At 34.6% G+C, this 72,089-nt stretch overlaps 4 protein-coding genes across 8 annotated transcripts in view; 3 read left to right on the top strand and 1 right to left on the bottom strand.

The window, feature by feature from the left end:
- The first annotated feature begins 20,714 nt into the window (after positions 1-20,714).
- Positions 20,715-38,499, top strand: LOC131940229 (ski oncogene). Its single transcript, XM_059298856.1, has 7 exons — positions 20,715-22,239; positions 25,012-25,229; positions 25,678-25,770; positions 30,297-30,541; positions 31,314-31,519; positions 31,933-32,070; positions 32,542-38,499. Exons 1-7 carry the CDS (start codon positions 21,316-21,318, stop codon positions 32,788-32,790), a joined length of 2,073 nt encoding a protein of 690 aa, XP_059154839.1. The 5' UTR covers positions 20,715-21,315; the 3' UTR covers positions 32,791-38,499.
- Positions 38,500-38,584: 85 nt separating this feature from the next.
- Positions 38,585-50,927, bottom strand: LOC131940228 (caspase-1-A-like). Its single transcript, XM_059298855.1, has 12 exons — positions 50,820-50,927; positions 49,967-50,107; positions 49,584-49,759; positions 49,115-49,129; positions 46,120-46,282; positions 45,111-45,351; positions 43,885-43,988; positions 43,119-43,289; positions 42,320-42,542; positions 42,046-42,204; positions 41,586-41,695; positions 38,585-39,741 (listed from the first exon to the last, which is right to left on the bottom strand). The coding sequence occupies exons 2-12, from the start codon at positions 50,102-50,104 to the stop codon at positions 39,628-39,630; spliced, it is 1,614 nt and encodes a 537-aa protein (XP_059154838.1). The 5' UTR covers positions 50,105-50,107; positions 50,820-50,927; the 3' UTR covers positions 38,585-39,627.
- Positions 48,005-60,546, top strand: LOC131940236 (caspase-6). 5 transcript variants are annotated; one of them, XM_059298869.1, is made up of 13 exons: positions 48,005-48,057; positions 54,236-54,417; positions 54,573-54,768; positions 55,345-55,407; positions 55,928-56,005; positions 56,294-56,356; positions 56,823-56,876; positions 57,393-57,469; positions 57,779-57,952; positions 58,799-59,033; positions 59,465-59,608; positions 59,751-59,860; positions 59,985-60,546. In XM_059298869.1, exons 2-13 carry the CDS (start codon positions 54,277-54,279, stop codon positions 60,129-60,131), a joined length of 1,482 nt encoding a protein of 493 aa, XP_059154852.1. In that variant the 5' UTR covers positions 48,005-48,057; positions 54,236-54,276; the 3' UTR covers positions 60,132-60,546. The 5 variants fall into 5 exon arrangements, with proteins under 5 accessions (XP_059154852.1, XP_059154853.1, XP_059154849.1 ...); XM_059298870.1 differs by lacking the exon at positions 48,005-48,057 and adding an exon at positions 51,099-51,117; XM_059298866.1 differs by lacking the exon at positions 48,005-48,057 and adding an exon at positions 51,214-51,345.
- A 10,640-nt stretch (positions 60,547-71,186) lies between these two features.
- The window catches only part of LOC131940237 (caspase-3), an 8,065-nt gene continuing 7,162 nt past the window's right edge, over positions 71,187-72,089 (top strand). Inside the window, exons 1-2 of the mRNA XM_059298871.1 lie at positions 71,187-71,335; positions 71,986-72,089. The exon at positions 71,986-72,089 is cut by the window's right edge and continues 107 nt beyond it. Of these exons, the coding sequence (XP_059154854.1) occupies positions 71,195-71,335; positions 71,986-72,089 (245 nt within the window). The 5' untranslated portion in view covers positions 71,187-71,194. The remainder of the gene's footprint in view (positions 71,336-71,985) is intronic.

Raw genomic sequence — 72,089 nt, 5'->3', positions numbered from 1 at the left:
AACAACGTTATAGTACGTCGTGTCAAATGACACACAGTTTAAAATGTCTACATTTAAATTTCACCAAAATAAGGATGTATAAACTAAATATGCTATGACGTTAGCATACATATCATTCAATCTAATCATTCTAAAGTACAAATCAATAATTTTTTATTGATTAAGTGGCCGTGTTCATACTAGGGTCGGTGAAGTTTTCACCGATGAGTGTATCGGGTGGTACATAGGTTTTTTGTTTTCACCTAGGCAATGTTTTGTTGTTGGTTGGTGTAGAGTTTATACGAGGGTCGGTGAAGTTTTCACCGAGGTTGGTTTTGAACTCGAACCATGCATGTTTAGGAATTGCTAGGTGTAGAGTTTATACTAGGGTGGTATGGTTTTGGTTTTACCATGGATTGATTCAAAGTTGTTACATGTATGCTTTGGAGTTGGTAGGTTTCAAACTAGCCTCGGTGAAGTTTTCACCGAGGCAGGTTACAAAGTTGATACAGGCATGTTTTGGAAGTGTTAGGGGCCGAATCCATACTAGAGTGGGAAGGATTTTGTTTTCACCGAGTGATGTTGGTACACGGATGTTTTGGAAGGGGTTGGTGTAGAGTCTATACTACGGTCGGTGAAGTTTTCACCGAGGCGTGTTTCAAAGTTGCTACATGTATGTTTAGGAATTGTTAGGGGCAGAGTTCATACTAGGGTCGGGGGAGTTTTGATAACACCGAGACATGTTGGTACATACATGTTCTTGGAATTGTTGGCAGCCGAGTTTATATTAGGGTCGGTGAGGTTTTCATCTAGGTAGGTTTCAAAGTTGTTACATGTATGTTTTGGAAGGGGTTGGTGGCTGGTTTTTATACTAGAGTCGGTGAAGTTTTCAACGATGCAATATTATTTGTCTTTACAAGTTCGCTTTGTGCTTGTGTGTGTGTGTGTGTGTGTGTGTGTGTGTGTGTTTGAGTGTGAGTGTGTGTGAGTTCATACTCAGCTCGATGAAGTTTTCAACAAGACAGGTTTCAAATTCGGTCCATCCATGACTTAGAGTCGGTTGGTGGCTGGTTTATACTAGGGTCGGTGAAGTTTTCACCGAGGCAGATTTCAAAGTTGGATGTGGATGTTTTTATTTGTATATGGAAAGATTTAAAAGTTTGGATGGGAACATTGTCACTTTTGAGAGTAAATGTCAATGTGTTTAGGAAGGGGATATTCATTGGGGAGTGATGTCTACAAGTTATGTATCCCAGTCTGTTGGAGTGGTTTCTAGGGGGTTGTGACATTAATTGAATAAACACTTGTCTGTAAGATTGTCCTACATCCTTTGTCTGTCCAAGGAATAGTGTGGGTAGTGGTACGATCTGTTTATCTAGCGGTTGGTATTGAGCTTACGGATGGGAGAAGGGGGAGGGGTTGCTGACAAAGGGAAGGGGAAGGGGGAATTGTGATAATGGTTGGGGCACCGATCAGAGCGGTAAAGGGATATTTCCAACTCGGATCCAGTATTTTAAATGGTTCATTTTGATTTCAGTCATGCCTCTTATACAGGATACCGAGTTACATAACTTTCAGGGACAAGTAACAAAACAATAACTCACATCAAAAATTTTTTTAAAAAAAAAAAAAGACCGTTTATATAATAAGTTTTTTATTGAATAAAAACAACCCCATCAGCATACAGTCAAGGTTCTGTCTTATTTACATATTTACAGTAAAGTCTCGTTAAAGTCACGGTTGGTAAACTAAAAGGCGTTATATGTCTAGGGGAGATGTTGTCACATTGTCTGCGTCTACTCGTCTTTTAATGTAAAAGTAAGAAAGTGAGTTTCTGTGTTGGGTGTAAGTATATATCCCCGTGTTGTATGCTCTGAACCCTGTGTTTGTCCCACCACTTGGTTCCTTTGTTGTGAGGACCTGCATGAAAGATTCTTTGCCTAGTGTGTTGTGATTTTTAGATAATCCCTTGGTTGATGTTTTATTATAATCGCCAAAACAGTGGTACGTCTTACTACATAAAGATACCATCCCATCCCCTTCATATTCTAATTTAAACAACCCCGGTGTTCTCTTTTCATAAATTTTCCTAGCCCTACACTCTAGACAATGACTATCTACCGTGCCTTTGCCGCTTATAAATTGTGGTCTATGTGAGTTGCATACTTCTGAGGGGAACCATTTGTCGTAAATGTCAAAAAACTCGTGTTCTAGTCCCGGTCTTACGGCTTTTAACAAGTCATCGGTACTTAAGGCTAAGTATAAACTGTCAGTGTCCATCTCACATAGCTGAAAGTCGGTTCTATCTATATATTTGTCTATAAAGTCATAATAAAATTCTAACATCCTAAGTTTCGCGTACTGATAAACAAAAAAGCCTATCTGAAGAGGGAGATCCCAAACTATCTTCTTTTTTAACGTTTCTACTTCGTAAACATCGTCGGTAAGTTTTGTCATTTTTTTAAATCGCGGATTATTAATACAATCCCCTATATCCCTAGCCCTACAGTAGGTCATGTCCGCATGTCGTGTTTTATCCGTCAAAGTTTTACCGTATGCCGCGTTTCCTAACAATTTCATTGTTTCACTAGTTATCGCGTATTTGTCGTCTATGTCCCCCTTTCTTCGCGCGTCTGAAACTGTATCCCCAAATGTCTTAAAACATGCAACCGGATTATATTCAACGACTTGATAAATTTTACTGACTACCAACCCATGATTTAAATACCACTTTAAAAGGGGGGTCGCTAATAAAATTTTCTCCCCTGTAAAGCTACCGATTAAAGTCCGTCTACCGCTAGTTAATAAGTTGTTATCGATCGCGTATTGTCTCATAAACGGTCCGATGTCATCGCGCGTAACGTCCGTATTTTTAAAAATAGGTGTCATCTCACTAAAATGTTCTCTTAAACTATCCGGTACTTTAATGTCGCATTCTATCAGACCAAAACACGAGTCGTCTAAAACAGAATCGATGATCTGTTTTTCAGTCAGGGGCCATTTCTTACCATAGGTCGGTGTCGGTGTCTTTTGTGATTTGTCAATAGATTTTAAATAGTCTTTAATAGTTGGGTTCATTTTTTTCTGGTTCCCCCACTCACATTCCCACATTTCTACGACTTTAACGTCAACAGTATCTGTAAGGTACTTCGTAATTTCGTTTGTCTTTTTAAATAACTCAGTCAAGGGTCTGTTACTAATGGGGTTTACTGTTCTGTCTTTCGTTAAAGGGCAGTCAGGGTGTCCATGAAAGAGGCAGCCATGGAACTGATAAACGGTTCGAGTGTTCGCGTCCCACCCGTCTACTCTTATATGGCGAGATCCTAAGCTAACTTCGCCCCCATTAAACGCGGTTTTTAAAGTTACCCCCTTTGTTTTTGAAACCCACGATAACCACTGAAAGGCCTGTTCCCCATAATGATTCGTTTTACGCGGTCTAAACCCCTCCTCACTATTTCTAATAATCGGAAATCCCGTCGGCATTTTTTGCATTAAAGACCATAAATAAAGCGCGTTTGCGTCGTACCCCTTAATTGCCTGTACCACCTTATTACTATTCCCCCTAATGAACGTTTCACCCTTTTCGTGATGTCTATGAAAAATAATAGAGGGGCCCCCTACGATATTATTTCGGATTGTTTTATGTAACTCTGATTCGCGCTCGGAACACAAAGAAAAAGAAACGTTTTTGGGAAGTGTTTTGAATAAGTATTTTAAGGTTACCCCCGGGACAGAAATCGCATCTTTAAAAATATCAACCCCTAAATTTTTGTAAAAATTAGTTTGCTGCTCGAGCGCTTCGATAAACGGTTTTACATCGATATTGTTATACCAAATAAGATAATCTTTAAACGTTTGCATCCCCTTCTCTACCCAAATTTGCCTACACGTCGCGTACTCCTCGTCTGAAATGTTACAATTTTTTAATGATGAAAAAAAGGCCGAACGCGGAGGTAAAGACGTTTCATCTAAGACGGCTAAATTTTTGACATATTCGTACGGAAAAAATCCCTTGGTCTCTTTAACATTATATGCGGCGAGGTATTTACTATAGCTAAACCCCGGTGCTAGATAATTAACTATATCTAAGAATTTTAATTTATTTGTTGATATACACATAAAATTATTATTTCTTTTAACTACATATTTAAACGGTGTTTGTTTATCTTCTACGTCGTCTTCATCATCGTTACAACTAGATCTAGGTCCCTCCTCTAACCCCTCTTCTGTGTTTGAATAAGCTAAAAAGTACTGAATAAAATACGGCTTAACGAGATTTATATCATATTTTCCTGAATTAAACCCTATAACCGGCATTTGTCGCAAATACTCGTCTAATCTACCGGTAAGAAACCTATCAAACCCTTTGTCGTTCGACTTATTATCACTACCCCTAGCTTTAGGTGGAAATAACTTCCTGATTTGCTTAAAAACAGGCTCGAACTGTTTTTTCAAAATGCCATAAGCTGCCTCGGCGATTATGTGGAGTCTGTCAATAACTCTAGTCACTAATTCTTGAGGGTCACCAGTCGAAATAAAACAGATGGGTTCGAGGAACCCATCTACGTTTGAGGCTACAGAGCAAGACAAAGGCACGTGTTTGGCTACGCTTTTTGTAACTCTACCTAACGGGGGTAACTCGGTATGGTCGAAATAGCATTCGAAATCGTAAGTTGCTCGGAAGGGATAAACAAAGTTACTATCTACAACTAACCCATAGGACGCTAAAAACTCCCAGATTGTTTGCTGTGTGTGATAAAGCCCTCCCTTATACCTATCTACGGGTTTCCCCCCATTACACCCTTTCGCGTGTCTGTTCATTTGTTGAACGGTGGGCCATAATTTGTTACACACAGAACATGCGAAAGCGTGACCCGCCCCACCTATATTATTAATGTACATAAACTGATTTTGAAAAAATAAAAGATATACAGTCTCCCTAAACCTATCACTACTTCTAAGTTTCGGAGAAAGGATCTGGTCTTCGTTAAATTCAAAAATCTCAATATTTACACTAAAACAGGACTCTAAGAGGGGAATTTCGACCAACCTAACCCCGCTAAAATTATCCAAGGTCCCGAGACCTTGGTGCGCTTGCCACTGTTTCGCGAGTTTTAATGTTGGCTTTCTGAGATTTATTATGGATGATCCTAAATGTGTGGCTAAACATCTAAAAAAGGAAAAATTGTCTGTGTAGGGTTTGGAATGGGAATCCTGTTGTAACATGTTGATGGCGTGATTATGTTTAATAAAGTCAGGAATGTCTGTAAGAAGGCATGTGGGTGAAGCTTTGTCTGTGGTCGGGTGTAAGTCTACTGCATCTCCCCTAAGGTCGTCTACAGGAAAAATAGTGGTGTGTGAATTAAGGTTACTGTCATTGTTAGTCTTTACGCGTTTGTTGTTTGATATGTCGTCATACGTCGTGTGTCGTTTTAAGGAGTTAGTGTTGGTCGCAGTGTGGTCTGTTTGACTCGCTGTTGGGAGTTGGACAGTATGTGTGTCGGTCACTAATGTGGGTTGGTGTGTTTGTCTGTTGGTTGCTGATGGGGTGTCGGTCGGTAATGTTTGGTTGCTGTGTGCTTTCTTAAAGTGTCTTGTTAAATTACTTAGTAGTGTAAATACTTTCCCGCATGTTGTGCAGGGATGTCTCTGACGACCGTGTGCAGAGTCGTGATGTCTTGTCAAAGCGTCTTTGCGAGTGAACACTCGGTTGCAGATCTCACATGAGTAACGAGTCATGGCTGGATGGCTGGTAGGCTGATCGGCTTCCATTATTGATGAAGTGTCTAGTGTGTGTGGATCAGTTGGCTGCTTGGGTAGGTCGCTGGCTGTAGAATAAAAAGAATTACATAAAATAAAATACATGAAATAAAAAACATACTTAAAACAAAATTGAAAATGAAACGTACCTATGGGGTGGTTTGAACTTCTAAGCTGAACGTGAAGTTAACTGTATGTGGAGATCCGAAGTGGTGTAGTTGGATGTAGTTGGATCTTTGGTTCAGTGGATGCCTCGGGGCTGGGTAGGTAGCTCAATAGGGTCACTGGTTGTGTCGATGAGTCGGTTGTACACTAAAAAGAAAATTCAATTGACTACTTATTTAGATACACATTTATTTAAAGGGTATTTTAATGGGGTTAGCGCCCTTAAAACAAAAGTAATATTAACCTTACCTCGGTGTACGATTCAAAAGTAAAGTAATTAATTAAAAGGTATTTGAATGGGGGTTAGTTCCCTTAAAACAATACGTACTATTAACCTTACCTCGGTGTACGATACAAAATTACATTAATTAATTAAAAGGTATTTTAATAGGGTTAGCACCCATAAAACAAAAGTAATATTAACCTTACCTTTAATAGAATAAACACGCACACAGGCTGCGGTCCGTGTAGGGTTAGGTAGATGTGATGGTTGGTAAAGCTGGCGTGGGTTTAGTCTTAGGAGTCAACAGAGGTCGCAGGCTGGATAAGTCGCGGTGAAGCTTGATTTGAAGTCCGAAGTCGAAGTGTTTAGAACACAATTTTCGCGGTCATTTATACGATTGCTCAGCGTAATTACACCACCAGCTGTCGCACAACAGCTGTTGCATAATGACCTAAGTGCTTCGCGGAAAGCCACTTAATGTACGTCGTTAATTACCATACCCCCCCGGTGGGATCGCTTCGCGAACCCACATAAATCATCATGACCCGTCAAATCGCTCGGGGAAACTCGGTGAAGCATAACAAAATTTAATTTGGTGGGACATCATGCTGTGATGGCCCGTGGGTGGGATCAATATAAAACCCATTAATCACCACGAGGCGCGTGTCATGGTAACAGGTGTTCCCACACTTAACGCTGGCTTTGTGGTTAACCACTTAGCTCTTTCAATTAAACGCGGAACCCCTGCTGTGATCGGGTCGGCGAACAACGCATAAAATCGGTGAAGCATAACCAATTTAATTATATGGGACAACATTTGATGGCCCAGCGGCTGCGATCGATACAATACCCATTAAAAACGCTCAGCGCGTGTCAACAAAGGATCCCGGCTCGATAAGTAACAGATGTTACATGTCTGGTTAAAGGCTGGTATACAAAGACTGATCTAGTACATGATAGTGTTAGTCTTTTATTTAAAACATACATACAACCAAATAAACAAACCAACAAATTAAACAACAAAGAAAAGAAATATATCAAATAAATAAATTAAACAAAAGTAATTAAAATCAAATTACGTAACTAGTTAATAATAATTTAACTAATTATAAAATAAAATTAAAAATTTAAAAATTCAAAAAAAATTAAAATCCAATTACGTAACTCGTTAATAAAAATTACACACTATAAACAAAGTAATTAAATTAAACAACAAGTAAACAAACAAATTAAACAAAATAAAAATACAATCAAAGTAATTAAATTACGTAACTCGTTAATAAAAACTAATTAAAATTTTAAAAACTCATTAAAACTCATTAAAAAACGCATTAAAATTACGTAACTAGGTCAATGATGACGTCACAAAGTCACTAATTACGTCACAAGGTCAATGATTACGTCACAAGGTCACCAAAAGGTGACCTACTTCCCCACCACCTCCGCCAACCCTAGTTGGCGTAGTATTTTACTATATGTCTTTGCGCCACCCCTGCATCCTGCTCACCCACCCTCCACATCCCGATGCGCCAGGCTGGGAGTATTTTGCTATATCTCTTTGCGCCACCCCCACATCCTGCTCCCGAGTATTTTGCTATATGTCATTGTTCCTCCACATCCCCACCTCCGCCAAAAATGATAACCAAAAGCGACCTAATATACTACTTGAGAGGTGTAGTAATGCATAAAGGACAGACACACAGACACACAGACATACATTGCTTTTTATATATATATATATATATATATATATATATATATATATATATATATATATATATATATATATATATATATATATATATATATATATATATATATGTATATATATATATTATATCGCTGCCTTCACAGTAGCCTACGCAATATATATCCTGACAACAATTTTCCAAAAGCATGAAATGTTGTTGATTGCTTTGTAGTAGGTCGTGGAATTTGTTATTTTCGTTTGTTAAACAACATTCAATAAAAAATAAAAACGCCGCCTCCGTTATTTTATTTTCCCCCCTTGATGTTCTGACGTCGGAGCTGGCTGGCGACGCCCCTGTCCATCCGGTCAAAGCAGCAAGTGAACCGGTTGGGTAATATTGATCTCTGTCTCAGCGGTCCAGCCGGCCAGACGCATGAATAAACAGACAAGAGACACGGGCGATGTGGAGGGAGGGGAGGGGGAGGGGGATTAGGCTGGATGTGAAATCTTTACCCGTCTGCGCATTGTTGAATGGGAGCACGGGGGGAGGGGGTGGCTGGGCACGCGTGGGAGGATAACAGTCTGCTGCCAGACTTAAGTCTGACTTGGGATTGGCCAGTTTTTTTTTTCACCAGAAGAGTGCAGGGTGTCGAGGTGGGGGGGGGGGGGGAGTGGAAAGATCGTGAACTGACTGAGCGTCATGAAAAATATGGTTAACGACCCCGGGAGGAATCGGAGAGGGAAATCAACAACTCAAAAAAAAGATATCTGCTGTATTAGATAATATAATTACATCGTAATTTGGTGCATATAAAGTAAGAATATGAGATCCATAAGTTTGGAACAAAGCCGAGTACTTAAATAATTCCTGCAGGTGATAGAGTTTAAAGATGTGGGAAGATATTCAAATTGGTGTTTCGTAATCATATCCTTGCGCGTGTGAACCGTTCGCATTGAAAGCGTATACTGATCTATAAGATGTGTAGAACGTATGCATGTGGGAATACTTGGCCCCTCTGCCACATAATTAAAGCTGGGTGTAGCCTCCGGATGAAGTTTAGATGTACTTTACCAGGCGCGACACCGCCAAAGGCCAGACACTGGTACCGCTGGAAGCATTTATGACTCCCTTTGCGGCGGGGTCAGAGGTGGCTTCGGCTTTAAAGTTGAGCTATACCCACATGCTTGTGGGGTTTGTTTCGCCAATAATAATTAGGTTTAGTGTTTGGCTCAGGTTTTGTTTTATACATTTTACTCTGGGGGACGGGGAATGTTACATTAGAAACTTTAATAAAATACTTAAAAAAAACTTTTTAAAAAACCACGTTTTTCTTGTGGACTAAAAAGTAGAAAATAACTATTTACATACATTTGATGACAAAAAACGTGGGTACGTTCACCATCAAATTTCCCGACCCATCTGCCCGACCCACGTTTTTTGTCATCAAATGTATGTAAATAGTTATTTTCTACTTTTTAGTCCACAAGAAAAACGTGGTTTTTTTAAAAGTTTTTTTTAAGTATTTTATTTTCTCCTTTTTAGTCCGTTGCTACACATGAAAAACGTGGTTTTTAAAAAAAGTTTTTTATATAGTTTATTTTCTACTTTATCCAATGACTTGATTAAGTATGACTTGACTAAGTGTTTATAAATACACGGACTAAAAATCTTGAGCGACCAGGATTCGAACTTGGGTTGTCGCGGCCACAACGCGAAGTACTAACCACTATACGATCACGGCCAGCGCGCTCACATCGATTGGGGCCGAAGTAACTGTGTCAATAGGCCTCAAGTCTTGTCGGTATCTTTAGAAATCATGTCCTCAATTTTATGGTCCTTGGGGCGTAATTAAATTAAGCTAATTACGGTCACTAATTGCTAGTTTTTATGATTGCATCTGAAATTGTTAGGCGAAAGTAGCATGCATGCCAAATTTCAGGTCTCTAGAGCAATCAGAAATGGGCTAATTTTCGATGTCAATTTTAACAACAAACAAACAAACAAACGCGAAGCTGAGTTAAGAATAAAAATACTTAAAAAAAACTTTTTAAAAAACCACGTTTTTCTTGTGGACTAAAAAGTAGAAAATAACTATTTACATACATTTGATGACAAAAAACGTGGGTACGTTCACCATCAAATTTCCCGACCCATCTGCCCGACCCACGTTTTTTGTCATCAAATGTATGTAAATAGTTATTTTCTACTTTTTAGTCCACAAGAAAAACGTGGTTTTTTAAAAAGTTTTTTTTAAGTATTTTATTTTCTCCTTTTTAGTCCGTTGCTACACATGAAAAACGTGGTTTTTAAAAAAGTTTTTTATATAGTTTATTTTCTACTTTATCTAATGACTTGATTAAGTATGAATTGACTAAGTGTTTATAAATACACGGACTAAAAAAATCTTGAGCGACCAGGATTCGAACCTGGGTTGTCGCGGCCACAACGCGAAGTACTAACCACTATACGATCACGGCCAGCGCGCTCACATCGATTGGGGCCGAAGTAACTGTGTCAACAAGCCTCCAGTCTTGTCGGTATCTTTAGAAATCATGTCCTCAATTTTATGGTCCTTTGGGCGTAATTAAATTAAGCTAATTACGGTCTCTAATTGCTAGTTTTTATGATTGCATCTGAAATTGTTAGGCGAAAGTAACCTGCATGCCAAATTTCAGATCTATAGAGCAATCAGAAGTGGGCTAATTTTCGATGTCAATTTTAACAACAAACACATCCACGCGAAGCTGAGTTAATAAAAACGTGTTAAAAACGTGTTAATAAAAACGTGTTAAAAAACGTGTTATATATATAATAAAAAAAGAAGGGAGGGTGGGGAGTGTAATAATACTCCCATCATTAAATGTAATATTTTTTTCTATTTCATCGGGGTGAGGGGGGGGGGGAGGAGTGTTGCGGTGCCACTCTGGAGAGATGTTGTAAACAGTCGTTTGGGTAAGGACGAAGAGCCAGGTTCGTGTGGGGGTGTAGAAGTACTCCATGACATCTACTCTCATATTTTACAAATATATAGGTACGGTTAACAGCTATTAAACTGTCTTGTTTAGGCTTAGGTTCAGCTCCTATACCTACCTAACGGGGGGATTATCAAGTACTGTGGGTACACGCAAGCCCATCATCCCACAGGCTTGTGCAGCGAAGTACCTTAGGCTGAGCTCTAGTAAACAAAGTTGCGAAAACAAACGCATATCGCCTTCCGGCTTTGCCTCCTATAAACAACTGTACTTAGGTAACCGAAAACACAGATTCATCGATTGCTCTTTTAGAACAAGTATCTAAATAAAATAAGTACGGTATGGAGCATGTGTTAAACAGATTGACATTGGTAATGTGGAGAATACGCATGCATTTTCAAAAGCGTTGCAAACTATCATCTTCAAAGTGCGACGTTTAAAAAAAAATATTTTCAAGCTGTAAAGTTGTTATCCACGATAAGACAGTATTTAAACTTGAATTTTTCTCCGCAACGAGATGAACCTTTTTTTTTTTTTTTTTTTTTTACAAGGACGTATTTGAGTGTACACATTTTGTACACACACTGTACATACTGTGCTTAATCTCATACCAACATAAATATGATAGAATCCCCATGTCTATATCTGATCACACTTGACAAAAACCTCATGAATACAGAGGCGTAGCGACCCTTCCCGGCGCCCGGGGACAAACTTTCAATTTGGCGCCCCCCTCGGTAGCAAATTTTCGATTTGCACCCCCCCCCCCCTTCTCAAACTTTCGATTTGCACCCACCCCCCCCCCCCCCTCAAACTACATAAATGCAGCTTAAATGACATTTTAATTTGTTTTTACAACCCATTTTGGCGCCCCCTAAGGTCTGCGCCCGGGGACATATGTACCCCCTGCCGCCCCCCCCCCCCCCCCCCGCATCGCTACGCTTCTGCATGAATATAAACCTAACCATATTTCTAATTGTGTTGCTAGCAGAAACAACTGTATGATTCCCCACAGTCGTGCTCGTTTTTATTTTTTTTTTAATTTTTTTTTTTGCAAGTTGTGAATAAGTGGTTATCTTTTAATGACGTCAAGCTTTTTTTTTTACGATTTTTACAACTCTCTTCCCCCCTAACCCGTCGTCACAAAAAGCTAGACCTCCCCCTTCATAAAATGATGTCATACCTCAGAAAACAACCCGCATCGAAATCGAAGTTTTTTTTTTTGTTTTTTAAACATTGATTCCTTTCTAAAATATTTTCCGCGGTTGATCAGCATTGTGTATGCCCTACATTACACGTTTCTATTACAATTTACAACAGAAAAAAAACAAAAAACAAGCCTATTCAGAAACGAAAAAGAAAAATGGAAACATTTCGCATTATTTTTTAGGATGCAAAAGTGGTTTCACTCTTTCTGAACCCTCCCCCCCCCTCCTCCCATCGTCACATATTGTCACAAAATTCCGATCCCCCCCCCCCCCCAAGATTGTAAAGTAAATTCAGGTTTACTTTGTCCCTCCTCCATCTCCCATTACAACTGCACCAATGTTGATACCCCAAACACGCTGAAAGAGTTGATGTTTTTCTTCAATCATCCTACACAAACCTCACGAGTGACTTAGGCACCGGGGGAACTGATATGTCGGTTAAACGGCAAATATAACTGGCAGACAATCGAGTAGACAAGCAGGCAGACATCCGCGCAGACGATAAATTCTTGTCTGGGTCTGACCAGACGGTCTGTCACTTAGGATAGTGATCAAGGACGCGGTGAATCAATCTTCAGTAAAGAGCTGGAAAAACAAAACAACTGATACTGGAGGAGTTATTTTGTGCCTATGTAGACACGCTTTAAGGGGGGGATAAGCGATGACATTTTAATGTCTAATCTTCATTTTATTGTTTTTAGTGTTTAAACAGATAAAACAGGTCGAAATAACAATTATTTTGTAAAATTATTTATTTACCTAATATTTAAAAGCACCCTTCAAGGTTACTGCTGCTTCTTGGATCTTTATGTGACCTTTAAGAGTAGGCTAAACACCATACATAAACCTAAACGTTAACCCAGCTATAAACCTTAAAAAAATAGTTAAAGGCATTACATTGGCGAGCACAATCCAGGTTGATCTTTACAATAATTTTATTTATATTTATATTTTATATTTTTATATTAATTTATATATTTATATATTTTATATATTTTTATTTAATATTTAGACGTTTTGTATTAGATCTATGTATAAGTAAACCATCTTAATTAAATGAATGAAAGTAGGCTACAAGTAAGAAAGAAATATTACTATTGTAAATCTGTATCAGTCCTCACAAGCCGTTGATGAAAACTGTAATACTAAAGCGAACACACACAACTGACGCTGTAAATTACATGTCTGAGGCAAAAGAAAAAAAAATGCTTTTATAATTTAAACATCAGTATTGCGTCACAATTATGTGCCATTAATTCATTTGTCATTTCCCTACTGTTGAAACTATTCGGTGCTGACGGATGAAATAGAAAAAAAATTAAAAGATATAGAAAATATATCCTTTCCCAAGTCCATCCCTTCCCTTGACATTTCAGCAATAAATTTAGAACCGATAATCTTGACACAATCTTGCTCAAAACTAGAAAGTTAGAATTTTTTATGTTTTTAAATAATTTCGCATATTAACAATCCTTTTCCCAAGTATCTCATCCTTTCTTTTTTAAGACTAATTTATAAATAGCAGTAAAAAGAAAAAAAAAACTCATTCTAAGTAAACTAATAGAAATTTATAATTAAGACAGCAAATTTCCGCCTCTCAGTCCAGCCATCACAGTACCATAAAACAACCTCTACAACACCCATAGTACCATAACACAACCTCTACACCACCCACACAGTACCATAACACAACCTCTACACCACCCACAGTACCACACCACAACCTCTACACCAACCACACAGTACCATAACACAACCTCTACACCACCCACACAGTACCATAACATAACCTCTACACCACCCACAGTACCATAACACAAACTCTACACCACCCACACAGTACCATAACACAACCTCTACACCACCCACACAGTACCATAACACAACCACAACACAAACTACATAGTACCATAACACAACCTCTACATGAACCACACAGTACCACAACACCTCTACATCACCCACAGTACCATAACACAACCTCTACACCACCCACACAGTACCATAACACAACCTCTACACCACCCACACAGTACCATAACACAACCTCTATACCACCCACAGTACCACCACATAACCTCTACACCCCCCACACAGTACCATAACACAACCTCTACAACACCCACAGTACCATAACACAACCTCTACAACACACACACAGTACCATAACACATCCTCCACACCACCCACAGTACCATAACACAAACTCTATATCACCATCACAGTACCATAACACATCCTCTACACCACCCACAGTACCATAATATAACCTCAACACCACCCACAGTACCATAACACAACCTCTACACCATCAACAGTACCATAACACAACCTCTACACCACCCACACAGTACCATAACACAACCTCTACACCACCCACACAGTACCATAACACAACCTCTACACCATCAACAGTACCATAACACAACCTCTACACCACCCACACAGTACCATAACACAACCTCTACACCACACACACACAGTACCACAACTCAACCTCTACACCACACACACACAGTACCACAACTCAACCTCTACACCACGCACACAGTACCATAACACAACCTCTACACCACCCACACAGTACCATAACACAACCTCTACACCACCCACAATACCAAAACACAACCTCCACACAACCCACAGTACCACAACACAAACTCTACACCACCCACACAGTACCACAACTCAACCTCTACACCACACACACACAGTACCACAACACAACCTCTACACCACACACACAGTACCATAACACAACCTCTACACCACCCACAATACCAAAACACAACCTCCACACAACCCACAGTACCACAACACAAACTCTACACCACCCACACAGTACCACAACTCAACCTCTACACCACACACACACAGTACCACAACACAACCTCCACACAACCCACAGTACCACAACACAACCTCTACACCACCCACACAGTACCATAACACAACCACAACACAAACTACATAGTACCATAACACAACCTCTACACCAACCACACAGTAACATAACACATCCTCTACACCACCAACACAGTACCATAACACAACCTCTTCACCACCCACACAGTACCATAACACAACCACAACACAAACTACATAGTACCATAACACAACCTCTACACCAACCACACAGTAACATAACACATCCTCTACACCACCAACACAGTACCATAACACAACCTCTTCACCACCCACACAATACCATAACACAACATCTACACCACACACACAGTACCATAACACAACCTCTACACCACCCACAGTACCATAACACAACCTCCACACAACCCACAGTACCACAACACAACCTCTACACCACCAACAGTACCATAACACAAACTCTACTCCACCTAGTTTTGATTGTCATTGCTGTCATATCGTCTCTAGCGGCTACAATGTCTAATTGTTCCCATCCATGTGCACGGTAAAGCCATCAAACTACCGGTAATCAATTACGCGCCACGTTCGGATGCTTGGGTTTTTCCAGGATCGCTTCTGTGTTCTCGTAGAACCAGCGGCGTCGCCGGTGTCGAGAGGGTCCTGGTGGGGTAGAAAGAGGGCCCCCGGTGTTGTATTTAAATTATTTTTAACAGAACACGACTTCTATGGCAGAATTAAGTAAAATCTAACATATCAGCATATATAACAGGTGTAATATATTAGGCTTGTCGTGTTAAAATTAATGTAAAATTCAGTACGGGTGATCCTGGTACAAAGTAAATGCCTGGAGTATAGTATACCACAATGAAATCTTAACCCCCAACATGGTAGTATATTTCAGTTATTATTTTGAACAGAGAAAAACTCACTAATATTTAATGATTACTTTCAACCTAACTAAAAAAACTTATGAAGCCTCTTTTCTGTATACAGTAGGTATGAGAGCACCATTATAATATATTACAATACTTTACCCTTCCCTACGTTACCTAACCTTAACCCACCCCACCCCAACCCAACCTACAGAACACTAAACTATACTACACTACATAACATTGAAAACTTTTTTCATGGGTTATTTGTAAATATAGGATATTTGTACGTGCATAAAACAAACAATAAGAAAAAATAAAGAAAACGTAATTCCTGTCCTATAGTATTATGATTACATTGCCTGTCCTATAATGTTATGATTACATTGCCATTTACAATAATTCAGCCGGAGCGATTCCCACTGCGTTATGGCTAGTTTTAGTTTATGGATATTGTTAAGGTAAATGGGTGATACCTGATTGTTTAATATGTGCTTTATTGAGCTATTGTGTAAACAGTGGCTAGCATATTTTTTTGGGGGGGGGGGGGGCTTGGGGACTAACAAAGAAAATGAAACACATACCGTTTCATTTGTACCCGATCAATATCAACTATCTTTTTCGGTTAATGCCCAACACACGTGGGGCAAATGAAGCAGAGTTTATCTGTTTCAATGACCTCGGTATGTCAGGTGATAGGGTGGTCGATTGAAGGAAATCAAGTCACAGAAAAAAGTCACAGGAAAAAAGTCACACGAGAAAAAAGGCCCCAATGACCAGCCGCCGTAGTTTCCATCGAGTGAGTCAGGTACCCATCAGAGCTGGGTGGACTCAGATACCTATGCAATTTTAAGGGTCGGTTATGTTTCTCCTGTTTATTCAGTATCGACTTTTCTGTATCGCTGTTTGAATAAAGTTCTTAGGGCCAGGACAACGTCATTAATAGGGCAGCGATAGTAAAGTAAGTAACGCACCCCTTCCAAACCTGACGGTCTACGGGAGAAGTGAAGTATACTTATAGGGATAGTGTGGCCAATACTATGCCCAGCCGCCTTTACTTTCCCTAGCGTGAGTTAGGTACCCATCAGATGTGGTTGGTCTCGGGGACGATGTACTGACTTGAACCTGGATTCGAACTCGAGATTACGGGTTAGCAGTGTAGCTCTCTACCGCTAGGCCACTCCGTATTAGGGCAGCGATACCGTCAAAAAATTCAACTTGATATAGTTTCTACAGGGAAACGCACCAGTATCTATTCGTTAAAAGTGACGGTAAAACCTCCCGAACATGAGCACTCGTGTATTGGTAATATTCATGTTCGATTCTTATTCAATCGATCAGCTTCTGCAGCGCATCTGTTCCCGTGTTCCTTACTGCAGTCGATGAGATGCAGATAACAGTTTTAGTCAAACCACCTGTGGCTTGTTTAGGTGGCCTACTTTAGATAAGTGTGTATGTGTTGGTGGTCGTGTGGTGTTTATCTGTGTCAAGGGAACAGCGAGTGACCTGGATTTTGTGCATGTGTAGCGGCTGGCTGTAGTGTATGTATAGCACATGGATGGCATGGGCGGGCGACCCCCCCCCCCCCCCACCCCCCTTCTGTCTCCACTGTGACTAGGGTCGTGACTCGTGAAGGATGGTAAGGTGATCCCATATGCTTCAAAACATACAATTTGTGCATGTGTAGCGGCTCGCTGTAGTGTATGTATAACGCATGGATGGCATGGGTCGACCCCCCTCCCTCACCGTCCGTCTCCACTGTGACTAGGGTCGTGAAGGATGGTACGGTGATCCCATATGCTTCAAAACATTCAGTATGACGTTGTACTGATTAATGGTTACTTATATGATCTTGGACTGGTACACGCCAAGTCGACTCTTTACATTTTTTTTTTATTTCTTTAAATTTTAAAGTAATAAAAGATAGGTTAAGTTCCAGGGGAAAGGAAAAAAAAAGAGTAGCCCCCATTTGGTCTTGCCAGCAATAATAGCTGTACCGACAAAGCCTACCGAAGCTAATCCCAACTGACCACTGTCGTGGGCTCATGGTAAACAGGGGCGTACTTGCTTCATTACTGATTTGTTCTTCTAAACGTCTTGGCAGTGATCGAGTAACCTCAAAGATTGAATGTCTGGTATCCCTCATCAGAGTAAGGACTAGGGTTTAGTTTGAATTATTTTTTTTAGGACTGAATTACAGTTATAGATTAGTTTTAGAGTATATGTCTAGTTTGGCATAGTACATAGGGGTTGGGGGCGATATATAACATTAAGTATAACTATAACACAACTTGACCGTCACTGCATTATAAAAAAGTTTAGTTCCCCTTCGAACTTAACGGTCCATTGTACAAATGAAGTAGAGTATACATGTTTCTGTAACGTCAACATAGTTATGTAGGGATAGTAAGGTCAGCACTTTACCCAGCCGCCGTTACTTTATGATACTTTATCCTAATGTGAATCGGCGTGAACAAGAGCTTGATGGACTCAGAGCTCTTCTGTGAGCATTCATACACGCCGTTTCTACTACCGCGTCATGTCCAGACTAATTAGTTAGAGGTGTGAGACTTTTAAAATCATTTAAAAACAAAACAAACAAAAAAATTTCAATTTAAAACAACAGCTTTAAGTCTACCACAATATTTTTTTTTAACTAGCCCTTTACCTAATCACAGTGGCGTAGCCAGGAATTTGTCATGGGAGGGGTTCTGACATTTTTCCATATGTATACAATCCTATATATATAAATAAATATATATATATAGGCCTATATACATATATATATATATATATATATATATATATATATATATATATATATATATATATATATATATATATATATATATATATATATATATATATATATATATATATATGGGTCCATGGCATGGGAGGGGTTATAACACCCCCTAACCCCCCATTACCTACGCCACTGCCTAATCATAACCCTAACACTAACATTGTATTGAAAATAAATATGTATTTGCTAGCTGATCTCTTGAGGAATGGTGGCGGGGGGGGGGGGGAGGTGAGATGAAGGAGGGGTGAGTGGCTATAATCTTTTGACCGCTTGTTCCAGATGCACTCGCTCAGTCCGGTTAATGAGCCCCGCTTGGGCCGGCCACTCCTGGACACTCGTAGTCCCCGACACAGGGAGAATGCGCACATCTCCCTAATTAAAAGCCCTGGGCGGCGGTGATAACGGCATGTTAATGTGTAGCGGAGATAACGCCACGAGCGTCATGTGTGTCCAGCCTGTCTGACACACCGGGTTCTGACACATCCATGACACGTGACACGGCCCGCCTTATCCAGCCGAGGTCTTAATAGAGGTCTTGACCCCCCGGCCTTTCACCCCCCGCCCCCACTGCCCAACCGTACTAATCCAACAGGATGCCAGCCGTGGTCGCAACTTGTTGTTTAGTAGGAGGTCAACGGGTCAAGGCCAAGCACTAAGAGCTTGGCGAGACGGCGCGACGCACTAATGGGAACAAAAGTATTGAAATTTTTTTTCAGTCGTGGGGGAGGGGAAGGGGGGGGGGTTATGACAAGCCAGTCAAAGGTCACGGGGAGTCACCCGGTGTCATTCATGGTCACTGGAATACGTTAATTGTTTTCTAATTGTGTGGGCTACGTTAAGGTTGAACGGTGATACGTGATCTGTATGTCGAGGCTAGTTAACCGCGGTATAGCGGGCTCTATACCCCTTCAGTGGCGTTGGCAGTGGGGGTGTTAGAACTCCCCCATCCCGGGCTGTCCCGTGGTGCTAGAACCACAATAATGAAAGTATGTTGTATAACGTTAAGTTGTGGTGTCACTCGATGCAGTGATTGAATGTGTCGCCTCACCCAAATGTTTTGAAATTTCAATTTAATGTTACACCTCTCCCTTACTATTTAAAAAAAAATATTTTTTACTTGATAAAACATTGTGTTAATAGTAATTTTTTATAATTTCGGTTTGGTGTCACCCGGTATCACCAAGCGAGAACGTCGCCCCGTTGTATTGCTAATGTTACAGAAATATGTGGGTTGTTAGGTTTCGTGCTTAGTTGTCCATTTGGGGGTGTTGGGGGGGGGGGGGGGGGGAGTGGGCTTCTGTGGTCGCAGATAAAATGCTGTGTATTACTACTTAGGCTGACATAGCCATATTGAGTATCATGACATGGACTGTAGCGACACCCCCCCCCCCCCCCCTAACGCGGCTAACCATAATCTGCAACTCTGACATTAACCCTAACAATGATCCCCATATAATAAAACAAAAACTTTGGTACGAAACTGCATTGCCATATATAAGCATAAACATACATATATGTATACATACGTAGGGTGCAAGCATTTGGTATGGAACATTCATATTAATATTTTTGTTACGAAAACAATAGGCCTATATTTGTATACAGCGTAACATTCTAGCTTAATATCAATTTACACCCCATGACTACAGATTGAATAAATAAAATAAAAAAACAACAACACTTTTTTGTTTGCCTCGGTCTCAGGCCGAGAAATAATGAACGCAGTTTGCATGTAGACACCCATGCCTTTAACACTTAGACCTACTCAGAAAGAGCAGCCGTTTGTAGTCAGTTTTTAAAAAAACCAAACCAAAATAACCCATTCAACATAATTACTACAACTTCTTAAATACTGTGCTTTACGTTAGTAGACTTACAACCGGTACATCAAGCGTTAAAAAAAAAACCCATACACATATACACACACACACACACTTTAATCTGACACGGTTGAAACGTTTTACCCGCTTTGTCATCGCCCGAGGTCATTTGCTGTTACGTGTTTAGACTGCTAGCCGACTATGCTATTCTCGGTGAACCGACTAGGCTAGTCTATTCTGTGTGCCTCCACAACACACAAACAACCCCTGGCAGACGTCGAGACGTCATGGTGACGTCAGAGGCGAGACAGCCTTACTTTGATCCGCCGCCATAACAAAAATAGCTCACTCATCAATTAATTCTAACTTATTTGGATAAAGCTATGATTGTTAATTTTAATATAGTTAAAATCACAATTTTATTTTAATAATTTTATAATAATTAATACTTTTAAAACGAAATTTTAAACAGAGAACTATTTTGATAACGATTCTCTTATTGCGGAGGGAGGAAATTCAGAAGGGCATGTATGAAGTTGTTTATCTTTGGCGATTGTGGTTAACTTTTTAGCCAGTATTAACTCAAAATCATATTATTGTAGTGTGAACTTTTGGTCATAGTTAAATAATAATAATTGTTTTGTAGTCAATTCTTAACTTTTCATAATAGCTATGAATTAAGTTGTATAACTTATTTTCCAACGAGAACACTTGACATTTTAATCAGACTGGCGGAACAGCCAAATATTTTGCAGTCGTGCGAGGTCTGACAGTCGATTCAATAGTCTGCGAGCGAAGGGTAGGCTACGGCTAGTGGATCTCTGCACGTGAAATGGATTTTGCTCTGTGGTTTTCATTTCGGAGAGTATAAAGACTTGTGATTTAATGAATAGTTATTTATGTTTAATTTTGTAGTTTAAATGACTGTGATTCATGGAAGACTACAATTCTCATGTGAACCCCGATGTGAAGCGGGTTGTGCAAAGCTTCCAGTCGGCAGCTGTTCGTAGTTTAAGCGGTCCTAACGGGTTGCCGCCTCGAACTGTGGGCGTCATAGGCCATTCATCTAAGATGAGTTCTTCTGATGTAGAGGAATATCACAAAGCAGTCGCTTCAAATAAAAAAATTCCCGATGAAAAAAGTGAATTTGACAATCCCCTATACGCCCGTCCCCCTTTCCCGATACAACAAATGCCAGTGTTTACGCCGGTTGACACCTCTAAAAGCGAACATTCTGACACCATCTTAGAGGGCGAAACTATTGCCTGCTTCAGTGTTGGTGGGGAAAAACGATTGTGTTTACCTCAAATTTTAAACACTGTACTTCGAGATTTTACTTTACAGCAGATAAATGCTGTGTGCGACGACTTGCACATATTCTGTTCAAGATGCAACCAGATTCAGTTGGAAACTCTCAAAGTTCTGAATATTTTACCTGCTAGGGCCCCTAGTTGTGGATTAATTACCAAAACAGATGCTGAAAGACTTTGCAATGCTTTGCTTCACAGCAATCCTGAGCGTTCAATGGAGTCTTTTTCACGTAACAGCTTTAAAGTATACCATGAATGCTTTGGAAAATGTAAGGGCATGCTTAATCCAGACTTGTACACATCTCCAGAGTCAAACTGTATCCGCTGTTCTGAATGTTATGGTATGTTTAGTCCACCAAAATTTGTGTGCCATGCACACAAATCTCTGGAGAATCGTACCTGTCATTGGGGATTTGATTCTTCAAATTGGAGGTCTTATCTCTTGCTTGCCAAAGATCAGAATCTTCATGAAAATGGTGGTCTTCAAGATGCCATAGATGAAATCAAGTCACGATTTGATCCTTCGCACAAGTCAAAACGAAGACAGGTAACTTGTTTTAGAATCTAGAGTCTAGATCTAAATAAAAATATCACGTTTTGGGGAACTTAATCATTTAGTACTAGGATGATGATGGGTTAGGCCTCACTGTTAGGTTTTTCTTTAAAGATTGTAGAGTGTAGACTCAAGATTTTGCTAATTTACAGTATCAAATTGCATAGAACTGAACTTTATCAGGAAACAACTTTTGTATTTTCACATAGTCCTAAACATTTTTTCTTTACTTTTATGAATTGGTATTTTCATTAAAATCTGTAGATATATCTATCCGCAAATAAACAAGTTGGGAGCTAGGATAATGTAAAAAAATATTTGATCTAATGAACCATATGCTTGAATTATTATTACATAAATTGATAAATTTGTGTACATTCTTAACTTTGGATGTAATGGTAAAGAGACATTGAATTTGAAAGAAATTTTACAGTATTAAAATATCTTAATAGTTACAAGTCTTATATAGAAATTACAGTAAATAATTGATTAATCAATAGGCCTATTTAGGAAATAAAAATGTATTCCTTTTGTTATAAAAAAAAGCATTTAACTTCATTTGACATACACCCCCACTGAACAGCTTGCGCTGTAGCCTAGATTTTTCTTCAAGTTTATATTTATTGAATGTAATAACTGGTCAAACCTCCCACTGCAGTTTGTTCTAATCTTGTATAATGGTAAAAATATAGCAACCTAATCTAACTCAAAAAAATTCTTTTCACCATCTGACCTGCAGCATTTGTTCTTTTTTATTTACATCTCATAAAGTATGCTTTTTTAGCCAAATTAAAAAAAAAACTGCTACTCATTACCCCCTTTAATCAATTCACATAATTTATTTTACAATATCTTGTTTAGTCTACTTTGGGGGTAATCCATAAATGACTTCACGCTTTTTAATCAATTCACATAATTTATTTTACACTATCTTGTTTAGTCTACTTTGGGGGTCATCCATAAATGACGTCACGCTTTTTTTGGACGATTTTTACCTCCCCCCCTCCCCTCCGTCACACGTCGTCACAAAAAGCCAGACCCCCCTAAAATGACGTCACACCTCAGCCTACAACCCCCCTCAAAATTGCAGTTGAATTTTTTTCAAACAGCTATATTTTTCCAAAATCTTGTCTGAACACTGTCAAAATAGAGTATTTTAATCAATTGTTATTACAATTTATTAAAACAGGTTTCTAAAACGCAAAATAACGTCTAAAATTTGTTTTCCAACATTGCTTTTTTATAATGCAAAAGTGTGACGTCGCACCATCTGAAACCCCCCCCCCCCCCTCTCCCCCCTCATCACATACCGTCACAAAATTGCTGACCCCCCTCCCCCCTACGAGTGTGACGTCATTTATGGACGACCCCTTTTTACTAACTTTCTTTGTTCTTATTTTTACTTTTAACATAGCTTGTAAAATAGAACTGATGTTAAATCTTTAATTAAAACTAAATATCTGATTGATAAAACAAAAGCTAATAGATCATACAAATCTTCAATATTGAAATTGCATCCATTCATTTAACAATAACTGAAGTTTTTTATTTTTTTTAAATTTAAAATGTGTAATTGATATTAGCTGCACTTTTAGATCGAATGTAATCATTCTTGAATGAGTGAACATCATTTTTATCCTGAATTCAATAACAATGAATGAGTATGCCAAAATTATAGAATTTGAAATCTAGTGTATATTTTTTCATCTTCAAATTTATGTTTGAAATGAAAACGTAGTGCAATACATTTTTAGAATACAGTAGCTACATAAGGTCAACGTGCATTGGCCTATTTACATTTTCTTTCTTTTGCTACCCTTCTATGAGGTGACGTTCACTCTAACTTTGGTTTTCCCATATTTGGATTTTAATTTTTTCAAGTCAAGATATTTGTCCTTTTGCTTTAGTTAACTTCTAATACTTCAACGTTGTCTACATCATACATAACACACACACACACATACACAAATCGTTGCCTAGCTAGATAGTAAGAGTTAATATGTATATTCTTCCCCCCCCCCCCTTTCCCAACCATTCACTGAATCGATCTTGCTACACACGCTTTGTCTAGATAGGGCACGCAGTGCGGACATACACGCTGAGGTTACTGCAGTGGGAATGGTAAAAATAGCATAAGGGAGATGATGGAGTGGATGGTAGAAGGGGGGGGGGGGCATTTTATGCTTTTAACGGCACGCCGCTCCGCTAGTCTCCAGTCGTAATGCATGCAATGTCACAGAGTTCATTGTGAGGTCATCGAGGTCAATTCTTGACCCCGATCAGGTCACCACTAATTTTTTTTATTTTACGAATGTTAGTTTTAGGCACCGGCTCTGGTATTTGTTAGGTCCTTTTAACAGACCCAGACAAGAACTCGTACGTTTTTAGTGTTTGTTTAAAATAGAGATATTAAAAAAAGTCTTTATTTTATTTTTATTTTTTTTATCCATTGTCCTGTTCATACACAAGATGTCTGGTCCACGTGTGTTAACTTTTTAATGAGATTACTTTACCCAACATTTCTAACACATTACAATTACATCTCTATCAATGCTATTCCTATGGTTGGAAACACTTCAGCTTAGGCTGCTTAATTTTAAGGTTTATGATAGTTGATTATACCAATGTGAGGGGTTGGGACTATTAGTTTATGAATATGTAGGTGTGAGGAACTGACAAGCACATGACGTTTCTTTTAATAACTATACAAGTACAATCCTGTTAACTAACTATACTGACTGAATAACTCATTGAATCTCCCTACAGAGTCCTGAGAGATCAAGAGAGTCTGGCAACTCCAAGCGAATCAAAACCGAGGACAGTGACACCCCCACTGATACCTTGACCCACTCCCCCACCCAAGGAATACCATGGGAGATGATGAGCCTGAGAGGGTTGTCGTCCATGTACCAGTGGTCTCCTACTTTACTGTCCGCCATCAAAGAAGGGAAACTCTTGCCACCGCCAGCCATCATGAGAGAACAGTAAGTAGAGTTATAAAACTTACACATTGTCATTTACAACCTAGGACTAATGAAAATAATTAACGCTGACCACAACACACTTAAGACTTATTTTTAAAATTATGTAATGTTAATTTTAACTCTGTATAGCTCTTGTAATAGAACTGTTATTTAATTATTCGACCATTCATATTTAGGATAAGTTGGCTTAACTAGGTAAATTAAACCCATAGTGTTAATAGACATATTTACTTTAACCTTTGACACCCTGCCCTACTCCCCCAGCTTATCCTAGTTTCGTTATATAGGATACCAGTTAACACATAAGTAAAGCATATAGAACAGGTCTCTGTAAGATTTTGTTTGACCCCCTAGCCTACTAATACCATTGATACAATAGAGTTTTAAAAAACTAATTCTACAATTTAATAACCATAGTATAAACTAATACACTGATTTTGCTCCATAGCCTGGTAAGTGGAATATTACCATCTTATCTGCATACTGGACCACCTGTATTGCTGAATCCAGAGAGAGTTGTCCCCTATTCTGAATCTGAGCGGTGAGTCAAACAATTTTTCACATTTCTCTAGCTTTTGGGGTGTTTACAGCAAAGTAGTTAAAAAAACACCCACTTAAAGTGCACTAAAAAAACATAACATAAATGCATCAATTAACATCTATAAAAATTTACATGAAACTGATATATAAACAGCTATAAACTTAAAAGCTCTTAACTGTTTATTAATCGTATGCTTTGTTCTGCCCAACAATGAACTCCTCAATATATTCTGTTCCTATTGTAGACAGGTTTCAATACGGTATTAGAACTTGCATAAGCCTGAATGTAAATGAGCATCTATTTTTCTTTCTTCATCACAATTATTCAGTGTGCATCCTATTTCAGTTACTTAGCATTTTAAGCTATTCTTTATTTTATTATCAACTTTATTTAAAAATAACTTACATAGGCTTTTAGTAAAAGTAAAGTTCCCTTTTTGAACCTGACCGCCCATGGAGCAAGTGAAGTCGAGTTCACTGTTTCTCTGGCCTCAGTATATGAAGGTGTAGTGTGGTCAGTGCCATGCCCAGCCACCTCTACTTTCCTTAATGTGAGTTAGATACCCATCAAAGCTGGGTGACTCAAGAACGTTAACTGAATTAAAGCCAGATTCGAACTCGCCTTTACACAATTATATATGAAATCATTTACTTTTTTTTTGTAAGTTACTAAATCTAGTAGGCAGTTTAACTTTGTTGCATACTATTTAGGCTATGATTGCTTTTTCTTTTCAAAACCATATTTTATACTGTCAGTTCCCTTTTATAGAGATTATAAGACATAGTGTTATAACAACAACTTAATGAAGCAAAGGTACAGACAAATAGTTATTGTAAAGACAGAAAAGTATAGTTAGTTCTAAAGCCTCCACTGCAAAATATATTGAAGTCCACAATGTATTCTCAAATCCAAGTTGAGCCACATGAATGTGGCCAACACTTTTTTTTTTATAATCTGCCTTGTGCCGGCTGACATCTCATTGGTCTCACAGCAGCCATTATTGTTTCCTTGAAATTATTTTATGTGGTGAAGGGAAGGGTTGGAGGGAAAATCAATGAGGACATAGAAATGGGTTATTTCTTTACTCAAAATCTTCAAGAAAGGAAGCAAAAGCTAATGCTTCACTTATTTAGGCCAATTAACTTAAAATCTAGATGCTACATGTAAAGACAGGTAAATTATTTAATAATATAATTTATTTAATAGGGGCGTTTTCATCTGCTAGTCCTCTAGCATATGGATCAATAACCCTAACACCATAGCCCTAACACGCCAACCATCACACTTGAAATTATCGATGTGCATGACTACTAAAACTCGATGCCAAGCCCGGTATACCATAACGGAAAATACCAATTAAACAAGTAGGCCTATATAGTGGCATGGTTTTTTCTGTTTCCATCTCCACATTGATCTGATGTGTGCGTGTGTAATCCGGGCCTGCATCAGTGGGGGGAGAGCCAGAAACTCGTACGCTTGGCTTGAGTTCACTGCCTTGTGTCAGGATCAGTTTATGCGGTTGTACCGATTTCCCCCTGTATCCCCTCCCTGACCCCCTGACCCCGTACTATCAGCCACGGTACTATCTGAGTGTAAACCGTTGATGCAGACGTGTTAAGTACATCTCGTCGGACTGGGGGATTTTTAAGCCGACAACGGATTTTTAAGCAGGGTCGAATCAGATGCATTTACATAGGAATGGGATATTTTTTAAAATGGTCATTGGCCAATGATAGCCAACTACTTAAGTAGGAATATAAAATGTTTTCTTTTTAAAGCACAAGGCAATGTTTTAAGGTTAAAAATGTGCTTTATAATTTTTTTTTATAGCTGGGTTACTCTTTATGCACAAACAAGGAGAGTTAGTGTTCGGGAATGGTAAAACGTGCAGTTTGGGAATATTAAACATAGATCTAGATATTTTTATTTTTCGAAAATTCTCTTTTGTCAAAATGAGTGGTGTTATTTTTAACGAATAAATGGTACGCAATTTACAATATTTAACATTTAATTCTTAACCCTTGGTAAACCAGACTACACTTTTCATAACTGTCACAATACGACACGTCAAGTCGAGTTAATATGCCTCTATGGTCACGGCACATGAAAAGACACAACGGCCATTACAGCCGTACCCCCGGCTGCCTTACGCTGATGATGTGTGTAAAATGTCACAACATCTCTTCAACGTCCACACGCAATCCAACGTTTAAACCTGGCATACAACGAGCTTTCAGTGTCATTTCTTTTTTAATGCCGTGTCACTGTCGGGGGAACCTTGCTATAAATCATTTAGACTGGTGCTGGATATGTGAGATAATAACCTTGTGGGTTTTTTTTTTTTTTAAACTTCACGGGCTACCATTACCACGTTTAAAAAAAACACCCAAAGCATTTGTGTGCATCATTCAATGTAGGGCCACTCCTTGATGCTGGCTAATCCACACTTCCCGGCACTGGCTAACGTTGTCCCACATCTCGACTGCAGTGTGTTTGAGCTGTACGGGAGACTGAGCTTATAAACTTTTTTTTTTTAATATTTAGACGGTGGTGAGGATGAAATGTGGATTTCTTCATATTACATTTAATAAAGCTTGAGAAAAAATACGGGGACCTAAGATCTTAATAGCTATTTAAAACTACAGTGGCACGTTGTAGCGTATACCCTCTGAAATTTTATAGCTAGAAAGAATGGCTGAACTTTTCTAACTAGAAATAGTTCAGTTAATATGCCTAATTTTAAAGACACCCCCACTCCACCCCTAAGAAAAAAAACCTTGTAAAACGTTAATATTTCTTGTGCTACTTGCACATGTCCACTCAGCCATGGGCTTACATTGAATGTGTTCAGCTGATTGGTTGTACTGTTGTGTTGCCTTCATTCATTGTCCATTTCATCGTGTAAAAAAAAAGTGCTTACGTAGCGTTCTCCGATAATCATAAAACTTGTCTGTTAAGTGTGTCGCTGCCTTTAACTAACGTAAACAATAGCCTGCCTGGGAGGTCAGGTGCAGCAAACAATCTGTAATACCACGTGCTTACACAATGAATCAGGCGGATAAAGCCCGCACGCTACATTCAGTACTTTGACCTTGGCTCGGCCCTGCACGGCCTGAAACCCCACCATCTATCGCTCTCTTGTCCTCTAATACGTCTTCTTTATCTTTGGGCCAGTATTTTCCAATTCTCAGACAAGCGATCTTTATAGAAACAGGAAAATTTGCCCGCGTACCTACGGTTACCATGTCTCTGTATTTGCTCAACATGTGGATGTAGGCCTAGAGCGTTTATCAATGTCCTTTCTGTTCTCTCTTATCAAGTACAAGAAAGAGAGATTAGACAGCTTGTTCAATTTTTGTTCCTTTGTATTTAAAACTAAGCACGGTGGGAATGCTTGTTGTGATTGTCTTTTCACGTGAAATCGTTGTTTTTAATAAGCTCGAGGAAAGACTTGTTGACTTAAAAAAGATGTATGTTTAGGCATACTTTTACACTACTTTTAGTTAGTGTTAAGTTTAAAACTGAAATAACAATAACACATTATTTAAGATCTAAAAAAAATGTTCTAAAGAAATAACCCCTTAATAAGATAAAATTTGGAATACATAGTGAAATAATCTAGACATACAACTAGCTGCCTCAATGTTAAAACGAATGGCCTTGCTCAAGAACCTTAAAGTCTTAAGTTAGAAGTTTGGAAGAGGTTATGTGATAACTCAATCTGGACACTGACAGCCAGGGAGGTTTTTTTATGTAGCGCATGAGAAACATGAGCCTACACTTCCGCCCATAATGATTGTAATTCTCTAAACCCTCCCTTGCCTTGGCTGGGATAAAGCTAGGCTAAACATTATGCACATCCCTTCTGTGCTGTGCCCCCCATCCCCTCCACATCAGCAGGCAGGCTGCACTTCTACCAGACATCGTTTACCTGAGTCCTTACAAATTCTATAAGCTCCATATGGTGCTATAAATAGAACTTCTGCTAGCTAGGGGGTGGGGGAGGTATTCAGCCTCACCATGTATTTTATTTTTCTTAAAATTTTTAAACACATTTATCACAAGTTGTTCAGCGTTACTTTTTGTTTAGCTGCTAGAATTAAAGTTTGAATTGGTTGAGCAATAGTTGAACAAAGAGAAGGCTAAGGCTGAATATAGACATCACTTTTCAACAGAATAAGCTATAGCTAAAACAATCTTGAAATATTTTTTCTTCTTCTCTGATGGATGTTCTCCAGACTGTAATTTTACCCTGTAACTGCCTTGCTGTTTTTACCCTCCCCACCTCCCATCTCCAATTAGATTCAAACCACATCCTGGAATTCCAATAGGATGTTTGCACCCTGTCTATGTATGTGTCTTACTTCCATGGTCACCTTGCATTCATCACTACACAAAACAACCAACATTGCAACATTTTAAAGAATTGCTATTTTTTTGTGCTATTTAAATGGTTTTGATGCAATATGAGAAATTAAATTTAAATTGTGTTATTGTAGTAACATGAAGATTTTTTTTTCATCTAGATATGAGCGTCATTACACCCCCAATGTTTCATTGGCCCCTTCGTCTGGTCAGAAATCTTCAGCTGAGGACGAAGATGAAGTTGAAGAGAAGCCAGTCATATCTGATCAGACAAACACAGACAGACAGCACATTTCACAAGGTAAAGCACCACCACTGGCTTCAAAATATGAGATGAACCAAAGCTCAATGGAGTATGACATACCTACAGACACAGATGATTCAAACATGGCCTCTCCTACTGAAAGTAAGCAGTTTATATTTACTAAACATTAAAGATAATTTGTTTTAATAAGAACTGTTCCTTCTTAAGAACAAGGATGTGTATGCTAAACACATTTTGTTTGATGATGCTTTGAAATGACATACATCTAGTATGAATTTTACTGCAAAACTGCCAAAAGGGCTTACAACTATTGTGTTGCTGCACAATTTAGAGGGGTCGGCGTGGTCGAGTCGGTAAAGCTCATGGCTGCTAAACCGAAAAGTCTCGAGTTCGAACCCTCGGGCAGATGAGGCTCGTTAGCTGGGGACAGCCACTCTTCTAGGAGAGACAACTCCAAAATTAAACAACTGCTGCCTTGTAGTTTGTTCTTGGTCGGGCAAAGGCTATGGAAGCAAATCCAAAAAGAAAAGCAGGCTGAAATCGGAGTCAATGGCCTCAATGGCGCATAACCAGTTGACACGTAACGCTTAATTGTGTTGGAGGCGTGGTCGAGTCGGCAAAAAGCTCATGGTTGATAAATTCGAACAAAGTCTCGAGTTCAAACCCACTGGCAGATAAATCTCGATCCCCTTCAACACTAATAATTAAGAACGAAGAAGAAGAAGAAGAAGAGGGAACATTATTTATAATTATGATCATACGTTTATAGTATTTGTTTAAAAATGTCTTAAATATGTTTGCCTGATTATTGTTCAACAGGTCTCTGAAAATATTTGAAAGGTTTTTTTAATATATGTGATTGACAAAAAATTATGTACATTTATTACAATGCATACATGATTTTTATTTCCAGGTTGTAAAGATGTTACACTTTCTGACTTACCAGAGTTTGAGAGCACATTGGAAAAAGAAATGGAAATGGTGCGTTCGGCATTGAATGCTAAAGTAGAGCCCACTTCAGAGTCACATGCCAGATTTATGCAAGACTTTTCTAAGCTCAGAGCCAAGACAGAAGAGAATATTCAGTATTTGTTGAGGATTATAACTCTCACAAAAAGGGTGATTTACAAGTTTTGTACTAAAAAAAAAATTGTTTAAATTTTCAGATAAGATATGATCTATAATGCACATAAGTCGAGCTTATTTATTTCTATGACTTTCTTATATAAAGTTATTGTGTGGTCAAAACATCTAGCTGCCTTTAACTTTCCGGACTCAAATCAAGTACTCTAGAATTAGATGGCCTCAGGGATATTTTACTCCTTAATCAAGTATTTGAACTCTGACCGATTAGGTTAGCAGTCAATTACTCCAGCAATTGACCACACCTTTTTCAGGAAAATCTCAAGTTATCAAAAATAAAGTACCCTTATGGTTAAAAGGTAGATGGAGTAAACCATTTTAAAGTCTGAAATTTGTTAAAACTGAAAATAAGTACATGTTTTTTTATGTACATAACTTGTTTATTTCAGGAGTTGGAGATGAGCCGTATGCAAAACTCAGAACTTGAAGAAGTGATTAACAAGTCTGCTAGAGACCTCCGGAATGCTGTTATAGATAAGGATTACGCTTTGGAGCAGGCTAGAGCTCAGAAAGAATTGAGTAAAAAGGTACATATTATTTTAATTCCTATTTGTAAAGGAGAATAATACTATAGTAAGTAAAGTGAAGTTCCCCTTCCAAACCTGATGGTCTATGGGGCAAGTGAAGTATGATTCATCTGTTTCTGTAACCTCTGCATATAAAGGGATAGTGTGGTCATCACTATGCCCAGCCTCCTTTTCCTAACATGAGATAGGTACCCATCAGAGCTGGATAGACTCAGGGACGGTCTATTGACTTAAACCCTGATTTGAACTTGAGACTTACGCTAGGCCGCTCCATCCCTTTAATAATATCGTTATTTAATTTGAAAAAAAAATCAGTAGCAGTTATTATTAATTTATTATTTTATGTTTGTTTTTTAAAGGTTAAAATGTTTTATTAATTTTAGAAAATGCTTTTTTGTTTTGCTGAGACTCAGCTTTAGTTGTTCTTTATGTGTTGTAAAAATACTTCATTTTTATTCTTTCTAATAACAGTTGGATCAGGATTTAAAGGATAGACTGCATAATATGGAAGCTCTATACAGAGAGGTGTTAAATGAAAACAATTCTCTCAAGCGTCAGTTGGAATTTGTGGTCAAGCAGTCATCTCACGGCAAGTTTAATTCAAGCGGTGATAAAAACTCTAGGTTAAGGATAGCATTAGACCCATCGCTTCCTCAAGATTTAGCCAATAAGCAGCATACTCTGGAAATCAAAAGAGAAAAAGACATCACAGTGGATTAAGAATGCAGACATGTTCATTCACCGAAGCCTGGATTAATACAAAACTGGACTGAGGTGTATTCACAATGACGTTTTTCTATGAGAATGAAAAAAATGGATATACAAAAGAAAACTGTTATGTGTCACTTCCACTGAAGAAATCAAGAGGTATATAACATACCAGTTTTATCTCTTTAGTCTAAAAGACAATGTGTGTTGGACTGGTAATAATTTTTTTTTAAATGTGTTCTATTACAAAGTCAGTGTTTGACGAAGACACCTTTGTGAAAGTTAGGTGACAAAAGAGAAATGGCTGTGGGATTTTTTTTTTTTACTGAGATTTTAAAAAAAAATGAAAATATTTTGTTTAGTGTTGTTCAGCTACTAAAGAAAAATGTCTTGGTGTTTGTGCTCTTAAATATACAAATATGTTACTATTGTGATTGGTTCTGTTTAAAAAAGACAGAAATATTTTTTTCATGTTTTTGTTTTGCATGCATATGAAAACTATTTAATTTTTCCCCCCATAATTTAGAGAATTTAATAATGTTACCATCTTCATTATGCCGCTAAATACAAACATCATCAACTTAACATTGCACGTTGTCTCCCCATTCAAGCATTATAGAACTTTGGACCTCTAGTGGTAAATGGCAATTTGTGAATAATTTTGTAAATAAATTGTTCTGTGGTACAGCTTTAGTGTATCAGTAAGTTCCAGATTAAATTTGAAAGGCAAGTATTAGGATTGGTATATGTTGCTAGGTAATTTAAACTGGTATATTAAGATTAGGTATACTTATTTCTTAACAGCAGGTCTGTTTATGAATTAGAGATAGAATAGCTGATATGGTATGCAATATGAGCTTTTGCTTTCAGTGGAGTAAAGAATTGAATGCCAGATCAGTAGAAAGATAAAAAAATTTAGACTTGCTACTAGTTTCTGCTACCACCTGAAGTTACAATTTTTGCTTAAAGGGAGGTACATTTTTAAATTTATTGATACACACTTCCATGTTTTTTTTTTCTTCATTGTTGCTGAGTGCTGCATTAGCTAGCATTATAATAGGGCTTTTATTACCAGAATACCTCATAGTTCAGAATTAATTGTGACAATTGCTCACAGAGCAAGTTTTGAAAATTTCCTTGTCTTCATCTATATTTTTTTTTTCCAGTCTTGCAAATTGGATTGTTGTTGGTTTAAGAAGTTTATTGATATTTGAATGCTTGTAATTCTGACCTCAAGTACAATGTGCATAATACCTAATTTCAGTTGAAGTAAACCTGTGTTGTGTTGACATTGAGAACTTTTTTCTGTACACAGTTTTTAAAAAGTAAAAAAAAAAACAAGTATTGCCCTTTATAAATTAAAATGCAACTAAAACAATTTAAAAATATTCAATGTTGCTATGTACATTTATAATCTTAAGGATGAAGGAGCTATCATCAAGATGGTCAAACATAGCAGTTTTATATATTTTATTTATTTATGAAATTATATATAAAGCTGCTATTTCTCTATGAATGTGCCAAAAGTTGCCCCTTGTATCCGGTGATTATGTCAGCTTGGCTGCCCACAATTCCACATGCAGTGGTGGCTGTGTCAGGATGTATCATTTATTAGGGAAAAATATAATCTTAACTCTTGTTGAGCCTCTGAACTATGTTTTACGTAAGGCAGTTAAATAAGCCGATCGTTGATATTCATGTGCCATAGTCAATGTATTTTGTTTTTATTCTTTTAAATTCCTTAATATATTATTTTATTTTATAAGCCTTTGTTAAACTAATAAATCTTACCTATGCCTGCCATGTTTTAGTTTTAAAAAATTGTCAGAAACTTGATAGAAGTTCTGTTTCACATTAAGGCCAAGGCTATCCTACTCTTTTTAAATGTCTATATAGATGTGAATAGCTAAATACAGTACTCAGAAGTTTGAATCTCAATTTTTTCAACATAGGAAAGAAAAAAAAAAACTAAGGAAATTAAATTTTAAAAAAAATGCAGACTATTTATTGTAAAGCCTACAAAAACAAATAACTTTCCTATGTGATTTCATCCCAACTGTATCAAAGATTCTTTTATCTATTTTCTTTTATTCTCAAGCTGTTGTGCACAAAATTGGAATTTCATTTTTTCAGTTAGCCAAACAAATTTCTAAGATGTCAAATATCTGTATTTAAGTGCACTATTGTTTTTATTCCATGACTTTTCTATATCTTATATTCCATTATCTCTATGATTAATCTTGCTCCTATAGGCTTTAGGATGTGTATAGTGTGTAAATAGTATGAAAGCTGAGCCATACACCAAAATGCACTCGTGTAGTGTGTGTTTGGTTTACTTTCTCTGGTGTAAAACACTATCTTCTTCAAGCACAACAGCATTTATCATCTTCTTTATCTAAGACCACACTCAAATGTTTCCATATCATTTTTTTTTGTTAAATTATTGTTTGCAATTTAAATAGCTTTACAGATTATGGGAATTATGTCAATGTTTGCTTCATTTTTCCAGGTCTGGATTTGTTAAGCAGAGTTAACTGAAGTTAACAATTCTTTTGCATTTAATATGTATGTTAAGAGCTAAAAATTGATTGCATGTAGCTTGTGTTTATATTTAGCTGAGCTGGTCTTCATCATTTCAAATGTCGGAATTTGGTGTTGTGCTATAGCATATTAATGTATCATTTTTTAAAATCTTCCATTTATGAACATAGAAAGTTTGTCCACTGGAGCCAGTCAAATTATCAAGCGAGCTGTATGTACATAATGTCATGATTTTATTAGCAGTCAACTTGCAGCCTTGAAGATGAGTACAGTTGTCATAGGTTAACTTAATTGAATATTTTTCATTTTAAAACTATTTGCTTCATATAAAGATGATACATTTCATATTTTAATTTTAAATTGATTTGAAAATGACTGATAAGTGTTCAGTATTGATCATTATATGTACTTATTTTGAATGTTTTATACAAAAGATTTCTCTAATGTAGTGTCTGTCCATCTTAAAAGTTCACATTGTTTTAAAGCTCACACTATTCTATTAATCAGCCTCAATTTCATTTGTTACATTTTTTATTACACCAGGATACGTGTCATTTGTTCAAATGGGCTTACATTCATTCTTAGAAGCTGTACATTTCTTGTAAATTTGTTTTCATTGGCCAGTATGTAAAAATTGAAAATGTATCATCACTTTTACATTTTAAAAAAAAATGGCATTGGATTGCTTCTGTTTCTTCCAGTACATTATTTCATCTGTCTACAAAATTGCCACATCATTTTATTTCATGGGTCAGTTAAATTGTTGGGACTTGGTCCTGCAATATTCATTTTACAGATGTCTTTGTGAGAAAGTCAATTACAAATTACCTAAAAATGGCTGCTTTTTATGTTTTGAAAAAGAATATATTTTGCATGAACAAATTGCTTTGAGATGTGTATATTGCTTATTTTTCCACATTTGTGTCAAACTATACCATTTTCAATGCATAGCACAATAAGGAAATGGATACTCTATGTAGGTTGTTTTTGTCCTCACAAGTTGTTTTTTTTTAAAAAGAACTCGTGAAGTATGAAGTAATTTTATAATGATAAAATTAGCTCCATACAAAAATGGTTCTGTTAGTTTTACAATTTTCTTATGACTGGTTCTGTGAATGCAGTTTCTTAAAAAAGTAACATACATTATAAATGCCACAAAACATTCTTTGTTACATGTTTTGTAAGATGTAAGTAATAAATTAAAAAAAAAACACAGCAACATTTTTGAAACTTAAAAAAAAAAATTTGCCATTGGTGGTTGTAAGTAAAATGTGATTTTTAAAACAAAAAGTTTTATATTACTAATTAATGTCCTGTAAATATAAAATTTTATGTAAATTATGATAGATATTTTTCTTAATAAATATTTTTTCCCATTGTGTTTTCTGAAAAAAGAAAATGATTTTAATAATCTGAGTTTTAAATGGGAATTTCGAATTAATTCACCTGGATGTTCAAATGTTTTATTTATTGATAATTTATTTTGCTTAGTTAACTAAATTCAGTCTGAAACAGGCGCAAAAAGATTATTTTATTTTAACATTATTGTGGAGCTTTATCATTGTTGCAACACTCAATTCTGATGCCTTTGATTTTTTTTTGATACAGAAAAGAAGTAATCACAAATTCCCTATCATTAAAATAGGTCTCTACATATACTTTATATTTTTAGATGCCTCCTGTGATAAGAAAAATGACTTAAAGTTTTATTAGTTTCCTTTTCATGTGTATAAGATGATACATGTTGGCATGAAAAATTCCAGAGAACTAAACAAAATTTGTAGAAGGGAGTGAAAATGTTGACTATTTTTTTTAAAATTGTATCGTGGTTGTGTATAGCTTAACTGTTTACTATGTGACATATTTTACTATGTTTCCGAGCATTATTTTATTCATCATACCATTTTAGCTAGTCTTTAATTTTTCAAAGCATGAAGGAAGTCTTAAACAGCAAAAAATGTGTTTCAAAACATAAATGATCAATACTTTTTTTTTTCCAATTTCATTATTTATAATATTCATGGTTTAAAAGTATATTGGTAAATTTTTACACCCAGAAAGTTTTCAAAAGAAAGCGTAACTTTTCTTATTATAAGAACAGTGGATATTGTTAGAGTATCATTAAGAGAATGTCAATGGGTCAGTGTGACGATGTCACCTGAGGTTAAGTGTCATGTTATATAGAGATGTTTTATTCTATTAAAACTGCATCTGTATTATTTTACAGCTCTTTGTCAACAAGAGCAGTCAGTGTTGTGCAGCAATTGTGTTTCACTTCCTCATGATGATTTTTCTTTTCATCAAGTCTTGTAACATAAAAAAAAAACTTATGCATGGTGGCATTGTTTGAAGATTTATACTGTATTGTTACATAAGGCAAGACATGAAGAATTATTAAGAAATCCCAGCGTTTTGTCTCTCATTATAGCAGATGTCTTAATTGGTTACTATATTCCACACATATAGGAGGTACTACACAAATCATTTACTACTGTAGAATGAATTAAAAGGTTTTTAGTTCTATTTTGATGTAAAAAAAAGTCTGTGATAAATCTGGTCAAAAACATCTTAGGTGGTAAACATTGTGTACATGATACAACCAGAATTGACAAGTCATTTGCCTTTTTTCCCCAGTCATCTTCTGTTTTAGAAAACATCTTTAAAATAAAATATGGTGTATTGATAATTAAAGTTAAATTTATTTTTAAAATTACAATTTGATTTTTTAAGATTATAGATTTAAAAGATCAAGATATTTCTTTGTTTTTACAATGCTGATAGACTTTTAAAGGCTTTCCACACCACTCCACTAAGTAATGAACTATTTCATCAGATGTTCAAAGGCTTGACAAAACTGGTTGTCCATTGCTTAGTATTTGCTTGAGTATAATTTCCTGTGATCTGATGGTCGTTTTGTTTACAGGTTGCAGTCATCTTCAATATTTATTTACATTTGTATAAAATATCTCCTATCCCTATTAAGAAAATTCTAATAGTTAAAAAGAAGCTATTGATAGTTAGAATTGGTCTCCGCAGTCCATCAACATAGATATCCGGGAATGGACTTTAGAAAAAAGAAAGCATGTATGATTATACGTGTTTAGTCTATATTTTAAGTCTTTTTTTTTTTTAATATTCTGTTGTTGCATCTTTGTTAATTAAATATTCATTATGCATAGATTTTACATGTTTGTTATTTATTTATTTATTTAAATGTTTTGTTTATTCAATAACTTCATAAAAACAAAAACCCAAACTATTAATCAACTCATTTATTAACAGTACAATATTCATTGCTGAAATAACAAAGGGTCATTTTATAGAGATATTTTAAAAACTTATCTCTTTAAAAAAATTGCATAGTAATGCACCAACAACCAATATTATATAATAATTATAGGTAAAGTGCAATGATAATTTCTTTTTAAAAAGTCTACATTAAGTTAGTAAACTGAATTATTTTTTTATGACCTTTTAAAAATAAAAAAACTTAATTTACAAAAATTTTAAAATACTGTAATGAGAATTTATATCTTCAAATGTGTAATAATTGGACTGTCATAGCTAGCCCATATGATTTTTGGTTATCTGAGAGTCCAAAGCTTGTCTGGAGTAGGGATCAATGACAATGCAACCATTTAATTAGCAGAAAGTATATAAAGTAAATCCATCACCTTTCTTGACACTCCACCATGTAAGTCAAACAAAAGTCTGAACCCCTCTCGCTCATGCTGCGCTTTTTTCACTAAAGTGTGAACTCACCCTTCCTAATCTCTTCCTCTCTCCCCAAATGTGTGATTTAATTTACGAATAGCCCATTAAGGAGATAATTTACTAGGAAAGTTGGACAAAGGTCAGCTTCATTGTCCAAGCAGAGTCAGCAGTTGTGATAAAGTATAAATACTACTTGACAAGGCCTACCCTCATTATTTTAGTGGCTAGGCTATAACTGGAATTATGTTTTTTTGCCAAAAAAAAAGATCTAAAGAGGCCTCAGTCTTCATTTATGTCCTATTGTTTTATAGGGTAAATTATGTATCAATAATATAAATATGACTGATGCACAACTGGTTAAGTATTGAGCAATTACAGCTGAATTTTTTAAACAGATTGTTTAGTGATTCATAGGCACACTTAACTTAGATTTTAAAGAATAAATCCATTTTTTGGAATATAACCAATAGTTCCTTGGTACTGATAGATTTTTCTGTTAACATCTAGATCTACATTGTTAAAAAATGCGAGGTAACAATAGGTTATAACATCTTATACACTCCCCAAAAACATCCAGTGAATAAGTATTAAGGCTTAAGATTTGTATAGCCCTGGGAAAAAGCTAAACTTATGTCTCAAAGTGTCTTTTTTTAATGGCATCTGTTTCTTGCCAAACTTTGTTTCAGCTCTGCTCACCAGAGAATGAACCTAGAAGAAATATTTGAAATGAAAAGTTCAGTAAGTTGGAATTGAAAATTCATTTATTTTTATTTTTTTAAGAATCTCTAAAATAAAATTTAAAATAAACCGGGAGTAATCTCCCCTAAACTTTCTCGAATATTCTTATATAACTTGGAATATAGACATGATTTTTAATTACTTAAACTTTTAAAAATAGAATAGAATCTCATAGAAAAAAGAATTGCGCACCAAGCGAACGCCAAATAAAGATGTGCATAATAGTGCGCAATATTATTAGTACTTTATAAATTTACATGCATTTTTTTTTTGAGAAATCTGAAATAGCGTAAATTAGTACTTCCTCTGTCAACAGAAATTACTCAAAATTTGACAGAAGGTAGAGAATTAGATCTTTTACTCACATGTGAAATTTCATTTATCTATCTGAAATAGTACTCAAGTTATAGGCTGTTGAAAAATTCAAAGTAGAAAAAGTACCACTTCCGGTTTTCGGAAATCGCTCAAAAGTTGATACGGATCTACGATTTTGATAAAATACTTATATATGAAATTTCATCAACCTAGCTGTAACGGTACTCAATTTATTGTGTTTACACACAGACAGACAGACATACGGACACGATTGCAAAATTATGTTTTTCCGTATCAATGAGGTGTAAAACGTCGAGATTTATAAAAATCTCGATTTTTTTTTTTGCGCGATTACAAGACTTTCTCTATACTTCGTATATACGAGAAAGTAAAAAAATAGAATAAAACCTTAATTTTAATCAAAATTAAAATGACTTGAAAATTTAAAAAATAATTGTAAAAAAATTTGCCTGTAATAAACGCATAGGTTGATAAAACAATAAATGGATTTCAAGAGCAACCAATGCTTTGTTTTTTTTTAAATTTATTTTTAAAACTCCAAAGCATTTGAAAGCTTATCATTATAAAGGTTTTTTAATATTTATTTTACTTTCTATTTTTTAAGTAATTCATTCTGAATGAAGACTAAAAGTATTTGCTTTATTTACAACCCAACCAGTAGCATGTGATTTCTATAAGACAATTATCTGCCCATTTTTAATGCTCGTGGTTGCCCTCAGGCTTGAAACCAACTGTCTTTTGACCAACAGTTCACTGCAACCGGGCAGATTGAGTGTCGCATAAGATTAATCCTGTTGTTATCTCCCCTTTTATTATTAAATTTAGCAATCTTTACGTTTATTTTTTATGGCTAATTCAATATCTAAACTTTAATTAGATTAAAAATCAAATATTTTCAACTAGTCATAACAATAGTTCAGCCACCTTTATTGTCCACATTTATCACTCTCATTGCATCACAAAGCATACGATCAAGCAAAAAATCTGACATGGTACAAAGGTTGGCGTTGAAGCAAAACATTAATACACAATGTGGACGGACAAGGCAGTCAGAGGAAAGATAAATTATCTTATAGTACTTTAACATGTTGTAAAGATCAAAGTCAGATTATTATTAAAAACCATAATGCTTTTACAGTTTATAATTATGTTACTAAAAATACCACCCATATAAACACCCAAAATTTTACAATTTTCAAGAATTAAATCAAAATGTTTCTTAATAAACATTTGTGACTAATTTCTTGGACTTACTTTCTGTGATTTTTTTCAGATAAAATTTCTCCTTTGTGACTTTTTCTGTGTTTTCTTCCCTGTGACTTTCTTTAGCTGAGTGGACTCAGGGACGTCCTATAGTCATAAGTCCGATCCGAGATCGGAACTCGAGACTTACGGGCTAGTAGCCAAATGTCCTATATCCAAATTGGTAATCTAATGGAATGATATATTAAAAAATCACCTGCAATGAAAACACTTACCAAAGTTAGAAGTTCTTGAATATCACAGCAATGTGCAAAGTTGGCAAACACATATACAATGGCTTGAATGAACCAGGAGCCAATTGTTCCAATACGCCAGGATACATTGTCTGATAATAAATTTGTTGCACAAAAAATTATTATTCATTGTTCTAGTCTTGAGACTGGAGACATTTTACTTATATACTGTTCATAAACTTTGCTCTGCATCATATTTTTCCCCTCAACCCCCCCCCCCCCCCCGATGTTACATAGGTGTTAAATTGTGTTTTATGACTTTCTAGACTTTAGAAAAGAGAATTACTGCTTTGTTTAGCATTTTCCCATACCCAGCAATTCCTTACCGTTATACTTTAAACTTCTTTTTTTAACCATTCTAAAAACACATTAAACGATTTCCCAAACAAGCCTATGGGAAATTAATAAAAATCCCATTATTGTATGTGCATTGAACACAAACCTGATGTTGTCGATAAGGAAAATAAATAATCTGCATGTGTTGGTATCTTATCCCCATCTGAGACTTCTTCAAATTGAAGTTCTTCTACTAAATCTGCAATACTAGCTCCATTTGAGCAGGAATCTGACTTCTCGTTTTCATGGCCTGTGTCCCTATTTTCTGAAAATACATTCCAATTAACCTGGTGACAACTGTGTCAAATGGATTTCTCAAATATTTAAAGTAAGAGGTGTTGAGATTATTGTAAATGTATGACATGGTCTGAAGTACTTACTTCCACGACAAGCCTGGATAAAGAAAAGTTTTGGTTTATTGCGAAGTGTGCGACTCACACAAAATGTGTTTCTAATATCTTTGTGTGTTATTAAGTTTTTGGATGACTGCCCATCAGTTCCATAAATACCACTTGTGGTCCCATGTGATAAAATCACCAATATGAAACAATCAAATTTGCTGTGGTCAATTTTACTTTCTTCATCCATGATCTTTACCATTTCCTATTAGAGCAGAAAACAAAAATCAGATTAGTCTTACATGCAATATTGTAAGAAATTAATATCAGCTGAATTATTTATGCAGTTAGTAAAACAAACAAACAACTAAACAGAAATAACAAAATATAATTTGACACAATGTTTGTAAGTTGACCTAGATCTATATAAAATATTGTGCAGGAGTGACTGCCCACTTGAATAAAAAATTATAAGGGTAAATAGACCTCTCACTTAATAGAATATTCTTAAACACCTTTTCAGGTTTCAGCTTTATTATTTAAATTTCATTTAAATTTTTTAAAATGAACTTAAAATATCAATCTTCCTAGATTCAGTGTAAATTAAAAAGAAACTACACTTAAATCTAAAATTAAATTATTTTTTAAAAACCTTTCCAACATATTTAAATTATATGTAACACTAAGTGCAACCAGGTACGTTCTAAATACCCCCTGAGGAGGTATTACATTTTAAATAAAGTTTAAAATCATTTTTAAACAATAAAAAAAAAAAAAGCACAAGCTTTGAAACTTCAGTAGCTTACAGCAAATCAGATGCAAGTTTAAAACACATACACACCTCTTTAGTCTTGTTGTATTGGACACATACTTCAAAAAAAAGCTGCTGAAAAATATTTTTAAGGGCATCTGAGTCCTGTTTTGTTCCATGCCTCTTGTCAAGATGACAAAACTCTTCATTGTCAATTATCAACACCCTGCCCCTAGGATTGTGAATCATCGGGTACCAACTCTAGACAGGTGATTTTAAAATTTGCATTTATTATTTACAAGACAAGTAAACACAGATTCTAGTGTTAAGTGTAAGTAGGCCCATAGCTATCTCTGATGTGAATTAGACAATTAGAAAAATGTGTGTACTTTTTCATAAAGATGATATTATTTTAAAACTTTTCTTTCCAAAATACATACTACAGAGAGACACAAAAATTTCCATTATCTCTATGATTCATAATGCTTCTATAGGTTTTAGGATGTGTATAGTGTGTGAATAGTATAGAAGCTGAACCATACACCAAAATGCACTCATGGTAGTGTATGTTTGGTTTATTTTCTTTTCTTTTAAATTTATGTTTGCAATTAAACAATTAAAATAACTTTACAAATTATGGAAAATATGTTACTGTTTGCTTGATTATCCCAGGTCTAGCTAATGGTATTTATTATCTAATACACAGTTTAACTTATCAATATAGCATATAAAAATTTAATTTTTATAAAACTATTGTGTGTTTATGTCTTCATATTAATATAAATTTTAGCTTTGATTAAAACAAAATGCTGAAAAATAATCTGCTGCCACAAGGATGTGAAAAACAAAAACCAACCTGGCATTGCCTTTCTGAAGTCTTGTTAAACTCTGAATGCATATCTGAGTTTTCAATTATTTTTCTCACAGTTACATTGGTCAAAACCTCTTTCAAAGGCCACTCTAGTTGATAAAATGAGAAATTATTAACAGAAAATTCTTTCAAAATATTAACTAAGCTGTGTAATTATTATTGCAATTTGCAAAAAAAAAATTCTCTAAAAAAGGTGATATGAATACTAAAACTCAGTTTTAAAAAAAGCATTTTAAAATGCAAAGTGTGAGATCGCACATTTTGAACTTACCCTCCTCCTTGTCCCACATAGTGGGAAAGTCCAAACCTCCCTTACCCTAGATATGCATTATTTATGGACACTCTCTAACTATATGTACTACTCATCAGTAGAGTATTTTTAATATAATTATACTTTTTAGGCCATCTGGTAAATCAGCTTATGAAGGGATTGTAAAAAATTTGTAATATTATTCTTGCAGAAAACATTAAAATATTTTACAATACAATCTGTTTAAATAAAAAAATTTCTTCCGGGTAAACTTTCTTTGCCAGTCTACATGATACATCATTATAAAAGTGGTAGGGATCTAGGCCTGCCCATCTAGACTTTTTTAGTATTGTGAGAAATGGATAATGCCTTAATGGTAGTCATAAACAAAAAAAACACCTAGGGGAAGAAAAGGTGGGGTAGGGTGTCAGACTATAATGATAATGTGTGACAAGGGAAAAGGGAGAGTGAGATTTCATGAAATGTGATGACACAATTTTACATTTTATAAAGTAAACTTATAAGTAAAATTTTTGCTCTAACTCTGAACTTTTTACAAACTTTTTTTTGTGTGATATGTAATAAAAAAAATTATCTTCTCTATGATGACCAAGATGGGTAAATATTACAACAGAAATCACTGTTTAAAAAGAAAAAAATAGATTTTTGAATGGAATAGTTGGCTGAGGTGTGATGTCATTTTAGAAGGGGGGAGATTGATTTTTACAATGACGGGTGAGGTAAAAATTGTTTTAATAAGTGCGTTGTCATTTATGGATGACTCCCAAGTGGTTCAGTGACAATTTTTTTTTTATGAAAACAGCTTAAGAATGGGGCATACACTTTTTAAATCTACCTGTCCCAAAATTTAAATCTTGATGAATAAGTTGACTTTAAAATGTATAATGGTAACATTAAGACATCAGTATGTATATGTAATAGAACATAAGCTTGAAATTACCTTTGGGTAACATAGACAGATAGTCATTACTCTCTTTAGTTTGACCAGCCATACTTTCATCCACGCCATCAACACCATCAGGCTTTTTCCAAAGTGATTTATTTCCTGGCTTCAGTATTTCAGCAGCTGCAAAGATTTCTGCATCCACTAATGCTTGGTAGAGCGCATCAAAAGCATAGGGCCCTCTAGTAACAATCAGGTCTAGGAGATATTCTGTTTTTTTACTATTGGTATTTCTTAGCTGTAAATGAGTTAACAATTTTTAAAAAGATGAAAATAACTTACCCCATTACATTAGATTTAAGTTAAGCTTACGATGTTAAACTTTTTGAAAGATCTCTATTATTTCAAATGTAGCCTACATGGATCGTCAGGATAGCATGGTCGAATAGTAGAGCTGCCAGCTTGAAGATCTCAAATTCGGAGCTCAGTTTGAATTTGTGACCATAGGATGTCCCTAACTCCACCCAGATCTAATTGGTATTTAACTTACATTAGGGAAGAATCTTGATCACCAATGCTAAAACAGTAATGCTTTATGGTTCAGAGACCTGGAAGGTTACCAAAACGACAGCCTGCAGTCGTTTACAAATAGATAAGATGGCCAGACAAATATCCAATAAAGACCTATGGCAAAACACAACAGTGAATAGACAGGAACAACAAAGTATGCTAAAGGGAATGGATAACATCAAGAGGAAAGCATTAGACTGGAATACCCATAGGAAAAGGAAAGTAGGCCATCCAAGGATATCCTGGAGAAGAACAGTAGAATTTGAGGCAAGGGTTGCCAGGCCTATGTAGGCACAAAAGAGAAACGTTCAAAACTGAGTATGATGGAGAGGTGTGGATGCAGCCCATTGCCCCTCAGGGGCCACAAAAGAATTAGTCAAGTAAATCAAGTAATATACCCAATGAATGGCTAGATCTAAAGAGGAATATTTACTAAATGAATAATTTTAATTTCTACAGATATTTTGATTATGCTAAAATAATCTGGCTTTTGTACCTCTTCACTCATGATGTCCTCATGCATACGTTCAGTTATAATATTATTATTTTTGAGTTGCCTGGCAATGAGATGCACATATTTTGAAATCTCTTTCACCAAGATGGCATCATTTTTTTTAATGAGACATTTGTGTTTTTGTTCCATTACTTTGCAGCAGTTTTAAGTCTAACAGGAGGCACTGGTCTATCTGTCAAAATAAAGTTAGATGTAAGAAACCATTAAAGTGTTACTGTGAAACAATATTCGTGATTACTTTTTGAGAAATATTAAGAATTACAGAAATATATATATATATATATATATATATATATATATATATATATATATATATATATATATATATATATATATATAATATTAAAATATGATATATATATATATTATATATACATATAGATATATATTATAATATTATATATATATATATATATATATATATATATATATATATATATATATATATATATATATATATGCCTATATATATATGCCTATATATATATATATGCATATATATATATAGGCATATATATATATATATATATATATATATATATATATATATATATATATATATATATATATATATATATACATATATACATATATATATATATATATATATATATACATATATATATATATATATATATATATATATATATACATATATACATATATATATATATATATACATATATATATATATATATATATATATATATATATATATATATATATATATATATATATATAATATATATATCAACTTAATAATACACTTACTAGAAATCTAAATTCTAAATAGTAGGCCTATAGCTATAGTGTATAGATAGAGTACTATAGACTATACTTAATATTAAGTACTAGAATCTAGAATCTAGTAAGTAGTAGGCCCTAAATACTAGATTCTAGATCTAAAATCTAGATCTAAAAATCCTAATTAATAATTAATAAATTGAGCCAACTGTGTTTTTAATAAAAAATAAATTTGAAATATTTCATTACACATCATTACACTATTTTGGCAAGCTAAAGGAGAAAATGATTAAATAAGGGCAGTAAGGCTTAAGGTCGTCGTTAAGGATATGCTATCACTTCACTACAAGGCTTTTCTATACCAATATTGTAATAATATTATTCTAGTTAGCCTAGACCTAGAATTTACATGCGAAAAAATTATTTCCTATGGACAACACTGCCTCAACACCGATTAATATGAAGATAGGCGTAGCCTATTAATAAATTTAAGTTTTTCCGAAAACATAAATTCCGGTGATTTTGTAATTTGTATTGCATCGGTTTTATCCCGGACTTTAAAATATAGATCTAGATATTGAAAGAAAAATTATTTATAAAATATGTCTAGAGTTTAGGTCTATTCGCTCTTTCCTCCCCCCCCCCCCCCCCAATGATCTGACAAGGCCTAATCTACTAGATTAAAGTTTGAATCGTTCTATCTGTAAACATTGATTAAGGAGATGCTCATCATATTCAAAGGGATATAACCAAAATAAAAATGATTATAGATTATAGTGTAACATTTGTTTTTTTTTAAATAAGAAAATTTCAAACACATATAATTATTTGCTGCTATTTGATGTTTGCTAGCTGATCGATTTAGACGCAAATTTTACAAATCACTATTTAATATGGTAAATTTGAGCTAATCAGCACTCTTGTAAAATTACAAGGAGGGGGGGGGGCACTTGTAAAAGTATGTTTACTATATATAAATTCCATCTCGTCCGGGGGGGGGGGGGGGGCGGTAGACTTTCTTCGGGGTGGCTCTGCCCCCCCCCCCCCCCGCTCAGTCTATAGATAGAATCTATATATAGTACATGATGGGGGGGGGGGTGGGGGGGGTAGGCTGGGTAAAATTGTCAACAACAAAAAAATAACAATGCCAAGATTCTCAACTCTAATGCAAACTAGGTATGTGTGAAAATATGTCAAACTAAAACATACATTCTAACTCTATAAATATTTTACATAACAAACCATTAAACCTTTACATTTTAAGGGACACTGCTAAGATTTTTCGTAGGTATTATGTAACATTCACATTGTCTCATTATTAGCCTCTTATTTTACACCGCAGCTTACATGATATATAAGGGTTCTAATATAATATATAATTTAAAAAGTAAAAGAAATGATAGCAACCATGTATTTGTAGCATTTAGCCATGAGGGGGGGGGGGTCGTCGTCCATAAATGACGTCACACTCGTAGGGGGGTCCGTAATTTTGTGACGATGTGTGATGAGGGGGAGGGGGGTCAGATGGTGCGACGTCAAACTTTTACATTATAAGAAAGCAATGTTTGAAAACACAAATTTTAGACGTTATTTCGCATTTTAGAAAACTATTTTAATAAACTGTAATAGGAATTGATTAAAATACTCTATTTTGACAGAGTTCAGACAAGATTTTGGAAAAATATCGATGTTTTAAAAAAATTCAAGTGCAATTTTGAGGGGGGAGGGGGGTGTATGAGGGAGGTAAAAATCGTCAAAAAAGCGTGACATCATTTAAGGATGACCCCCCCCCCCCCTAAGCCCTACTACTTATAATTAGTGAACATGATGTTTGACTGGTAATCAGAAAATCTAGAGTTCAATAACGTAACTGAGTCCACCCAGCTCTAATGGATACCTGACTCACATTAGTGAAAGTAAAGGCAGCTGGACAAAATGCTGACCACAATATCCCTTTATATGCCAAACTCTACTTCCCCCATCCCATGAGACCCAGTTTCAAAAGGGTACTTTTAAAAAAATTAGCTGATGGGTTAGGTCTCAAGTAATACAGGCCTGAATATTTTTGGAACAGTTTTTAGAAAACAAAAATAAAAAAAACAACACCTTTTTAAAGTTTTATATAACATATGTAAATTTATTTACCAAAATTAAGATTGTTCTGTAAACATTGATTAATTTTTTTTTTTATTTTCAATATTTTTTCCTATTGACACATACAATTACACATCACCTGCACTTTAGCACACTGTTGACATTTTTTACTGCTTATACATTACAGGATATCTACAGTATCACTTTCTCAAGAAGTAGATCTAGATCTAATCTATAATAAAGTAAAATGAAAATATTAATTAACTTCAGATTAAACTAGAATCTAAATATTTTTTTGATTTTCTGAAAGATTAAGGACCCCCTGATCATTGATCAGCTTTTGATTAATAATTTAATAAATAAACATAGATTTTAAAGGACAATCAAATCAATTGCTGAATTTAAAGAAATAGAAGACAGATTACATTATTTTTATTTCCCCCTTTTCCTTCTTTTTTTTAATAGACCAGTTGACATTAAGCTTTGATGAATAGGATAAAAAATACTAGTACAGTATTTTCTTTTGCTGTTTTTTTTTTCCACAGCATTGTTTTTAAATTACTATATTATGTGTAGTTAAATATCTTTTTAAAACTGTATAAAACAGCTAAGTGAGATTTTTTGGTTTGGACCAATGTGGTCCTTTATTAGGTTCAAGAATATCAGCAGCATCAAATAACTCAGCACTTAAAACAGCCTGGTACAAAGCATTAAACGCTCCAGGGCCCCTTGTCATTATCAGATCCAAAAGTTTCTCTGATTTCTTAGAAGGTGATGCATTTACCTAAATAAAATATAAAAAACAAATAGATTTATGTTTTTTAAAATAAAGACAGGTTCATTATATGCTCATGTTTCCATTAACTATTTTTAACAATTAAACAAAAACCTCAGGTGTAAACAATTACCTAAACATATTGCTTATTAGTAAATTAATAAGGAACAACTGTAAATGCAATACTACTAGATCTAGTAACATTTCCAGTCATACCAGAATATCTTCATACATGATTTCAGATATAATTTCATTATTTTTTAAGTTCCTGCATACACTGTCCACATCATGCTTGATTGCCTCAATCAGTTTGACATAGTTATGTGTAATAAGGTCCTTGTGAATTTGATTCATATCTAAAAAAACAACAACATCAAATTGTGAACACAAAACTTATTTGAACAAAGGCGCACACTAACATTTTTGTAAACATACATAAAAAGTAGAAATTTAATTTGAGGCTTTAACATGCATTGATGACCCCCCAATGCTAAAATATATTTTTTATTGTACACTAATCTTTTTATGTTCATCACAAGTGAAATGCAGGCTAACTAAAAAGTGTAAAACTTAATTCTAAAAACTAAACGTATTATACTAGATCTATTATTATATACAATTATATAGTTATAGTAACTTATTATTTATAGTATTAAGTATAATAACACAAATTGTATAGCTAAGTAATACTAAGTATAGAACTAGACCTAGAGATCTATATATAGATATACTATTATTATAGATCTAGTCTAGTTAAGTCTAGTAGTGAGTAGACTAGTACTAGTTAGTTATGAGTAGTATTTAAAAAAAATTAACAGTAATAATTAAAATTTAAATAATTTAATTAGGCCTAACTAATTAGTGTAATTAGTTTTGATCTAGATCTAGATCTAGATCTACACCAAAACTAAAATAATTCAAAATTATGTGCACCTGAATATAATTATATTATATAGGCCTAAGTATAATAAAGTATGATATTGGCTTGCTCGGATAATACTTTGGCCCTTGGTCAACTACAGAAAATAAAATAATCCAGCATTTAATCAAACCATAAGTTATCAATATCATAGGTACCAATTTTCAATTAAATTGACGAACTTCTCCAGCACAGTAATCTGACACTACACCGTTTTTCTTGGAATTTCGGTTCACAGAAACTGAAAAGGGGAATTTCCATTTTTTTAGTCCTATTAATTACCAGAATATAAAACAAATTTTAAAAATGCTTTGAAAATTGAATAATATTTTATAGTTAATAATAGTTAGCCAAAACATTGTAAAATAAAATTTAAAATAAATTCATATAGATTCTAATATTAAATTACACAGTATCTGGTTAATTACTAAACTACGCTGGCCTACAGGTTTATATTTTCATTATTTTGTGATGTTATTTCGCTTTGCTGTTTTGTCTAACAACTAGATCTATAAAGTCGACAATTAGGTTAACCGAATTTAAGAAATTTATTAGCCTTTATTATTTTTACCACTTTAATGAAGGATAAGAAAAAGATATTCTAAGAATACTTTTTAAGCCTATTCTTAGACGTCTTAGAGTAATCTATCGTTTTTAAAAATCGCCCGCGGCTAATGTATGTACGAAAAAGTTACCTCATTGTCAAGGCTTTAATTAATAGACTAAATATAGATCTAGACTCTAGACCGGGAGTCTAGAGTCTAGGTCTAGAGTCTAGATCTACGTCGTATATTATTCAATTGGCATTGGGTAATCCGTAATCGTCGGTAATCTATCGTTTTGGATACGTAAAATCGCTCGCGGCTATTAATGTACGAAAACGTTACCTCATTGTCAAGGCTGTAATTAACTAGTAATAGAAGTAGATCTATATTGTGATATGTTTGTGTCAAATATTATAGATAAATGAATAATAAACCTAAATCAATGCCTAAAAAATAAATATATCAGAAATTAACTTTAAACAGCAGTGTTTCCGAGCAAGATTTGAACAGCAGCCATTTGTTAAAACAGAGTGCCTTCCCCTGAATCTAGTGCTATTAGTTTCCAAAAAAATCAAACTTAAACAAGATGGCTGCTATAATTAATGTTACTAAATGAGCATCGTTGCATCTGTTGGAAACATTGCTAGTCTTCATTTATTACTGAAAAGTTTTAATTCAATCAATTGTTTAAAAACAAGTACATAAATGAAACTTTAAAACATTTTTGTAAATTTCAAAACTAAAATCCTCCTATAAATGTGAAATAATTATTAAAATTTAACTTAAGGAGTCACCTGTTTTTCACATTACTAGTCGCGGGCAATTTTACGTACCCAAAGCGATAGATTACTGTCTATTCTTTAATTATTATTAGATCCAACTAATTTTAGACTACTTTTATAGTAGTACTAGATCTAGATCTAGTAACTACTAGTTATTGCTATTACTAGTAGTTAGTAGAATCTATATACTATATTAGTAAGAAGATCGTTTTAGGTACGTAAAATCGGCAGAGACTAGTAATGTGCGAGAAAGGTGGCTCATTAATATATAATATGGCTTTAATACAAGTATATTAGGTCTATTATATTTTTTGTGTCAAATATAATAGATATTAGAACAATAAACCAAAAGCAATGTATAAATAATATATCAATATAGGCCCGAAATTAATTTTAAACAGCCTTCTTTCAAGCAAGATTGGCTATATATTACAGCGGCCATCTGTAAATTAGAGTGGTTTCCCCTGAATCTCTAAATGTTACCAAAAAACTTAAACTAGATGGTTGCTAAAGTAAATGAGCTTGGTTGCATCTGATGAAAGCATCGCTATTTATTACTGAAAAGTTTTAATACAATTATTTAAAAACAGGTACATGAATGAAAGTTTGAAACATTTTTGTAACTTCTAAAACATAGATCTTTCTGGCCTCTGCCGATTTTACGTACCTAAAATGATAGATTACCGAAGACACAATATATAATAATTTATTTATAATATTAATAATTATATAAATAGATTTTACTTAACTAAAATGATAGTTTACGAAGACACAAATATATAATAATTTATTTATGATATTAATAATTATATATAAATAGATCTAATCTAGCCTAGCGGCTTGCAGTAAAACTTAATTTTTAGCGTATTTTATTCCCCTTATTTACTTCAAGTCTGTCTAGAGTTTCTTTAATGAAGTACCAAATATTTTATTTTTACTATCATCACCTATTAAATGAAAATTTTATGCTCTAAATATATTTTAAAAAATAGATAATCTGGGAGAATAAATCTTAATGTAATAATCTATTTAATATAGGGCATAGGGATAGGCCCTTATTAGTAATATGAATAATTTGTGATTCTAATTCAGTTACGTAAATGTGAATAAATTGATATAATTTTTTTAAAGATCTTGAGCGATTGCGACAGTTTCATTTTTTCTTTATAATTAGTATAAAGTAAAAGTAAAATTTAAATATGCTTTCAAAATAAAATAGCTTAGCAACTATTTAAAAAAGTTTATTCCATTAGGGCCTAGTTATTATAAAATTTAGATAAGAGAATTACCATTGTCTTAATATTTTATTTATCATTAAAATTTAAATTTAAAAAAAAAAAATGCCACTTTTAAACTCACTTTTCTCCCTATGCCCTCTAATGCCTAGATTTAAGTAGATTTCTATATAGATCTAAATCTAGAGCTCATAAAGCCCTATTATTAAAATAGGAACTTTTTTCTGCTAGTACTAATTAAGCTAGAAATATAATTTTGGTATCTCCTCTAGCCAACTCATATGGTTTTAGAAAAAAATATTCAAAAATAATTTTTTGTATGCTACTAGATCTACTTAATTATAGAAGACTTAAAGTTTTAATTTAATAATTAGTATATCTATTATACTATTAGCTTAGTTTTAGTATTATAATTAGCCTAATTATTCAGAATATTTATAATATTTTAGGCCCTATATTCTATAACTACTATTATAATAATATAATTTTATTGTAAAAGTTAAATAATATTATTTTATATAACCTAACTAATAACTTTATTTTTATAATAAGTAGACCTGTAATGTAGAATGCTGATTGTACTTTTATAATGTAGGTTATTCAGATGACTGAATTATCCTATGATGAGACTACAACTAGATCTAATAAGTTACTAATAACTTACATACTTTGTTATTCTATATTACTATATTCTATATTACTAGATCAAAATATACACTATTATATTATAAATCCATTTACTATTACACTTAGGACTACAAATTATTATTTTATAATTATAGCCAGGCATAGTTTAGCAGTAGTATAACTGATTTACAACTAAAATCTATTAGGCCTACATTATTTAGCAAAATAGCATTGTAATTTTTATGTATATAGAAATAATCTAGACTAGTATTTAGACAGTAGTTTTGTGATTAGGAGTTCAATTTTTTAAAGAATTTTTAAAAAGATTTTTTTATTAGAAATGCCTACTGATAAAAATATTTAAAATCTTCTTCCAGATATAAAACACCAGTTTGATACACTTTAAAAATAAATTAACATGGATCCGAGACATAAGAAAATATTGCAGACATCCTATATAAAACTTACTGAAGAACTAGGCCCAGGAATCAACCAGGTTTGTGCTGAACTTCGAGCCAAAAATATCTTGACAAATCGAATGTATGAGGATATTATAGAGGTAATTCTTTATTGTAAAAATGTGTTATTCACTATGACATTGTTAGACAGGTACAATTAATTACACTAAAATTAATGACATTTTTACAAAGCCTCTTTTAATTTATGTTCTAGAACAGGTCACTAAAATATAACTTTTTTCATTATTAATTACAGGGCAACATTACTAAAAGTGCAAAAGCTGAAGCTCTCTTGAATATTCTTCCCACCAGAGGGCCTTATGCCTTTGAAACTCTTTATAAAGCTGCTTTACAATTTGAACTATACAATGTAGCAGACATTCTAAAACCTGATAGAAGACCCCACTGGAGTGCGGAAGAAGCTACTAGTCCTGACCAAGATACCTCAAATAGTGAGTTAAATTAAGTACATAATTTTTTACATGCTTTTTTTTCAATTAATATTTAAGTCTTTAGACTCTATTTCCTGTTTATATAAAGCTGAAAAATTTAAACAAGCAGGTATTTTGTTTGTTGAATGATAAGAAATATCTTATTCAATCATGGAGTTGAAAACATTTTACCTTTATCATATTAAATTTAAAAATTGTACATTTAATTTAAATGAATTGTAAGAATCATACATTAACTAATATTAAGGGCAGCCATTTCACTGATATGTTTTATGGTTTTATGATCTGAAAAACATTTGACATTGAAATATTTAAAATTATGAGTAACCTTGTGATTAGTGCACAAGAGATTAATGACTATACATTAGTAAAATAAGCTTTATTTTCATTTATACAGCCTGTTTCAGATAAACTAATCTACATGTATTAACATGAATTGTAGGATGAGGTGAAAAATTGGCAGGTTTTATGTGATGACACAAAGCAGCACCCATTTAACTTTTCTTGAATTGTGATTGACAGAAATAGAGAGTATTCAGCCTCACACTCTTTTAAAATCTATTTTTTTTTCTGAAGGTGATTCTACTGGAGCTATGCTTCAACCAGAGAGGGCATCTGTTGCTGGCTCTGCAATTGCTAGTAAGTTTAAAAATAACTTCTTTTAGTGCATACTACCTTGACAAGTCTGAGGTAGAGAAAACAACTAACACAGTCTGACACAAGGGCAGCAGTTATAACATAGCTGTAAGGTGATTGACATAAGTGTTAATTTTTATGAGCCGGTTAATTGTAATTGTCTTTTAGAAAGTAAAGTTTCCCTTTCAAATCTGACGGTCTATGGGGCAAGTGAAGTAGAGTTCACTTGTTTCTGTGACCTCGGCATATGAAGAGATAGTGTGGTCAGCACTATGCCCAGCCGCCTTTACTTTCCCTAACGTGAGTTAGGTACCGATCAGAGTTGGGTAGACTCAGGGACGGTCTACTGAATTGAACCCGGATTCGAACTCGAGACTAACGGGTTAGCAGTCCAGCTCTCTACCACTAGACCACTCCGTCCCATAGCTGTAAGGTTATTGACAAAGGTGTTAATTTTTATGAGCCAGTCAATTGTAATTGTCTTTTAGAAATAATTTTTAATAAATTTATTTTTGTCCTCAAGATGATTCTACTAACACTTTGAGTCAGACAGAAAATAAATTGCCAGAAAAACAAGCTGATCAAGTTAACACAAAAGAATGTAAGTTTTATTAATAAAATTATTTTTATTATAACATAAGCCATGTTAAACCAAAAACCGAGCAAAAACAAACCAAATCTGATAAGTAGAATCAGTGTTGTGGATAAAGGTATCTAGCCCTTAAACTAGCCCTACTCTTCACTTATCTCCCTCTAGCCCTATTTTTATTTATCTCTGACTGAATATGAAGTTATCAAATATATATTTGTAATGTTTTGCAAAGTACTTAAAAAAAACCATCTTGAATTATAAATTACTTTCGCTCTTGTTTCACTATATTTTACTAAGATTCAGCCAATGCCAGTTCAGATATCAGCCTGTCAGCATTACCTCAAAATAATAAACCAGAAGGTAAGAGCTTTTCTTGAATTGACACAATTTAGAGCATCGCTCTGGAAGTTTTACTTGAATACTTTTGTTTGGAGGAGTAGGTAAATTGGGACAAATACAGATTAGTGGTCTTGCAAAGCAACTTTTAACTGGCACCTTTGTGTATGCAGACAATGTTTGTTAATTAAAATACGTCTGTAGTTGAAGTAACCAGATGTAAACTTACTCCACAAACAAAGCTTCATGTGTATATTACCTTTATTATGATTTTCATTTATATATTATGTTTTTGAGACTAGTTTTCATAGTAAAGGAAATGTGAGTGTGTTTGTTTTTTTTACTTTAGATAAAATGATCGTCAAATCTAAATATAACATAACAATTATTCTTACCATGCATTTTGCTTGCCCTGAACCTTAATATGAGGTATTCCACTGAAACTATCGTTATGACTTAAAAAATTAATAAAAAATATTTCATTTTTCAGTTGTTGAACCTCAATCAAGATTAGTCACTTCTTCATCTTATGCCGTGCCTAAAGGTTTGTAAATATTAAGAACATTTTTAGTTACATTTGTATAATTTGAAATAAACAAAGTAATTTATAAATAAAAAAATGTTTGTTAGCAAATGTGTGTACTTTTAACAGATACAACAAGACTGATATTTTTTGTTTGTAATTTGTATCAATTAGACTCTTAAACTTTTTAAAAAATATTTTGAATCTATTAAAAATTGTTTGTGTAATATTATATCGAATGACATGTCTTAGACCATCAGTATTCCCTTCAAACCTAAATGTCTTGAGCTCAAATCTTTTCCTGTTGTTAGAAGTCTCATCTCTGATTAGAACCAGACTTAAAGCCATGGAAAGTGAATGTGGCTAGGCTCCGTACTGATCACAATTTATTTTAGCAATCAGGTCCAAATGAGTACCTTACTCTTGATAATAAAAATTACTGTAATGCTCTTTAGAGTTAAAAATGCTTTTACATGGACTTGTATATTAAGAATTTTAAAAAATTAATTGTGTAAAATTTTAAGATATTTTTTACAGACTGGGCAGAGAAAACTGTTGTAACTGTGACTGATGCAAATATGCTAAAACTTTTTGAGGAAGCTCAAGCAGACAGTGTTAGTGTTCATTTTTTATTATAAACATTTTTCATATAAAAATAGGATGTCACTACAATTTTAAAACTATTAAAATTACTTTAAGAAATAGAAATACCCATATACAAACAATGGTATTAATATTGGAAATGAGCAGAAAAATTTTAAAGCTTAAAATAAAATATGGAAAAAAATTAGAATATCTTTATAATCCAAATATTCTAATGCACAAAAACAAATTTTAAAAATTTCAAACCTGGTTTTAGTTTTTAAAGTAACTATTTCCAAAAAAAAATTACATCGTTTCGTATTCTGTCTTTAATTTTCCAGGCTAAAATTTACAAGATGCAGAATAAGTGTCGAGGTCGGGCTATCATTTTTGATAATGAATACTTTGATAAATTTAAACGAAGAAATGGAACTGCTGTAGATAAGAAAGCTATGAAGAAACTAATGGAAGATCTTTCCTTTACTGTCAAGGTTTATGATAATTTGAAGAGAGCTGTAAGTTGAAAAATACATTTACATTTTAAAAAAATTCTTACATACACTTGACGCTTAGTACTGATTCGCTTGTTACTGACACTGATTTATTGTAAAGCTTTGTAAAGCATGCACATGTGATCAGTTAGATCAGTGGTCCTTAACCTTTTTGATGGTATCAAACTCACCAGTATCAAATGTGCATTTACAATACCTAACAATAATAGTTCTATTGTTCGCAACTGAGAAAATACTATCGTGAATAATATGAGTCTAGTGTATGTCTTGACCTTCACTGAATACCTGTGACTGACTTACCAAAGCCCTGGGGTTTGATAGAACTAGGGTTAAGAACCTATGAGTTAGGTAGAATGGTTGTTGCAGGTAATTGTTTGGACATTGTCTAGTCAAATACATATAGATTTTAATATTGCTGTGGAATATTACCTCAAACTTTATTTGATTAATTTAATTCGATAAGCTAATTTCTATAATAGATCACAATTTTCTTAATTTATTTGTTGTGGAGATACAAACGTAAAAAAAAACCCCAGCAAGCTGCTGAAAAACTAGGAGGAGAATGCTTTAGACATTTCTTTTTAGCTAACTTTAATTTAACCTTTAGAGTTTGTAACCTTTTAAGTTTTAAAAAAAAATATAATTATCTAAAAAAGTTTTAAATTCTAGTCTCCGACATATTTTGCTTGAAACATTTTGGATAGGCTGGTAAATTAAGTTAAACATTATGATATCATAGATATGATTTGAATAATTAACATTTCATTAATACTTGAATGTTTAAAGTTTATGTTTGATTTGAACTTGTGTGAATTAAAAATTCCTTTTTTTTTGTTTTAAATTTTTTAGAAGCTTGTTACTGAACTTCAATATGAGCTTAACTTAGTCACAGACAACGATGAATGTTTTGTGGTGATATTTTTATCTCATGGCCATGGAGGCTATGTGTTTGGAACTGATGGAAAAATGGAAAATGGCATTCCTGTAAATGCCATAAGTGTACAGGAAATCCGAGACATGGTCTGCAAACAAGGAAAGCTTTTGAACAAACCAAAGCTGTTCTTTATCCAAGCTTGTCGTGGAGGTATGGACTTCACAGTTGTCAATTGAAATAATATGTGTGTTTATTAATATCACAACAGTAAAAGTTGTCAGAAGTGTTTAGTTAATAAATTAGCATTCAAAAGAAAGTTAAAACAATTATTATTAGGTCTTTCACTCTGTGTCTTTTACTTTGATAACAATGTGGTATTGCATTATTAAGCCCTCCAAATACTTTAAATTACTATGTGTAATAGAATGATAACTAATCTGTCACCCTAAAAGCCAAGCAATCTTTTTTTTAAAATATTTTGAGTAAAATTTATCTATTGGATAATGTAATATTTTATCCCTCAAATTTTATACTTTGGAGAAGTATTGGCCAAGCTATTTATTAAACCTTTTTTAAAATCTATTACTTTAAGAAAATGTATTTGAATAGATTTCAGTCTAATTATTTCTGCTTTGGTGCAGGCAAAGATGATGTAGGAATAGAAGTGGTGGAAGAAAATTATAAAGAAGCAAAAGCTGTGGCTGAAAGGTTGACAGAAAGTGAAACCTCTGATGGGACTGTTCCAACTTATGCTGATTGTTTCATAGCTCTTGCCACTACAGAGGGTAACTATGACTCATTTGTCTCATAAAACACTATAGAAAATACATAGACAGTATATTATCGTTTTAAAGTATTATATTTTAAATTCCGTTCACAAATTAGAGCAGTTTCTAAACTTTGAAATGTTTTTTTTTTTCTTCAAAGAGTATGTGGCAATACGCAATATTATAAATGGCTCATGGTTCATACAAACTGTTGTGTATGTGTTTAGCAAGTTTGCACACCAGTGTGATATCAATACATTGATGACAAAGGTAAAATTGATTTTGTAAAAGAAAATTTAAAAATGAGAACGGCATAGCTTTATCATTTTAATTTTAGTGATTTCCCACAAATTCAATAATGTAAGTATAACTCTAAAACTGTGATTGTTCACAGGTGAATGAATGCATTGCAGACAAAGTTTCATCCAAAAAAACAAAACAAATGTCAGAAGTGACCCACACATTAAGGAAAACCTTCTATTTTTTCCCTGGTCTGCTTAGGCAATCTACAAAAGATCAAGGAAGAGAAACAACTTCATAATAAATGGCAACTTTTAGAAATTGTAAAGATGTCTTTTTATGTGAAAAAGTAAAATAGAAACTGTAAAAGCAATTATTTTATTTCCAAACATATTGAATAGCTTTTAAATTCACACACAATTATAAGCAAATATAAGTTTTACTGTAAATTGAGTCTTCTGCAAATTTTTACTTTTATTTTTACACTTTTATTTGTGATATTGAAATAACAAAATATAAATAATGGTCCCTAGGCAGTTAGTTTTGATAATTTACACCCATTTTCTGTGGTCATTTCAAACTTTGTAACAAAATAGTAACATAGAATGTCTATGACAACTAGTAAGTCATGTGGTCCTGCAATCTACCCTCTGAACACCCGAGTTTTTATGTTCTACCTAGGGGTCATCCATAAATGACGTCACACTCGTAGGGGGGGAGGGGGGTCCGTAATTTTGTGACGATGTGTGATGGGGGGGGGGGGGGGGTTCAGATGTTGCGAAGTCACACTTTTGCATTATAAAAAAGCAATGTTAGAAAACGAATTTTAAACGTTACTTCGCGTTTTTGATAGCTGTTTTAATAAATTGTAATAGTTTAGACAAGATTTTAGAAAAATATCGATTTAAAAAAAAAAAAAAATTCAACTGCAATTTCGAGGGGGGGGGGGGAGGTTGTAGGTTGAGGTGTGTCGTCATTTTAGGGGGGTCTGGCTTTGTGTGACGGAGGGGAGGGGGGAGGTAAAAATCGTCCAAAAAAGCGTGACGTCATTTATGGATGACCCCCTATCAGTCGTTTGATCATTACAAAGTAAAAAATGTTATATCTATGAGTTGGGTTCTATTATCGAGGGGGCGGGGGGTAGTTGGAGTGTAACTGTAAAAAATCTGTTGATAATAAATGTTTTAAAAGAATAAACCTATAAGTATAATGATTGTGTCTTATATTTAAATAATGTTTGTAACAATCAACTGATCAGAGGCGCAGCGACCCTTCCCGGCGCCCGGGGACAAACTTTTCGGTTTGCACCCCCCCCTCGAGATTTTGACTTGCACCCCCCTCAACCTTTCAATTTATTTTTCCAACCCATTTTGGCGCCCCCTAAGCTCGGCGCCCGGGGACATATGTCCCCCCCCCCCCCCCGCCTCCCCTCGCTACGCTACTGCAACTGATAGAGAATATTATTATATGTATTTTTGTTTTATTAGGAAATATAGTAATATTTTCTTTGTCAAAGGTATCATTAGCCATGGAGTTTAAAATCTGGTAAATGTCCCGTGACGCAGAGGCGTAGCGAGGGGGGGGGGGATGCGGACCGCACTGGGTGACACCGTTTAGGGGGGTGACACCAAGGAAAATTAGCAAAATACATAAAGAAAAATTATAATTCCACTTAAGTGATTAATTCGAGTGTTAGTGTTTTAAGAGGTGTCAATCGAACGTTTGAGGGGGGGGGGGGGAGTGCAAATCGAAAATTGAAAGTTTGTCCACGACGGGAAGAAGGGTCGCTACGCCTCTGGGGGGTGGCACCATTAACTGCCGCACCGGGTAACACCCGACCTAGCTGCGCCACTGCCGTGACGTTAACGGTTCTAGATTTGCAATTTCTTTGATATATTGAAGTTTTTCCGCCAGAAGTAGTGGCGTAGCCAGGATCGTCTCGTGGGGTGGGGGGGGGGGCGTCAAAACTTTGACTTACATATATATTTATATATACATACATCAGTGGCGGAACTAGAAAAAAGGGGCCACCCCGCAAAAAAAATTTTTAGGCCCCCCCCCCCCATATAAATATATATATATATATACTCATAAACAACATACGAACATAGGATACATATTCATGCTGGCCTGTTCGTGTTATGAGAAATACGTGGGTTTTTTTTTAATTAGAACAAATTACAACATCATGTCATGAGTGTAAGTGCATTAGTCTGTTTTGTGAAAATCAGTTTTATATTATCTGTGCCGTAAGACACTTATCCTCATATTGGTCAAAAGAATATAAAACATGAAAGCTTTCTGTAAATAATGGTGTCTCGTGTCATGTTTATTTTTATGTTTTTTGTATTTATTTTATTAATTTTAAATACATTTTCTTTTTATACAGTGTCATTCTTTAGTAAGTAATTTATAAACAAATAATAATAAAGAGAAGTAATTGCTTTTTAATTTGTTTAGTACAAATCTATTAAAAAGAGGCTTATGAGCATCACTATTTGACCATTTAAAAAAGGGAAATAAGTCATGGAAGTGGTTTGAACGTTTGCTTATCTTTGATAAGTTTCATTGTAGGAGAAAGAGGACTCGGCTTTCACAGTGGTTTAAAAACGAAGGAAAAATGAGCGTGGGATGGTGTCTATAGAATAAAGATAATCCAACCGCAGCTACGGTAATCTTTTTTACAAAACAAACATTAAGTCAAAAATGCAAGAACATTTTTTTTTTTAACTATAACAATTTTTTTATGGTCGGCCGTGGGCCCCTAAATGGCGTGGGCCCCCCCCCCCCCCCCCCGCATTGCGGGGTCTAGAGGCACTGTAGTTCCGCCCCTGACATACATAATGTAGGGTATCGCCTAAGATTTTAAACTTCAATATTGTTCATGATGACTTTAGCACACATTTAGCAGTGTAAAGTTTAACTACGTTCTCGATTGTAAAGTCTAGATCGAAGAAACAATTTCTTTAAGAGCTATGTTTATGTTTTATAGCTTTAAAGTTTCCATTAGATGACATTGCTTTGCACCGCAAATATTTGTTTTAAATCAATAACAGTTTAGAAGCCAGCTCCTAAATGCCCTCTATGTTTACTTTTTTCTTTCCGTTTGTGGATAAGCTTGGGGTATTATAACCATCCATGTCTGATATTGAGAATTTTATTGATGTTTATTTATTTTGTTTATTAGTGGATGTTTTAACATGGTTTTTACTGCGTACGCTACTGTAAAGACGAAAAGTAAAAAGGGAAGTAAAAAACACAAGGTGTAGTTTAAAATTAAGAATGTGTGAGCTCCCCTAAATGTTCTCGTATTTTCTTATTATTATATATATATATATATATATATATATATATATATATATATATATATATATATATATATATCTAATATATAAAGCTCAGTTCTGTATGTAATCTGTATGTCGTTGGAAGTGTACGAATTTAAAAGTTAGAAAATTATCGTGCGCGTTTGTCTAAATTTATGAGTTAAAAAATTACTATTAAAAGTGTTGGGAAATCATTTTCATTTTTCAAATTATAGTAATAATTGTCGGCATGTTCATTAAACACAAGTTTTAAAAAAAATATCATCTTTTACAAAAATTCTAATTATGTCTTTCTTTAGTCCTATAGCGCTTACTTCCCTTTGATAAATTAGGCAAAACACAATTACTTCCCTTTATGAAATCATTGCATTAGTTGAAAAGCATTTACTTTTTAATTACTTTGTTTTGGTGTTGGGAAAAAAATAATTACATAATTAGCGGGGATTGATCAAGTGCAAATGTTTTAGGTATTTTACGGATAAGCTTGGAGTATTATAATTGTTCATTAAATTGAAACAGGCGCGTTCGTTTAAGTGAGTGCAAAAACTATGAATACGTTGGGGTACTATAGTCGTTTATTAAGCTAAAACAGGCGATTCTGCCCCGGGCGTTTATGTTCGCGTTAGTGTTTTCTTTGTGTTTAGGTGGGTTTGCGTTAGTGGTTGCGTTTTGATTTGGTTCGTTTTTGTTCTTTCTTTTTTCGTTTTTGTTTGTGTTTTTTTTTGTTTGGGTTTGTATTTGTGTTTTTGGTTGGTTTTGCGTTTGGATTTGGTTTGTTTTCGTTCTTTCTTTTTTCGTTTTTGTTTGTGTTTTTTTGTTTGGGTTTGTATTTGTGTTTTTGGTTGGTTTTGCGTTTGGATTTGGTTTGTTTTCGTTTGCTTTTTCGTTTTTTTTTTTTTTGTTGGTATTGGTGTTTGTGGTTGGGTTTGTTGTTAGGTTTTTGTTTTCGTTTGCTTTTTTGTTTGTTTTTTCTTTGTGTTTGTATTGGTGTTTGTGGTTGTGGTTGGGTTTGTTGCTAGGTTTTTGTTTTCGTTTGTATTTGTAATTGTGTTAGCGTTATGTTTGCGTTTTGTTGTTTTGGTTTTGGTTGGTCGTGGTTTGGGTGAGCAATGCCGGGTTTATGATGATTACTAAACACACAGGTAATGGTCTTTAACAGAAAGGTTTTTCACAGAAGCCAGAGCAGGGCCTGGCCGGGACGGCTAGTATATATATATATATATATATATATATATATATATATATGTTGCGGTCAAAGGCCGAAATGCGCGCATTGGCCAATATCGCCTCCCAGTGAAAGTCCGAAACTTTGCTTGATTTCGGCCTTTGGCGGACTGGCCGGTAGAGCGGCCAACGTCTGAATTAGAAGATCATGAGCAGATTTTTTTTAATACAGTAAGGATCATGAAATTAAGTCTTTATTTATTATTCATTAAAGTAAATGACAGAAACATTGAAATTTTTTATTGTACTATATTCTCAATCAATCAATATTATCACTTGATACAACAAGTTGAACTTTAATAGCATTTAGAATTACATAGTAGCTTGTTATTTTTACACTTGCAGCGATTTGTTGTGCACTTGGTTGTGCATTTGCAGCGAGTGTAGCCTAGGCCGCCGGTCAATGATTGTGAAGATGCGATGGTTCGTAGTGATTTTTCCTCAGTGCCAACTGACGACAATAAGAGCAGTTTTTCGTGAAGAATTGAAAACTCACTTCTCGCATACAGTTGTTTTAGAACACCATGTTCCGTTCCTAACTTGTAGATAGCGCCCTCGACGCTCATGACAACTACAATCACGCTTCGGGGATCACCGCGACCTCTGTCAACATTATTGTCACGCAACTGGTCTGGACGTTCCGCCACGGCAGCAGATGTGTTAGCTGAGGATGTCGATGCATTTATGGCAACCTCCATTTCTTGTTCAATGCTTATAGGTAAATGGCTTGGCCGTAGGGCAGACCTGTCGGTTTCACCCAAAGCCCTCGACGAGGGCTAAAAAGTGACCGCGAGTGAAATTCTCTTTATGTGAGCTCTATTACGAAAAAAATGTCCTCCGACGACCCCCCTTGATATTTTGTGAGGTGGTAGAAGAACGCCTTGGGGTGTCACAAAAAACTCGGCATATCTGGGAAAACTTCGTAAAGGGGTCAAAACTGACCAGTTGTATTTCCCTATATAATCTTTGTATTTTATGGGAAAAACAGAGGGTCATTTCAAAACGGATTTTAGGGCACTTACCCTCTTTACATCTGGCTAATTTTTGGCATGCTTATAGGTAAATGGCTTGGACGTAGGGCAGACCTGTCGGTTTCACTCAAAGCCATCGACGAGGGCTAAAAAGTGACCGCGAGTGACAATCTCTTTATATGAGCTCGATTACGAAAAATTTTTTCCTCCGACGACCCCTCCCCCCCTTGAAATTTTGTGAGGTGGTAGGAGAACGTCTTGGGGTGTCACAAAAACACGCCATGTCCGGGAAAAATCGGGAAATGGGTCAAAACTGATCAGTCGTATTTCCCTAAATAATCTTTGTATTTTATGGGAAAGACAGAGGGTAATTTTAACAAAGATTTCAGGGTACTTAGTCTTTGTATATCTGGCTAATTTTTTGCATACACCTCTATAGATGACTAGGCCGTATGAAAAACTGCTGGTCAGGCTCAAAGCCCTCGAAGAGGGATAAAAATGACCGCGAGTGATATTCTCATTATACGAGATTTTGTCATTTTGCCTATGAACAGGGGAGGTAACTTTTTAAAGTAATAATTTTTTAAAATATTTCGTATACTCTTTTTAAAAAATAATAATCATAAAGTATAGCATTGTTTTAAGTAGATATTTTGTTATAAATTAAGTTTTGTATTGCACTGAAATTGTAAAAATTAATTGCGAAAGTAATTTAATATAGTATTTGATTGATACTATTAAGAAAGCCCTTTCAGTTGCGAGTAATCAGTTTGCGATTATTCCATCAATATTTTAGTGAGATAAAATTGCTCCACTGTATAAATTAAGGCCCTAAGCATTTAACATAACAGCCAATCACCTATTAATTAATCATTCAATTTCTCAATGATTTTGAAAACCTAAGCGAAGCTAGCAGTATGCCTAGTTAATACTAATAGTTTCGCTGTCTGTGTATCTATCTGACAAGAACGCTCTAGAGAAAACACAAGCAAATTAAAAACATGCATAGTAATTCGAAAAACGAAGTATGACGTCGTCACATTTAGCATAGAGTAGAAAATAATCTCAAGCCGGAGAGTGCACACAGTAATATGACGTCATTGATTCTCGAGTAAACATTGAATAAAAAGGCAATTTTGTCTAATCTAAGTGGTTTGCGTGAAGAGTTTCTTTCATACAATTCTTCGGGTAGGGGCGAAGCCCCACCCCCGTGTAAGAACGTCTGAGCCCCCTCCCCCCCCCCCTCCCCAACTCAAAAGAAATGTCTTCATCGATACTATATAATAAAATTACCGCCTAATTAATGTGTCTAATCTAAAAAGTGGTTTTCTTGCAATTTCTTTAATGCAATTCTTCGGGTAGTGGCTAAGCGCGACACCAGTGTTTCTTTCAGACTTTTTCCTCCCCGGAGAGGGGTGGGGGTACTTGAAATTTTCGGGGGTGGGGGTAGAATTTTCGGGGAGGGGGCGGACACTGGAAAAAGTATATAATTATATTTCGTTGAATGGGACGGTAGACATGTTTTTTTGGGGGGTGGGGGGGGGGTGGTTTTAGTTTAGAGAAAAGAGACAGCACTATCAGCCTAGCGCCCGTTGTATCCTTCCTTAACGGGTCATTTTTCTCGTTCTTATATAACTTGGAATATAGACATGATTTTTAATTACTTAAACTTTTAAAAATAGAATAGAATCTCATAGAAAAATTAATTCCGCGCCAAGCGAACGCCAAAACAAAATGTGCATAATAGTGCGCAATATTATTATTACTTTTTAAATTTACATGCGTTTTTTGAGAAATCGGAAATCGCGTAAATTAGTACTTCCTGTCAACGGAAATTACTCAGAATTTGATACATGGTAGAGGATTAGATCTTTTACTTACAAGTGAAATTTCATTAATCTATCTGAAATAATACTCAAGTTATAGGCTTTTGAAAAATTCAAAGTAGACAGACAGACAGACACACACACACAGACACACGGACAAGATCGCAAAATTATGTTTTTCCGTATCAGTGAGGTGTAAAACGTCGAGATTTGTAAAATCTACAAATCTCGATTTTTTTTTGCACGATTACAACACTAATTTCTCTATACTTCGTATATACGAGAAAGTAAATAATTATCATTAAAAAAGTTTTTAAAAACCCACGTTTTCTGATTGAACTAAAAAGTAGAAAATAAATGCTATACATCACAGTAATGCAAGCGATCACTCTACTATAAGCGATCGCAAACTGCGTGCGCATTATGACAAAAAAATGAAAAACGTGGGGCGCCGAAGTAAAAGTTTTTTATCGGTCATTGTTAATATAAGATGTAAAAGTTATATTACTATTGATTAGATAATATTATTGAGTTTTAATAGGGAGCTTGTAGAGAGTCAACAGTATTAAAAACTGTAAGAAAATCACGGCGCCCCACGTTTTTCATTTTTTTTTTCACTTTTCTTTTTGGGTAAACGAAGACAACTCGTAAAAAACACGTGCCTTTTCCAATCGACGTTTCTTCTGTGTTGCCGTTTCTTTCACCATTTTGCCCTCGCGTGCAAACCATTCGACCATCAACATTCTACTTCCTTTGTACACAAACACCGCGTGACCACTACTCAGCCAATCGTGTGCTCGAACCTTCAGTAAGCGAGAAGATGGAAAGTACCGAACCTTGTTTTATCAAATTACAATTACTAGGTTATGTCCCTTTTTTGCACAAATCAATGGGGGTCTAAAATGATGAATAAAATTTTTCCATGGATCAATTTAGTAATAATAATAATTGAACATTGTATTGTCATCGGAAACAAAGCTTCCCTGAAAATTTCAGCGCGCTAGCTAACTGGGAAGTGCCCGAAATTTCGATCGCAAGATTTGATTGGAAAAACACACACATAAACAAATAAACAGACGCGAAAGCAAGTCAAAGAAAACGTGGGAAAAAAAAGGGGTGTTGGGTTGTTAGTAGTAATCTCGACTAGTTAGTTTTATGGTTACAAATTAATTGAAATTAGGGTTAGGCGTATTGTAGAACCAGGGTTGGGGTTGTTAGGAACAGGGTTAGCATTGCTATTAGCCATTTTTTAAATTTATATATAAAAAATTAGATCTAGAAGTCTAGATCTAGATTCTAGAATCGATATTAAAACGGGTGTTTTTTTTTGACTAAAATCTAGACCTAGATTTCTAGGTCTGAACGGAAATACACAATTTTACTTGACCTAATTTTTAATACAAAATGGGAAGATCATTGTATCTAAATCTGGAATGTAGATCAAGATCTACTAGACCTAGAGTTGGAATAATTTTTGGAAAATAATAAAAAAAAAAGTGATGAAACAGTTTATCTTTATCTATTGTCACTATTGTGATCAAAACTGTTGTATTTGTTATAGATTCTAGATCTAGAATCTAAATCTAAATGTACATTTTTCCGCAATGGGCCATGTGATAAACATTTCATTAGTTATTTTACTTATTACTTATTTATTAGTAGATCTCTAGTTAAGTTAGGCGCTAAATTAAATACTAGATCTAGATCTAGATTCTAATCTAGATCTAGTATTACTAGTATTAAGTATTAGATCTACTAGTAGACTCTAAATAGTAATCTAAAAATCTATCGTTTTAGGTATGTAAAATCGCCCGCGACTAGTAATGTGAAAAACAGGTGACTCCTTACATTTTAATAATTAATTATTTCACATTTTTAGGAGGATTTGTAGATCTATGTTTTGAAAAATACAAAAATGTTTCCTTGTTTTATTAATGTACCTGTTTTTAAACAATGGAATTAAAGCTTTTCAGTAATAAATGAAGACTAGCGACTACTAGATCTAGCGATGTTTCCAACAGATGCAACCATGCTCATTTACTATAGTAGCTATCTTGTTTATTTTTTTTATTGTAAACTTATAGCGCAAGATTCAGTGAAGCCACTCTAACTTACAGTTGGTTGCTTTTTATATAGATCTAGATTTAGCAAATCCTGCTCGCAAACACTGATGTTTAAAGTTAATTTCTTGCCTATATATTGATATAGATCTATGTATGTAGCCATTGGTTTAGGTTTATTATTCATTTATCTATAATATTTTACACAACTTTTCGTACATTACTAGCCGCGGGAGATTTTACGTACCTAAAACGATAGATTACCGGCCCTAATGCCTAATTATTAATTAATTAGTAATTAATAGTAATACTAAACTACTAAACTAATGCATAATACTTCTAATAGTACTAGATTCTAGATCTAGTAGTTGTACTAGATCTAGATCTAGAATCTAGTATAAATAATGGGTAATCTAGCACTATCGTTTTAGGCTTTAGGTAGATCTAGGTAAAATCGGCTGAGACTAGATCTAGATCTACTCTACCACTCTAGTAATGTGAAAAGAAGGTGACTCATTAAATTTTAGTAATTATTTTACATTTTAGGAGAATTTATGTTTTGAAAGCTACAAAGAGTTTCATTCATGATGTAGCCCTGGTTTTAAACAATTGATAATATTATTAATATCGATGAACAGACAAGCTGTAAAAAAATACAATAGAAATCTAGATAGATCTAGATCTAGAAATTTTATAATTATATAAATAATTCTCTTCATGGGGTCTTGCTGGACACTACCAAGATGTAAGCGCGTCTAGCAGCCCCCTCTCTTCCTCTCACCGGTCTGGTGAGCTGTGGTTCACGCCAAATAATTAAAATCGTAGTGACGGCTATTAGGGGCAGTTAATTTAGTTCGAAATGATTTTAAACTTAGGGGAGGTAACTAAGAGGAGGCTGCCTCACTGAGGGTGGGGGGAGGGGAAGTGGTGTGGGCAAAGGAGTGGGGTTATTATCTTTAACGAGCTACTGATAGTGTTTTAAAGCAAATATTTTCAGTGGCAGCATTGGTAGTGACGAATTCACAAATTATGAATTACTGAAAAGTAGAAAATATAACAACTAAATAGCAGCGTATGCTACGCCACGGGTCAGCTCGTTGTTATTATTTAGGCCCCTAATAATGTAGACCTAGACTCAGATACTTTTTATATAATATTATATAGCATTATATAGCCTATAGAATACTATGAAAATTATAAAAATAGCCTAGGGCCTATGTATTTTTTTGTATAGTTAGCCTATTACCAGAGTGCCCTATCCTATAGACTAATACTAATGTTATGTTATATATAATGTTATAGGCCTAGCTATCTTGTTTAAATAAGCCTAAGGCATGCCACATTCCTTCCTTCCAATGTCTCTATAATGTTTCTAATAAATTTTAATAACCCATCTAGAAGATATAAAACCAAAAGCAAACAGGTGGATCCCTTATTAAATGATAGGATACCTAGTCTGGTTTTCTAGTTTGATTACTTTTTGGCAGCTTCTGCAACCAATGTTGGTACAAAATGTAATGCTTAGCATTCCTTTGGAATATACTCGACTAAAGTCAAGATGCTTCGGTAACCCATTGATCCTTTCAACTAATGCCTTGGAAGTCAACCTGGAGGAGATTTCACTCTTCTAGACGCATCCACTGTTTCCAGATGTATATTTAAACCTATTGAAAGCACAATGGCATAGAGTATATGATTAGAGCGGATTGCAAGATTCTAGGGGCAAATTAATATACCTGAGCTGTTGTCTTGTCCACCTTCCCTTAGCATGCCACTACTTTACAAAATTTGGTGTCATGTTCCTCTGTTATTCAAAGATTGACTTGGTCTAGTACTGAAAACAAAAAAGCAAGCCGCAAAGAAATGTAAAATACATTTTTTTAGCAAGCAATATCAGTTAAAAAAGTTCAAATGAAATAAAAAGCACTTATCTTTCTTTTCAGAATGTGATGCTAATATGGAAAAAGAACACAAAGATCTATTAAGGCGGAATTTCATGCAACTTGCAGAAGACATGAAAAATGGAATAACATTTATTTGTAAAGACTTGAAAAATCAGAAAATCATTGCCCCACACATGGAGGAAAGAATTATAGAGGTAATCTGGGTCATTAATAAGTTTACGTTTAGCTAAGGCTTGGATTCATTTTTTTCTTTGATGGGGCAAAGTTGTTTTTAAAGAACATTTTAAAACCCACTCTTGTAGCCTAATGTATTTTGAAAGAATTAGCTTAATTTTTAAGAATATGCTTCTTGTTTGAGCAGGAAGAATTGACTCATAATTCAATGATGTTGTGTAAATTGTTTTACATCTTAACTATCACCCTATATCGTGTGTGTATCCGCCCATTATTATTTTTAAATATCTGTCCCTGGCGATTTTAACCTCCCTTGTTATCAGACCCTATCATTTACCTAAAATGTTATTACAAAGTTCCCATCCCTCAATAAACGCAGCTTGAATGAAAACTAATATTTTGTTTTAACAGTTTTGTTATTAAGGAAAAAAAGACCGCTATGTCATATTTCCTGAGCTTATTAATATTATATTAATTTTTGAACAATTTTAATCTAATGTAATTGGTTTTCCTTTACAAAATCTGGATAATAATGAGCTTTTCTGATTGTTTAATACCCTCATTGTTTGGACATGAATTACTAATTTCCCTGGTCAGTGTTGCAGTGGGGGGAAAATAAACTAAACAAATTAACATTTGAAAAAATTTCTATAAAATTTTATCACAACAGAATCCAACTACAAACAGAGAAAAGGCAATGCTTTTACTAGAACTTCTTCCCAGCAGAGGACCCCATGCCTTTGATGCTTTATATAATGCTGCTGTACGTTATGA

The sequence above is a fragment of the Physella acuta genome, unplaced genomic scaffold, assembly GCF_028476545.2.
Source record: "Physella acuta isolate Inbredline_101_S28 unplaced genomic scaffold, ASM2847654v3 ptg000312l, whole genome shotgun sequence".
Taxonomy (NCBI): domain Eukaryota; kingdom Metazoa; phylum Mollusca; class Gastropoda; family Physidae; genus Physella; species Physella acuta.
Note: the sequence above shows the minus strand (reverse complement) of the source record. Positions and strands in the feature narration are given on the sequence as shown.

Coding starts and splice junctions, on each gene's coding strand:
- LOC131940228 (XM_059298855.1), bottom strand. CDS start 50,104: ATGAATCAAATTCACAAGGACCTTATTACACATAACTATGTCAAACTG. Junction 45,352..46,119: donor AGGACATCATGAGTGAAGAG/GTACAAAAGCCA, acceptor ACTCATTTACAG/CTAAGAAATACCAATAGTAA. Junction 43,290..43,884: donor CTTCAGAAAGGCAATGCCAG/GTTGGTTTTTGT, acceptor TCACCTGTCTAG/AGTTGGTACCCGATGATTCA.
- LOC131940236 (XM_059298869.1), top strand. CDS start 54,277: ATGGATCCGAGACATAAGAAAATATTGCAGACATCCTATATAAAACTT. Junction 56,877..57,392: donor ATCTTATGCCGTGCCTAAAG/GTTTGTAAATAT, acceptor TATTTTTTACAG/ACTGGGCAGAGAAAACTGTT. Junction 57,470..57,778: donor AGGAAGCTCAAGCAGACAGT/GTTAGTGTTCAT, acceptor TTAATTTTCCAG/GCTAAAATTTACAAGATGCA.
- LOC131940229 (XM_059298856.1), top strand. CDS start 21,316: ATGGAAGACTACAATTCTCATGTGAACCCCGATGTGAAGCGGGTTGTG. Junction 22,240..25,011: donor ACAAGTCAAAACGAAGACAG/GTAACTTGTTTT, acceptor ATCTCCCTACAG/AGTCCTGAGAGATCAAGAGA. Junction 31,520..31,932: donor TTATAACTCTCACAAAAAGG/GTGATTTACAAG, acceptor TGTTTATTTCAG/GAGTTGGAGATGAGCCGTAT.